At 39.1% G+C, this 72,089-nt stretch overlaps 1 pseudogene; it reads left to right on the top strand.

Annotated features, from left to right (window-relative positions):
• The first annotated feature begins 47,221 nt into the window (after window positions 1-47,221).
• Window positions 47,222-49,866, top strand: LOC101321362 (nuclear distribution protein nudE-like 1 pseudogene; annotated as a pseudogene).
• Window positions 49,867-72,089: the final 22,223 nt, after the last annotated feature.

The raw sequence follows: 72,089 nt of genomic DNA, 5'->3' as shown, positions 1-72,089 counted from the left end.
TGCAAGCCACATTATTTAGTGACAAAAAAGTTACAACACAATATGTGCCACGTGGTAAATTTATGTAAAACAGGCACACATCACATAAGCACAGAGATGAATATTTCTATAGATCAGTGCTGTCCAATAGAACTTTCTGATGATAGAAATGTCTTATAATCTGTACTGTCTAATATGGCAGCCTCTAGCCACATGTGGCTTTGAGTGTGTAAAATGTGGCAATTATGAATAAGGAGCTGAATTTCAAATTTTATTTAATTTAAAATCATTTACATTTAAAAAGCTACATGTGATTAGTGGTTCCCTAATGGACAACATGGCTGAAAATGCACATATATGCATGATGAGTCATCAATGGAGGATTGAGCTGTGGAGATGTATCACATAAGTGTGTTCCTATATTACTTGTCTCATTGGAAAAGTGAATTTTAAAGAGCAAATTAACAAAACAGCTGCTCAAAAGATGCATAAAATTTGTTGCTGGGCTTCCCTGGTGGCGCAGTGGTTGAGAGTCCGCCTGCCGATGCAGGGGACACGGGTTCGTGCCCCGGTCTGGGAAGATCCCACATGCCGCGGAGCGGCTGGGCCCGTGAGCCATGGCCGCTGAGCCTGCACATCCGGAGCCTGTGCTCCGCAACGGGAGAGGCCGCAACGGTGAGAGGCCTGCGTACCACAAAAAAAAAAAAAAAATTTGTTGCAAAACAAAAAAAAAGACAGAGAGAGAATTACTAGTCAAATCACATTTCCTTAATAATGGGATGTTCCTCGGAACACAGGGGAGTGGCCAACTGGTCTACCCCTACCTAGAGAAAGGCATGGCCAAAGAGGGCTGATGCTGCCATCTGAGCTGGGGTCCCATTCTAGGTGGCAGAGCAGAAAAGGCAGAGATTTCTGAGGTTTTGGGACTGAACTGGAAAGACCTACATCAGCAGCCATATGAAACAATGGGGCTAGGACAGAAAAAGAAGGGTAAGAAGTGTTAGGGTCAGGAACATGAAATCACTGGGCCAGCCTGGGTGAGTCAGTGCAGGGGGCCGGGAAAACAAAGGACACATCACCAGTCAGAGGTATCTTCTCGTCACAAAAGACCACGGGCATCTCAGTTTGAGGATGGGCTATGCTGGTTGAAGCACACAGGGTCACGATGGACACTCCCATTATTGCACTTACGCACTTACTTAAACGAGTGGCATCCATTCAGCCTACCCTTTTCATCAACAGACTGTGTCCCCTGTTGATGGATTGTGGACGTGCACAGTAGAGACTGATCCAGCATAGAATTAGGGCAAAGGAGCAGTTCCCCTTTGAAACCCCTATTGTTGTGGCCAGCAGACCCAACGGGCAGACTCAGGCAGTTTGATTTAATGATGGAGAAATGCCTCCTAAGTACCTCAGAGTAAAGGAAGGATTGCTGATAGGCTGTTTTATAGAGACCAACCGTCCAGCTCTAAGTAGGAACAGACATGTGTTTGTTTATTCATTTCCAGCTTTCTAAAGATAATAAAAGATCAGATTAGCAGGCCAAAATCCATGGATACTGAAATCCAACAATGTGAATTCCTCCTCTTTCTCAAGAATAGGATCTGGCCTCAGGGCATAAGCTTAAAAGCTGAATATTCTTCATCAGAATATTGTGTACAAGGTGCTAAGTGCTTTTCACTGTACTGCTGCTGTTTATGTGAGTAGATGACAAAGATGGTAATAAGGAAGGAGCTCTGATTAGGAATGATTGAATGCTGACTGTGGTGAGTGAGTGTCCACAAATTCTTCAGACTCAGACAAAGTAAGGTGGGGTTGGTGAGCAGCAGAGCCTGTCCAGGGAACAAGCTGACAGGCATGAGATGGACAAACAAGACCTAGCCAATCTGGTGGGATCTAGGATTGGGTACCTGTCTTTTTATGGTCAAGCCAAATGGCTCACACTGTGAATTAGTTTGCTGGATACCACAAACTGAGTGGCTTAAACAGCAGAAATATAGTGTCTCACAGCTCTAGAGGCTGGAACTCTGAAATCAAAGTGCGGGCAGGGTAGCTTCCTTCTGAGAGCTGTTTTGGAGAATCTGTTTCAGGATGCTCTCCTTGACTACTAGATGGCTATTTTTATGTTCACATGGCTTTCTCCCTATGGCTCTCTAGGTCCAAATTTCTTCCTATTATAAGAACACTAGGTATATCTGCCTAGGGCCCAACCTAATGACTTCATTTTACTTCTGTAAAGATCTGATCTTCAAATACACTCACATTCTGAGGAATTAGATTAGGACTCCAACAGACCTTTTTTTGGGTAACACAATTCAACCCATAAGAAGTTGGAAACGTTTCTTTTCACAGTGTCTCTCTCACTTTCCTTTCTGTTTGACTTTTAATCATCCTGGGAAAACTCACTTCTGCTGTCACTTCTTCCAGAAAGTATTCTCAGACTTCCAGATTGGACTAAATGCTCCTTCTCTCTCTCCGCCTCAAATATATCCCCAGTTTCTCTATTTTTGCACGTCCAGTATCACAGTGAGAGTCAGTTATGTGTCCTGTAGTAACTGTGAGACCACATGGAGTATGTTTCTGTATTCGCAGGACCCAGTGAAGCATAGAATGAAGAGTAAGGCCCGTGCTAAATGCTTTCTACACTCAGTTACCCAAGACACCCTGACCACGTGGCTTGATGGGCAGTCTTCCGCCATGTGGTTTTCCAGGACATAGTGACACCCCAGAGGTACATCCAAGTGCCTGGAAGTCATGTGCTATAGACTGGATGTCCTCACCCCCATACCCCCGAAATTCATACGTTGAAGCCTAATCACCAAAGTGATGGTGTTGGAGTCAGGTCTTTGGGAGACAATTAGGTCCTGAGTGTGTAGTCCTCATAAATGAGATTAATGCCCTTATAAAAAGAGGAGGAAACATGAGATCTCTCTCTCTCTGCTCCCAACCATGTGAGAACACAATGAGAAGATGGCCACCTGCAAACTGGGAAGCAGGCTTTCACCAGATTCTGGATCTGTCAGTGCTTTGGTCTTGGAGTTCTTAGCTTCCAGAACTCTGAGAAGTAAATTTCTGTTGTATAAACACATGATCTATAGTATTTGTTACAGCAGCTGCACTAAGACACCCTGAAACTTTCAAACCGCCTCTTTTAATCAGGGTGAGGACTTTTCTGTACTAATCCCGTGTCCTGTAATTGTTTTTCACTGGAAGATGAGGCCGGCCAAAGTATCAGTGCGTTAATTAGAAATAGCCATGATAAAACAAACAAAGGGCATCACTGGATAAACAAGTGTCCTTATTCTTAAGTAAGATGATTATGCAAATGGTATGAATGAGTGACTATATAAGGAGGATAAAGTTGCCACTCTGGGACTTCCCTGGTGGCGCAGTGGTTAAGAATTGGCCTGTAGATGCAGGGGACACAGGTTCAATCCCTGGTCCGGGAAGATCCCACAGCCCGCGGAGCAGCTAAGTTCTTGAGCCACAACTACCGAGCCCACGTGCCGCAGCTACTGAAGCCCGCACACCTAGAGCCTGTGCTCCACAACAAGAGAAGCCACTGCAATGAGAAGCTTGCGCACAGCAATGAAGGGTAGCCCCCACTCCCCACAACTAGAGAAAGCCCATGCACAGCAACAAAGACCCAACGTAGCCAAAAATTAAAATTAAAAAAATATAAAGTTGCCACTCAAAGACTATAAAGTGTCAGAGCAGCCAGAGGATCCAGCAGCGTCCTGAAAGAGGTGAGTTGGGCATGGGGCTTTATGATAGATAGGGTTTCCACAGGCAGGAGAAGAATGGGGGAGGATGCAGTTACTATGACAGATATAGGTCCGTCCGTGAGGCCTGCTGGGCTTGAGGAGCAAGCTGGAGTAAATATATCTGGAGTTAAGAGGACATTTCTTGCTGTGGGTCTGTCTCCTACCCATAAGGGAAATATCCAATAGCTCATATCACAATTTTGAAGAGGGCATGATGGTCCAGAGTGGTGTTGGTGTCTCAGGAGCTCTAAATAATGAGTGTGAAAGCTACAGCAGCAGAATCTCTGGACATAGGCCATGGGCTCGTGGTACAGTTATATTTTCACAACCTGACCCACAGTGGCGGGAACTGAGCCCAGGATATAGAGAAGGCCAGCATTGGAAAGGCACCTTGAGAGAGTTCTAATACCACTGGGGGAATTTGACTCTAATCTGGAAACCAAAGCATAAGAGCTGGGCAAACAGGCCTTAGATGAGGTCTGCACAACACAGAAGCAGAGGCTTTTAAAGGCAGCAGATATAGGGCTCAGGACAGCAAGATCAAATTCAGTGTTTTCCTGCCGATGTCAAGGAGCCTACCGGGAATTCCCTGGTGGTCAACTGGTTGGGACTCCACACTTCCACTGCAGGGGGCACGGGTTCAATCCCTGGTCAGTGAACTAAGATCGCACACGCTGCGCGGGAAAAAAAGGAGCCTACAAACTCACTGGGGTTTTTGTAATCTCAGAGCTTGATGGGCCCACAGATGAGCTACAGATCGGATCAGCCTAGAGCTGGTCAGGCCTGGAGCAGTCAAAGAATAAAACAAGGCACAGGATGAACTAAAAGGGGTTTATGGTGCCTTTTTAACAGGAACATATAGACAATACTCCGCCTGTTTGCAGTTAGAACATTTGATAGTCAAACAAGACAAAAGGAAAGAATTGACCTTTTAAGTAAATTGATTATGAAAATGTTAAGAGAGTCTCTATAGACACAGTTGAGGAACCCAGGCGCACGTTATGAAGTCAAACACTCCCCAAGTTCACGGCACCTAGTGAAATTTTTAGGTGCTTTGGGAAAATTTGCTAGCTCAGGGCTATTAGCCATATAGCTATTTGGCAAAGCCATGAAAATAAATGGCAACCAGATATACTTACTAAGAATAAGGTTGAGATTTTACTGAAAAGCGAGTTTCTCTGTCTGCTCTTTTCAGTCCTGTTTTGTCTTGTTTTAAAATGATCCAGACTCAGGGGAACTGTAGGAACTCTCAAAATATAAATGCACAAAGTCTAGGGGCCATATTATGAAATGGAAGGAAAGAATAGATAAGAAAAGGAAAAACATGCTAAATATTAAGGATTTTATTGTTTTCTTAAAATGGAAAGATTTGAGGTCCAAGTGCACCATCTACTAGTCCTCTGATCTCAACATGTGATGACCTAATAAGTGTATCTGGCCACATGGGGCAACTGTCCTAACAGGGATGACACTAAGCAAATGAGCCACCGCTTCTGAACTTCAGCTCCCACATCGGCATAAGGGAACGCTTAGAAAGTCTGCCCTGTCCAACTCAATGAATTGTGATAAACGTCAAATGAGGTAGTTACTTGAGTCACAAGCCAACATATAGGTAAATTTTAACATTATCTCCCAGAACTGGGACAGGCCAGTTGAGCTCCCCTAGCCGTAATGAGAACCTCAGATTCCTGCCTTCGAGCTATTGTAATTCAATACGGAAATAAGGAAATCACATGTGAACCAAACACTCTGGGAATTTTTGGATCTTGACTACACACAGCCCATGAGAACACATTTTACACCAATCCCCTGCACTAGAGAGGTCCATATGGACTCAAATTATCTTGACCTCTGTTCATCTACTATTTCTCAAGTGGAGTTCTCGAAAAGTATGATGCTGACCCTTTGCATGAAATGTGCCCAGCAGCTCAGATTGCTCAACAAAAATACAAAAGCACTTAGGGCTCCACCATTCTCCAAACAACCACTTTCTAAACTTCAGTGTGTGCAGTTGCTGGGTCTGTTTCCAATTATCCTGGGAAGCTGCAACTGTGGCCTCACGCTTTGCTCGGAATCCTGTTGGGCTCCCATGGAGAGCAAAGCACAGAGAGCAGTCACCAGGAAAGGGTATTTCCATTTACCCGACACTGGAACCTATGAAAGTGTGGCCGCATTGTGTGGCCAAAGGGAAAAATATCCCTTCAACATGTACTTACTGAGCACTTTGATATTTTGGAAACTATTTAAGGCATTATGGAGAGAAAAATGGGATAAGGTAAAGTGCCTGCCCCTGAAAAGCTTACATTTTAGTGGCGCAAACAAATATCTGTATCTATACCTAAACCTATATATCAACATCTGTCTATATATCTCCTTTACCGTGTGTGTGTGTATACAATTTAATTACACATAGCAATAAGTCTTATGAGGTCAAATAACGCGGGAGTAGGGACTAGTGGATGAGTGTGTGGTTGGAGGGATGTTATTTACTTTAAATTAGTGGTCAGCGAGTGGCCCTTTGGAGAAGATGATACTTGAACACCTTGAATAACTTGAATGGAGTGAGCCAAGGACAGATTTAAGAAAACAAGTCTTCCAGATTAAGGGAATGGCTAGGGTAAAGCGAGTGTCAATGAAGTGGTGTGAGTTTAGGACGAGTGTGGCTGAGAGTTCATGGCCATTCACCGAGGCTCTTGTGCCAGCTGCAGGACCACGCTGCGTCAGCTCGTCCCCCTCTTCCCACGTCCTTTCCCTAACCTCTCTCCCCTTCACTTGGAAAAGGTATTCTTATCTTGGGGACCCAGGCTTGCGCTTCTCTTGCTCCTTTCTTCTCCCTCCCATCTTTCCCACTTCCTCCATCCTATTAGTTGAATATTTCATTAATCTATATTTAAACCTTTTATTGAAGTATAACAGATACACAGACAAGGGCCCAGAGATGTATTGTCCGGATGGATTTCCAGGGTACCCTGAAAATACCCTCAGATGGAGATACTGAACATGGCAGCACCCCAGAATCCATTTCACTCTTTTTCCCCAAACACCTCCCTTGAGTAACCAACAGCTTAGTTAATTTGGCCATTTCTTGTACTTTATATAAATGGAATCATAAAGTATATGCTTTTTATGTCTGGTTTCTTTCATTTCATTCCACATGATATTTGTGAGGTTCACCTGCATCATTTTGTGTAGTTGTGGTTCTTATTGGTTATGGCATTCTTATTGGTTATGGCACTCTATTGTGGGAATATACCACTACTTAGCAGCTTGTTCCATTGCTAACGGCCATTTGGACAGTTCCCAGCTCTGTGGTATTATAAATAGTGCTGCTATGAATGTTGTCTAAGATATAAAATTTGTTGAACATACGTATGCATTGTTGTATATGCCTAGGAGTGGAATTGCTCCATCATAGAATAGGGCTTGTTAAGATGGAGTATATATTACCAAAGTATTTTTCAATGTTGATTTATTTTAAAATAATATTTATTTTTATGATGATAAAAGTAATGCATATTTGGAAAACAGAGTAAAGTAAAACAAAATGAAAATACACATTACTCTATTTTTATATACTTGGCCCTCCCTACCCTGAAACCAGTGAGGGCGGATTGTACTATGCCATTTTATACCATAAGGGACTTGAGCATCTGTGGATTTTGGAATCCGCAGGGGTCCTGGAACCTATCCCCCATGGATACAGAGGGCCAGCTGTAATCACAGAATTGGAATCCTGCTATATATCCTTCTGTTTTCATTTTACGTTGTAGCATTTTTAATATTATTAAGTGTTTTCAAATAAAAAATTTTAATGACAGCATTTGGATGTGTCAAAATAAACTTAATGATTTAAATTGTTTTAAAATTTGTTATTGTAAACAGTGCTTCAATGGGCATTGCTACATACATTTTATGGACACTTCCGATTATTTCTTCAGCATGTATTTTGAGGAGCAGAATTTCTGACTCAAAGGACTTACTACATTTAAAGTTCTTGCTTTATATTGTCTAATTTGTCTCTGAAAACTGAAAACAGAACTGATTTACAGTTCTACCTGTATTTGGTTGGTCCACTTCACTGACAACATAAGGATATACTATTTTAGGAATTAGTATTTACATGACAGCTATTAAAATAAAATATTTATTTGTTAATTGACTATTTGCCTCTTTAGTTACTTCCCTGTTCAAAACTTTTGCTCATTTTCTGTGATATTCAACTTTTTAAATTGATTAGATAGTAACTGTATGTTTTTCAGTTATGAACTGTATTGTATTGCGTTCTCATCTTTTAACCTATATTTTGATTGTTAGTATTTTGCGAAAGAAGGTCATGCCCCACAGACAGAAAAGGCTTGAGAGCTATAATTTACCTTCTTCGAAAGGAAAGTGAATATCCATTTTGGATATACATCTGTACCGCTTATATCATTTCTACCTATGGTGATCTATGAATTGCTGAGGATTTGTAATTGAAATGGCCGTTGGAAGAGTGACTCTCTCCCAGTGTTATTAAGTCCAAGTAAATGAAAGAACTAAAAGTTACCTAAGGGACTGCTTCTTCCAGTGCCCTCTTTGTACAGATGGGGAAATTGAGGCACGGAGGTTGTAAGAGACTTGCTAAAGATCATTACTGTGGACTGGTGTCAGGTAGCCTTCCACCCATCACCTCACTGGCTCTTGAAGAAAAATCCTACCCTCTTTCTATAAGTCTCTTTCTGTTATGTGCACATAGATGCACATATTCTATTTCTCGTTTTCTCTGGAGATCATGTTCAGTTTGTGAGGTGCTCTGGCTGCTTGGGGGGGTCCCTGAATACCAGCACCTGAGAGTCACTGCTGAATGTCTGGCTCTGCCTTCCTTGGGGTCCAGAATGTGGTCCCTGCCTCAGGTCTGGCTTCCCAGATTACTGTGTAAACCACCACGGCTAACATGTGTCCTTTACATATTCTCCAGGTCTCTTCTGCAACTCTGGTGCCCGAGACTGGTCTCCTCCATGATTCCTTTCTGGTGCTTGGATCCATATGTAAAGGCAGAGCCTAAATGAGCTCCTGGAGCCCTTCCAGAGTCTGTGGGAAAGCTGGCGTACGACCAGTGCCAAATGGGCCTGTGTGCCAGTTGGACAGGATCCAGAGATGGAACGATGTCTGAATTCCTCTGAGCGCATCCTTCCAGTGGACATTTCCCAAAGCAAGACTGGCCCTTAAGGAGGACATTTCATTAGAGCTCAGTTTCATGGCAATACTCTTTGTAAATCTACAAGGAAGGTTATTTCAGAACTGAAAATCTGGGCTATATCTTTCATGGTAAAATTAGACGCAATGGCAATTTCAAAAGTGGCGTGTGAGATCCAGGTCTAGAGTTTGGTAGTCGTAGGGGGCCACACTTCATGGTTGGCTGTTTATGACAGTGGGATGGGTTCACCACCCTGCCCAGCTTGAGATCATCTGGCCCCATGGTGTGAATCAGGAACTGCCAGGTAACTCAAGAAAATCTTGCAGGAATTTCTGAATTGTAATACCTACATCATTCTTAACTAACATTAAACAGTTCATATATTTTAGCCCTTTTCAGATTGCAAAAATAAATATGTAATGCATTCATTTTGTACAAATTTACAAACATTCCAAGATTAGAATGTGTAATATGTGACTAGCATTCATTTTACAGGTCCTGCTTCAAGAAACTTAAAACTGTAGAAAAGCCAGAGAACACTGGCTAATGTCTAGATTAAAACAGTCTGTAAGTCACCAGTAGTTTTTCCATTTCTAATTCAGGTAAAACACAAGGCTTCATTTCTTGACAGTAAGTGTCTTCGTTTTAGATTCTGTGTCTATTAACAAAATAATTTCAAAGCTACTTTAAGAATTGTTCAAATTTCATGTTTTCTATTTAATCAAGGGAACAAAGGCCAATACTTCCAAATAGAAAATAACATTAATCAATGGAAAAACATGATTTAAACCAACTATCACTGGAATTGAGCAATGAAAAAGCAAATGCTCTCATGTGTTTGCTGTCCTTCCCTACAGTGAAACTAGTTTATGTCTTGTTTTTAGAATATACCAAGGGAGATACAGCAGAAAATAAATCACAGCCAGAGGATCTCTTCCTTCCAGCTGTCTGCATAGCCAGTACTGATCACTGCTAAAATAGCTGTGATTCATGCTGGCTTGTCCACGTAGTACCCCATGCTCAATGAAACAGTTCCCCAGATTCCAGAGCTTCTCCACGGGAACTTGAGGAAAGGTCTTGCGCTGAACACACTGTGCCTTGGCCCCTCCAAAGCACTTACTGTCAGGCGTCTGTTTACAGCAGCAGCCTGGATATCAGATTCATTAAAATGGGGATGCTGAGGGCTGCCCTGGTGGCGCAGTGGTTGAGAGTCCGCCTGCCGATGCAGGGAACACGGGTTCGTGCCCCGGTCCGGGACGGTCCGGGAAGATCCCACATACCGCGGAGCGGCCGGGTCCGTGAGCCATGGCCGCTGAGCCTGCGCGTCCGGAGCCTGTGCTCCGCAACGGGAGAGGCCACAACAGTGAGAGGCCCGCGTACCGCAAAAAAAAAAAAAAAAAAATCTGTTCATGAATATTCTTAGAAACTTTGTTAGTAACAGACCACATTGGAAGTAACCCAATGTCCTTCTATGGATGAATAATTAAGCAAACTGTGGTTCATCCATACCACGGGATAAAAAGCAATAAAAAAAAGAACTCGATGCACACAATTTGGATGGATCTTAAATGAAACAAAAGGCCATCATAGGCTACATACTGTATAGTCATCTTTAAATAGCGTTTTTAAGTACTGTATTATGTCTTGAAATGCTATATTGAAAATTATAGTGATGGAGAACAGATTAGTGGTTGTCGGGTGCTGAGTGGGGAGGGGAAAGGAGGTGTCTATGGCTATAAAGGATAGAATCAAGGATCTTGTAATGAAACTGTTCTTTGTCTTAGCTGTGGTGGTGGTCATATAAATCAGCACATGCAGTAAAACTGCGTAGAACTAGTGCTTACACACATAAACAGATGAGTGCATATCAAGGTGGTGAAATATTTACATGGTTGATAGATTCTATTAATGTCAATTTCCTGATTATGCTATTGTACTATAATTATGCAAGGTATTATCATTGGGAGAAACTGGGTAAAGTATACACAGGATCTCTGTATTATTTCTTATTACTGTATGTGAATCTACAAAGATCTCAAAATAAAAATTTTTTTAAATGCAAAAAAAAAATGATGGAAGATAAAGTTAATTTCAAGACCTAGTGGAAAAAAGATAAAAAGGCAGATAATATGAAACAAAACATATGAGACAGAGAAAAAATCTGAATAATAGTCATATACAGAGATAACTGAGGAAACAGTTGGTGGCTAATGTTGCTTGAGGATATACGCCAACAAAATAGGTAACCAGAAACAAAGAAGCAAAAACAGAAATGGGATCTTGAGAACAGGCTGGAGACCCAGAGATGTAGTAAATAAAATTCTTGGGAGGACAGCTCTGCCGCTTACCAAGAGAGCAGCCTTTGAGATTGCAGCAGCAAATCAGAAAACTCCAGAAATGATCTCTCTGGAGGAAAAATATAGTATTTCATGCCATAGACATTATAATTGAAGATTTGGATGAACTTGAAGATATGTTAAGAGCATATTATTCTTCTTACAAAGGAAAAACGAGGAAGACAATTAGAAACTCCAAGCAAAACAGAAAGCTTGAAAACCGTGGCCCAAATGTGAAACAAAGTCAGATGTGCCATGTTTTAAGCAATTGATGAAAACCAAATATATTTTATCTCAGTGCTATGAAAATGTGTTGTCCAGGGATCACATCATGAGACCATACAGAGAGATAATTCTAGCAGACACTTTACCATGAAATGAACAATATTTTTAGTAACAGCAATGTAAATATCATTATTTAACTTTGAATTCAACCATAGACAAACTATGGAAACCATTATTATGTTTACAAAACAGAGACTGTTAAAAACTTGACAACATAAAAATAAAACTGACAGAAGTTAGAAAATAGAGATGAGAAAGAGAGACTAATATTTTCATCTTTCATGAAGGAAATCCAGATCAAGCAATAGAAATACACATATGTCATTTAAATGAACAACTTGATAGACCAACAAAGACAGGCAATATAGATGAGTGTTTTCAAGTCCAAATTCTGGTGTCATCTAGCCAAGTTCAAATCCCAGCTCTGGCACTAATTGCTTTATTACCTTGATTAAATGAGCTAAACTCTTTGCACCTTTCCTTTCTCATCTATAAAATATAATTAGCAATAGTGTCTACCTCAAAGTTGTTAGGAAGATGAAATAAATTAGTATTTATAAAGTACTTAGAGAGTGTCTGGCAGTAGTAAGGACTACATAAGTATTTGATAAATAAACAGTGCAGTTTGGAAAAGGCTCATGGGAGCAGAGGTAGGAAGTGTGTTAAGAGAGCTGAGTCATCACATTCATTGTGAACCGTAGCCTAGCGTTGAAAAACAAGGAATGGAAATATTTTCATGTTTTAAAATTTATGAAGAGATAAACTAAAACCAGAAAAGGTGAAACGAATAGTTTTATGAACAAGGACTGGGCATGGAGAAGGTGTGACATTGTCTCTTTTTTATTTAAAACACACACTCACATGCACACATGGACATGCACACACACACACATGCCCACACACGTACACACATCCATGCACACACAACACACACGTGTTGTCAAGCATAAGGCAAAGCCTAAGGCCTGACAGATTCAACTGGTAAAGGGACAATGAATCATTTTCAGATAAAGACAGTTTATTGCTTACACTAACAGCAGAAGGAAGAGTAGCCAAAGGTGACAGCTCCCTGTGGCTCTTTCTCAGGGTAACACCCAAATGAAAGTGGCCAGGGCTTCCCTGGTGGCGCAGTGGTTGAGAGTCTGCCTGCCGATGCAGGGGACACGGGTTCGTGCCCCGGTCCGGGAAGATCCCACATGCCGCGGAGCGGCTAGGCCCGTGAGCCATGGCCACTGAGCCTGCGCGTCCGGAGCTTGTGCTCCGCAACGGGAGAGGCCACAACAGTGAGAGGCCCGTGTACCGCAAAAAAAAAAAAAAAAAAAAGTGGCCAAATGACTGTAACTTGAGTGATAGGACACCCTTTGCTGAGGAGCCACCTCTAGCTCAGGGGCTTTATATTCTGCTGCCGTATCCTGAGCGGGGAGCCTGAAGGCTTCTTACTTCATCAGAACTTAAGAGATGAGAAACAGTCTCATGACAGCCTCACCAGGGAGGCAGGGAGGAAAGAAGAAGACAGCCTCCCAGCAGCTCCTCACAGGCCTCCCATACTCTTGTGTTCTGTGGTGGTCACAGGCATTCAGCCAAGACCCAGATCAGTGGTTCAAGACTTACCTGTGAGCAAGACCTATGTGGACACATACAAAATTGTGATGGCCATGATATAATACATGCATACGTGTATATATGGATACACCTATACATAGAACATTGTTATGACTGAAAATACCGTTCATTTCATGTTAATTCAGTCTTCTACATATGCATGTGTATGGTATACAGTAGTGCTGCATATAGAACATAATATATGGTATCACTCACGGTACAGAGTACATGGTGGGGAGGCATTCATGTCTAGGCTGAGTCACTCGGGCAGCAGGACCAGGGCCAGATGACCCTCAGCAGGCAGGGAGAGAGAGTGGGGCTGACCAGTGTCTAAGAAAGAGAAGCAGTTACATCCTCACATCTTGACCAACTAGAAAACTGTCCTCAGGGGTGAAATTTACAGCAAAAGTTCAGAAAAAAGTATAGAGCTGTAGGATGGAAAATGAACAACAGAAATGGCTAAGCTAATCTGAAAATGAATAGTGGAAATGACTAAACTAATCTGGTTCACTTTAAAAAATGCATTTTCTCCCTTGAAAGGGTCAATGAAAATGATAACAGTGAGATCAGTGGGGCAAAAGAGTCAGCAGGGGTCCATTAGATGACTCAGTATTATTCCAAACTCTCAAAATAAAACTATTTCACATAGAACAGAAATTGGCAGGAGATGACTCTGTTTAGGAAACAAGGAGCGATGAGATATCAAAAGAAAACTTTCTGAGCCTGAGTTTTTCCATCTCTAAAACTACTATTAGAAATTGTACCCATTTTATGTCATAGGTTGTTTGGAAAAGAAAAGAGAGAGTAAGGTAGGTCAATGCTATCCTGCCTCATACCACCTGTCCACATCCCTTCCCAGGTAGGTCATTGCCTAGAGGCATCTGGGAGAGAGGCCATGGAGGTAATGGGATGCGCTATAAAATGGTATTAAAAGCTATCAAAACGTTGGATTCAAGAATCTGGAACTTTTCTTACTCTTGAGTAATTTTTTTCAACACAGAGGTTATGAGCAGCTTTATCTCTTTGTAAAGAGCTGTGCTGGAGTTAAGGCTCTCACCCTAGTCAGTTGTGGGACCTTACACATGTATTTTACTGCCTTAAACCTTAAGTATCTCAAATGTAAAGTGTGGTTGATGACACAGTCTTTGCCGAGTTGTGAGGATTAAATGAGATAATGCATTTAAATGCTTGGCACGGTGCTTAGCACCTTTTTTTTTTGCGGTACGCGGGCCTCTCAATGTCATGGTCTCTCCCATTGCGGAGCACAGGCTCCGGACGCGCAGGCTCAGCGGCCATGGCTCACGGGCCCAGCCGCTCCGTGGCATGTGGGATCTTCCCGTACCGGGGCACGAACCTGGGTCCCCCGCATTGGCAGGCGGACTCTCAACCACTGCGCCGCCACGGAAGCCCATGGTGCTTAGCACCTTGAAGACAATAAATGGAGCTGTTAGAAGTACTGTTATTATTATTAGAATGACTATTTTTCTATATGATGGTCCCAGTAAAGATGGAAACTGGTATGCTGAATCGCCATGGGCTGAATTCAACAAACTCTTTTGATGCTACAAAGAATACATGTTCAATTATTGATACTATGTATAAAATGGACAACTGATGGGAACATGCTGTGTAGCACAGGGAACTCTACCTAATGCACTGTGGTAACCTAAATGGGAGGGAAGTCCAAAAGGGAGGGATAGCTGTATGTGTATGGCTGATTCATTCTGTTGTGCAGTGGAGGCTAACACAACATTGTAAAGCAACCTGACTCCAATAAAAATTAATTACACAAGGGTTAAAAAAAAATTAAAAAAGAAAAGGAAAAGAAAAAGAAAGTTAATTTTAAAAACTAAAGATGAGAATTGTTCTTGAGAATGCCAATAAACTTAAAAACAATATGAAAAAAAGTACACGTTCAGTATTTTCTCTTTATCAGAGCGTATCCTTACTCATAATCTTCGTTATCTCCTCATGACAAGGCAAGGCAAGTGTGTGGCTCCAATTTCCCTGATGCAGACCCTGAGCCTCGGCAAGTTTCATTGATGTGCCCTTGGCTCATGGCCAGTGAGAAGGGGGAAACTCTGTTTCTCAGCCTTATGTCTGTTCTGCAACATACAAATACCTCCTGTCTTCTGATATTTCACTAGATCCTTCTCCACGAAAAACTTGTTTTTCTTATGATGATCTTATGTTTTTCTGTGATAAGAGAAATTTGCTTCAAATTTTAAAGAATTTATCCTAGTTGTCAGACCTCAGTTACAGCTTAGAGGCCAACTCTCCAAATCCCTTAATGTATCAGGCTGAAAACAGGTTTCCTGAAGAAGGGGAGACATTCAAAGTCACAGCACTAGCAAATATTGATAGCAGAATCCAGATGGTCCATGTTGTATGGAAATACCTTTCTAATGTACCATGTGGCTTCTCAGACAAATCCATTGATTTGTTTTTGTGTTTGTGTAGGTGAGTGTGTTTTGCATACTGTAATTGTAAACATGTCACGCAGATCCACCTGTCTCTCCGGTCAGAGTGGACGAGGGCCTCCTTATTTTACATATAGAGTATATCCAGCCTCCCTAGAGCGTGGGCATTCACCAGGCTGTAATATACTCACACACACACAGCCAAGCTCCTGTGATAAAATGCACTTGATAGCCAGAGTTTCTGCAGCCATTTAGCCTACCGAGCTCATTAAAAAGAAAGATGCAGCAGGAGTTTTCTGCAGGCTTCTGCCAAACTGGCACAGAACTAGAGATGCTTGTCTAATACAGATGCCCCAAACCCTAGAAGTCGCTCCTCAGGGGAGCTGGAGAGTATATTGGCGAAGTGAGAACTTTATTCAAATCATGTTAAGCAAATAGTGGCAAAATCAACCCATCAACAGAAGTCATCAGGCTCATGAGAAATGAAATATTGTCCAATTCATCAATCTAAATAACCATGGCCATGGCTGGGCAGATTGTATAAACAATCTCTCTCAGATTGTACAAAACCTCTCTCCTCCATGAAATATTCACCTGTTGTCTGCTGCCAAAACCAATAAACCACTTTCTTGGCTGAGTCATCTAAACATTTCCTTTGACAGCAGCAGCTTTCAACTCCAACTGCAAGGCCAAGTTGCATGACAAATATACCATCGGCCCTGTGTTTGGATATGAGTGCTGTTTTCTACAGGCTCATTAAAAACATACCCTGCTGTTGTGCATGAAGTGCCAATAGTCCCTGGAAAACACACTGAAAAAAAACAATGGATCATTTTTCCACGGCTCTGACACATGAATGTCCAAATGTCTTCTGGACATATTTGTCAGCCCCGAATGTCTGCTAACTCTTTAAACTGTGAGCTGGAGATGGGGTTAAATTCCGTAGGACCTATCTCACGATGATTTGAAGGCCTGTTTGATGCCCTCTTTTCTCTTGGGGCCCCTACACTAAAATGGTCTATAATTTATAGATTGTAAATTACCCGAAGTTTATATGACATTTTTTAGATTCTCTCAGCAATGGCTCTATACAAGTTTGACAGATTTCTAAATCCATCCTCTGTGGCTGTGGTGCATCCACATTCAGCACAATTTCCACGTATCTGGACTGTACAGAGAGTATCAAGTACGTAGTTAGTGTGACTAGGACTGGTTAGTAGAACACATTTATCTCAACTTCAAACACGTGAAGGGGCCAGGTTGTGTCTTACCTTTGTTACATAAACCATATCTATAATTATTTGCAGTTATTTAAAGTAGAACTTTTGCAAAACAATCCAAGTGCACAATTTTGATAGATTTTTTTAAACGAAAAAATTCCAGGACTTTGCCATCTTTTCTTCATTCTCAATTTGAGGACGGTTTTTGAATTACATTATGGGGTTCTTACAAAATATCCAGCTTATCTTTATTATATTCAGCAGCTCTCTCTTCATACTGATACATAAGTTTCACGATATTTAATTATAGCATAATAACAGATGTAAGTGATATAAGCAATTTTAAAACGTGCAGAAGTATGTATTCAGGCTGAAGATAGTTTCCTAGTCCCAAGTTTTCTGCACTGCCATATATATATACATATATGGCGTTAATATCGATCAGTCAATGTGTTTACAGAGAGAATGAGGAGCGTTGGTTAATTCAGTAAATTGAGTTAAGGATGAGTAAGTTAACTTCTGTTGTGATAGTTCTCGTTTAAAAAAGAAAGAAAGAAAGTTTTGCCCTCTATACTCTTTTTAAAAAGAAAATTAATAGACTTTTTTTTTTTTTTTTGCGGTACACGAGCCTCTCCTGTTGTGGCCTCTCCCGTTGCGGAGCACAGGCTCCAGACGCGTAGGCTCAGCGGCCATGGCTCACGGGCCCAGCTCCTCTGCTGCATGTGGGATCCTACCGGACCGGGACACGAACCCCTGTCCCCTGAAACGGCAGGCGGACTCTCAACCACGGCACCACCAGAGAAGCCCCTAGACTTTGCTTTTTAAAGCAGTTTTAGGTTTACAGAAAAATTGAACAGAAAATACAGAATACAGAGAGTTGTCACATAGATTCCCCCCTCCCTTCAACACACAGACAACAGCCTCCCTTATCATCAGTGTCCTGCACCAGAGTGATATACTTATAATTGATGAGCCAACACTGACACATCATTATCAACCAAAGTTCGTATTTTACATTAACGTTTACTCTTGGTACTGTACAGTCTACGGATTTTGACATGTCCAAAGACAGGTTTCCACCCTTCTAGTATCATGCGGTATAGTTTCACTGCTCTAAAAATCCTCTACATATTTTATTTCTCTCTCCCCACTGAGCCCCTGGCAACCACTGATCTTTTCACTACCTCCATAGTTTTACCTTTTTCCAGAATGTCATATAGCTGGAATTGTACACTATGTAGCCTTTTCATATTGCCTTCTTTCACTTAGGGATATGCCTTTAAGTTTCCTCCATGTCTTTTTGTGGCTTGGTAGTTCAATTCTTTCTAGTGCTAAGTAATATCCCATATTCTGGATATACCGCAGTTTATTTATAGAAGGATATCTTGGTTGCTCTATACGTTTTGTAATTAAAATTTTATTTTGAGATAATTGTAAATTCAAATGCAGTTAGAAATAATAGAGATTTCATGTAATCTTTAAAATGTTTCCCCAATGGGAACCACTTGCAAAATTATAGTACAACATAACAACCAGGTTATTGACATTGACACAACCCACTGAGCTTATTCGAATTTCTCCAGCTTTACTTGCAATTGTCTGTGTGTGTATGTGTGTCTATTTAGTTATATAAAATTATATGACATGCGTAATTTTGGGTATCGCAGTCAAGACCCTGGACAGTTCCATCATCACAAGGACCCTTCTTGTGGCTTTTTATAAACACACCCACTTGATGCTCCTTTGCTCTTTCCCCACCATAACATCTTGCAACCATTACTTTGTTCTCCATTTCAAAATATTACATAAATGGAATCATACAGTAAGACTTTTTAACAACAGCTTTATTGAAATATAATTTACATATTACAAAAGGTAACCTTTTAAAATGTACAATTCAGTCGTTTTTAGTATATTCACAAGGTTGTGCAACCATCACCACTATCTAATTACAAATATTTGAATACACCATATCCATTAACAGTCACTCCTCATGCCCACTTTCCTCCAGCCCCTAGCAATGCCTAATGAATGCTAGCAATGCCATAATGCCAAAATTGGAAATAGTCTAAGTTACCTGCACCACACAGGGAGCAGAAGAGTATAATCTGAAGGTAAACTTAAATTAGTTAAAAATAAATATCAGAAAGTCTATGGTGATTGTGAAAATAAAAAAAATAGAAGTATAATTCATACATTGAGTGGAGATAAAATAGAATCACATAAAATGCTCAACTAAAGCCAGAGTAGGCAGAAAAAATTGGGGAAAAAACTAAGAAACAAATATTATGAACAGAAAACTGTTATACAATTTGTTGATATTAATCCAAATATTTTGATATCATATCAAATGTAATGGTCTAAGTGCACAAATTAAAAAACAGAGAATGTCAGAGTGGATGAAAAAACAAGACCCAAATATTTATCGTCTAAAGCAGCCGTCTCCAACCTTTTTGGCACCAGGGACCAGTTTCGCAGAAGACAATTTTTCCATGTTGGGGGCGGGGTGATGATGCCGGCTGTAATGGGAGCGTTGGGGAGCGGCGGATGAAGCTTCGCTCTCTCAGCGGCCGCTCACCTCCTGCATGTGAGGCCCAGTTCCTCACAGGCTGCGGACCCAGACTGGTACCGGTCTGCGGCCTGGGGGTTGGGGACCCCTGGTAAAGGAAACCAACTTTAAATATGAAAAGACAGGTTAAAAGTAAGGGATAGAGAAAAATATACCATGGAAAAACTAACCAAAGGAAATATGAAATATCTATATTAATTTCAGATAAAGCAGACTTCATAAAAAGGCAAATTATGAAAGACAAGGGGCATTACATAAGAGCGAAGGGGCCAATTGTCTAGGAAGATGTAACAGTTCTTAATGTGTATGCATCTATCAACAGAGTGTAAAAATATGAGGCAAAAACTGATAGAACTGGAAGGAGAAGTAGACAAATCCACTATATATTTGAAGACTAACAACACTCCTTTCAATAGTGATATATCAAGTAGGCAGAAAATCAGTAAGGATATAGTTGACCTAAAAAGCACTATAAATCAACATGATCTACTTACTTATAGAATCCATCCAGCAATGGCAGAATGCATAATCTTCTTAAGCTCACATATTGAATAGAATATTTACCAAAACATACCACATTGAAGGTCAGAAAATACACCTTAAAATGTTTAAAAAATAGAAATCATACGAAGTATGTACGCAGGTCACAATGGAATTAAACTAGAAATCAATAACAGAAAGATAGCTGGAAAAGCCCCAAATATTTGGAAATTAAACTGTAACTTTCTAAATAACAGATGGGTAAAAGAAAAAGTCTTAAGAGAAATTTAAACATATTTTGAATGAAATGAAAATGAAATACAACTTATCAAAATTTGTGGGATGCAACTAAAGAAATTCTTAGGGGAAATTTATCGTATTAAAAGCATATAAGAGAAACGAAGAAAAATCTAAAATCAATAGCTTAATCTTCCATCTTAGGAAACTGGAACATGAGCAATTTAAGTTTAAAACAAGCAGAAGAAAGAAAATAAAATTTAGATCGGAAATCAATGAACTTGAAAACAGGGAAACAATAGAGAAAATTACAAAACCAAATGCAAGAAAATTAATAGATCTCTAGGCAGGCTAACAAAGAAAAAAGAGAGAAGTTACAAATTGGCAGTTTTAAAAATGAAAAGTGGTCATCACCTCTGATCCCATAGAAATTAAAAGAATAATAAAGGAACACTATAAATAATTCTATGCCCACAAATTTCATAACTTAGATGAAATGGACTGATTCCTTAAAAAGACACTGACTGCCAAAACTCACTTAAGGGGAAATAGGTAACTTGAATATCCCTGAATCTATTAAATAAATTATATTAATCATAAAAACCTTCCCCTCCAAAAGCACCAGTACTTGACGGTTTCCAATTGTCTACAATTTCTTCCAGAAAATATAATCAGAATGAGCCTTTCCTAACTAATTCTATGAGTCTTACCATAATCCTAAAAGAAGTTAAGATATTGTAAGATATGAAACTATAGGGGAATATCTCTCATGAACATGAATGCAAAAATCTTCAATACATGAGCATACTGAACACAACAGTGCATAAAAACTGTAAATACCACAAACAAGTGGGATTTATTCTAGGTACATAAAGCTGGTTCAACATTCAAAGTTCATTCACTATAATCTTCCGCATCAGCAGCCTAAGGAAAAAATTATATGAATATAGTAATTAATTCAGGAAAATCATTTAACAAAATCCCACAATCATTTATGATAAAAGCTCTCTACTAACAACAAGCAATTGGAATTTGAATTTTTAAAAAATGTAGCACTGAGGTATAAACCTAAAAAAACTTGAACAGAATCTATGTACAGAAAACTACAAAACACTAAAAAACTTTTTATAAAGATCTAAATAAATGGAGACTTATGCCATGTTCATGGACTGAAAAATTCAATACTGTTAAGATGTCGCTCCTTCCCAAATTGATTTATAGATCAAAGTTCCCAATCAAAATACAGCAAGCTATTTTGTAGATATTGATAAACTAATTCTAAAATTTATGTGGTAAAGCAAAGGTGTGGGGTAGTCAAAACACTTTTTAAAGCATAATAAAGTGGAGAAATTAGCCAACCTGACCTTAAGGCTTCCTGTGTAGTAGCTTCAGTAATCAAGACAATTATATTGGCAGAGGAATAGACACATAAATCAACAGAACAAAATACAGATACCCAGAAAAAGGCCCACATAAATATGCCCAATTGATTTTTGATAAAGATTAAAAAGCAATTCAATGCAGGAAGGATAACTTTTTCAATAAAGGGTGTTGAAATAATTGAATATTCACAGGAAAAGAAAATGGACTTTGACCTAAACCTCACATCTTTTACAATAATTAACTCAAAACAGATCATAAGCTTAAATGTAAAATGCAAAACTATGAAACTGAGTTAGATATAGGAGAAAATCTTGGGAATTTTGGGATAGGCTGTTACTAGACTTGACATCAGAAGCACAATCCTTGAAAGAAAAAATTGAAAATAGGACCTTATCAAGTTAAAAACTTCTGCTCTGCAAAAACTCATATTAAGATGAAAAGGCAAGCTATAGAATGAGAGAAAATACTTGCTAACTACATACCCAACAGAAGATAATTATGTAGAATATATAAAGAACTCTCAAATTCAACAGTGAAAAAATCAATGAATATGATCAGAAAAATGGATTTCACTGTATAATCATATATATGTAGAAAACAAGCATATGAAAAGATGTTCAACATATTTGGCCATAGGGATATGCCAATTAAAACCACAGTGAGGGGCTTCCCTGGTGGTGCAGTGGTTGAGAGTCCGCCTGCCGATGCAGGGGACACGGGTTTGTGCCCCGGTCCGGGAGGATCCCACATGCCGCACAGCCGCTGAGCCTGCGCGCCCGGAGCCTGTGCTCCGCAACGGGAGAGGCCACAACAATGAGAGGCCCACGTACCTCAAAAAAAAAAAAAAAAAAAAAACCCCACAGTGAGATATCACCTATAGAATGGCTAAAATAAAAGTGGTAACCATACCAAAAGCTGGCAAGGATAAGGAGAACCTGCCTCACTCTAACATTGCTGCTAGGGTTGTGAAATGGTTTTGGAAAACAGTTTGTCCATTTCTTAGAAAATTAAATGCAATTACCATATGACTCAGCAGAAATTGTCTCTTGGGCTTTTCTCCCAGGGAAATAAAAATTTACATTCTCACAAAAAATCTCTATAGGAAAGTTCATAGCAGCTTCATTCATAATAGCTCAAAACTGGAAACAACCCAGATGCCTTTCAGCGAGTGAGAACTTAAACACGTTGGTAAATCCATACGATAGACTATTACTCAACAATAAGAAAGAACAATGAGAAAGACCAAAGGTATTTTTCTTGCAAACTTCCTTTTTTTTAAAAGAAGCAAAGTTTGATTACAAATTTTGATTGCTTTTGATTACAAATACTGTGTAAGATGATGCCTTCTTTTGCAAAACCAATAAACACAAGAACAAATTTTAAACATATGTGATTTGTCCAAGGTATTTTAAAAAAAAAGATCCTGCTTTTTTTCTTAGTATTTAAAAGAATTAGTATTCCCCAACCTTTCAAAGAAAAGGTTTGAAAGTATGACTCAACTGGAGAAAAAGAGAGAAAGAAAGGGAAACCATCTTACAGCTTTTTTTTTGTTTTTTTTTAAAATCATCTTTATTGGAGTATAATTGCTTTACAATGGTGTGTTAGTTTCTGCTGTATAACAAAGTGAATCAGCTATACATAAACATATATCCCCATATCTCCTCCCTCTTGCATCTCCCTCTCACCATCCCTATCCCACCCCTCTAGGTGGTCACAAAGCACCGAGCTGATCTCCCTGTGCTATGTGGCTGCTTCCCACTAGCTATCTAGTTTACATTTGGTAGTGTATATATGTCCATGACACTCTCTCACTTCATCCTAGCTTACCCTTTCCCCTCCCTGTGTCCTCAAGTCCATTCTCTATGTGTGTGTCTTTATTCCTGTCCTGTCCCTAGGTTCATCAGAATCTTTTTTTTTTTTTAGATTCCATATATATGTGTGAGCATACGGTATTTGTTTTTCTCTTTCTGACTTATTTCACTCTGTATGACATTCTCTAGGTCCATCCACCTCACTAAAAATAACTCAGTTTCATTTATTTTCATGGCTGAGTAATATTCCATTGTATATATGTGCCACATCTTCTTTATCCATTCAGCTGTTTTAAATAGCTTCAGATAAGTCTTCAAATGTTACTTTTCCTTTCTGGAACTCATGTCTTCACAAAATAGTTAAATTTAAAATAGTTATAATGAACTAACTGTTTAATGGGGAAAAGAAATATATATTGAATACATATGTATAAACTTTACCATAAACAATTATGCATATCAAATGACACTAACTTTTAAAAAGGTACCCCCCAAAGTGAGGAAAAACTTGAATTTTGGAAAAGAAAGTCAAATTCATTTAATGAAAAATTAGAATTAATACAAAGTAGCAAATACACACACAGAAAATACACACAGAACAGCAGCACTATGAATTGAGGGGAAAAGCAGTGGTCCAACACCACTCAACATGGCTTGTCATTTAAAGGAAAAAACTCAAACATGCGCGCGCACACACACACACACACATATACAGATGCACACAAGCTGTGGATACCTGCTACAACTTGGATGAATCTCCAGAAAATTATGCTGAATAGAAAAGCCAGTCCCAATGGTTACATACTGTATGATTCTATTTATATAACATTTTGAGAGGATAAAATTATAGAAATGGAGAACAAATTAGTGGTTGTCAGAAGTTAGGGATGGGAAGGGAGAGTGCAGAAGGGAGACTGGTGTGCTTATGAAAAAGGACACAAGGGGATCCTTGTGGAGATGTAACTACTTTATATGTAAACTGTCGTGGATACACAAACCTACACTTATGACAAAATTGCACAGAACTCAATACATACACACACAGAAATGAATATGGGTAAAACTGGGGAAATCTGAATAAGATTAGTAGATTTTATCAAGGTCAATATTCTCGTTGTCATTTTGTGCTAATAGTTTTGCCACATGTCACCAGCAGGGGAAACTGGTATAAAGGGTACACAGACTCTGTCTTATTTTTTACAACTGCATGTGAATCTATAATTCTTTTAAAATAAGAAGCACATTAAAATTATTCTTGAGCTTTGTTCTGGAATGCAGTTAAGTTAGTGGAAGCAGTTTGATCCTTCAGAGATTTGCTTTAAGTTTCGTTAGGTTGGTTGGTCTTTAGAGCTAATTTTGCCCCATTACTTCTGAGTATTCTACCTAACGCCCCATGCATTACATGGCTTTTCTACTTTGACTAGTGAGAACATGGATTATTCTGGGTCCTGTGTGAGACCTGGAGGTTTTTCTACCTGTTCCTCTGGATGGTTTTAGCTCTGGTAACATCATTTTCATACATATGGACTGATCATCCTTAGCTAGAGACTTGAGGGTCCGTCGCAGATCTCTGGGACCCTCTCTGTGAAGTACTCTTCCCTGCAAACTCTAGTTGCCTTGGTCAGCTGGAGCTCCCAGCTCCGTCTCCTAAGCTCATGGAGGCTGCCATGCTCCTCCTGGGTTTTTCCTTCCCCCATTGCAGCATTAAACCTGTACCATCTTTAAATCATTTGGCAATCCGGAGCAATTATAGACTCAGAGCTTCTACCCTAGGATGCCTGTTGTCCAGTGTCTAAACATCGTTAGTCCACATAATTTGCCTTTTTAAAAAAGTTGTTTTAATGTGAAGACTAAATCTAGTTCCTCTTACTCCATCCTGTTTGGAAGTGGGTGTGGACCCCAGAGATTTTTTAAATAAACATTTTTAATTAGAAAGGTATATGAGAAGGTTAGGAAAATGTAGTAAAAGCTGAGAAATCATAGCAGGTGACTGGGGAAGCATGTTAAACAATGTTGAGAGGAATTGAGAACATTCATTAATGAGTATTGGAGAGTATTGTGCAACAGGGAAATCAGTTGTCTTGAACGAGGAAAAAGCATTAGGTCGGTTGGTAAGATAAGGATGTAGAAAGTCAGTAAACTAAAATAGCGTACCTTATGGAATAACAGACTAAATTAGAAAGAGAAAACTGTAAGATGTTTGGAAAGTTGGAAAGTGGTCTGAAAGCCCCCTCCTTCACCATCTCATGTTGAATACACACAATTAGAAGAAAGAAAGTCGAAGGAACAAGGAGGGAAGCAATTCAGAGTAAATGAGAAGCACAGAGTTATAACATGAGAAAAATATTGAGATCCAAAATGTATTACCTTTAATGAGAAACTAAAAGCATTAAAATGTTAATATTGAGTTAATGAAAGGTGCATACAGAGAAAAATTAATAAAAAAAAAAGATGCAAGTTCACTTGCATCTCACAGTATTTTAGAAACAAGTAGACACATGTAAAAGATAATGAAACCATAGGATCTCTTCTAAGAAGCAAAGCAAGTGAAACAGAGAAGGATCAGCCTAACTCCAAAATAGTCTGGAAAGTGACCACATAAGCCCACCTATTACCATGACATAATGGAAGGAACTGAAATGCAGACTTTATAGATGCCAAGAGTGAGTAGTAGTCTAAGACCATGCCAAGGGAGGCATGGAGGAGGACCCCGGCTGAAAGTAAAAAGGGCGGGTGTCTCTAGCTTTGTATAAACATTTTACATTTTATGGGTGCCTCAGTCTATTTGTGCCTCCTACTGACTGGTCAAATTCACCCCCCACCCCGGCCACACACAACCATTTCTGTTCCTCTTCCAACTTCTCTAGGCTGAGTATTCAGGGCTGCTCAACTTTCCCTCTCCCAAATGACCCTGAGTTCCAAGCTTCTGTTCTCTTTTCATGTGATCTTGCTTCATTAGATGTTATTCTCCAAAGTGCTGCCACCTGAAGGCTGTGTGTGAAGGGTTACATCTGAGAAAAGTACACTAAACAACTTAGACTTGAAGGGTAAACCTCCTTGTTTCTTAAAAGTCCTAGACATTTCCATCCCTGAGAAACTTTCAGTGGTTGTCTCTTCCCCCTGGGCCCTGTCTCCTACCATGCGGGTGGACTTAAGTACCATGCCTGACCTCCTAAGACCTCTGTCTCTGTGTCCATAGTTTGGTTGCCTTTGACTCCAAAGAGATATCTTCATTCCAGAGAACAGTAATCAGCCTGATCTCTCTGCCTTGAACCATATTCAAATGAAGCCATCCAGGGATTTCACGCAATTCCCAAAAATAGGCAATTATAGTTTTTTTCTTAATGTTTATCTCTTAAAGTAGACTCTTCTTTAAAGCAGGGCTTGCATCTTTATGCAGGTTTGGTTTGCTGCTTTATAACCAAAAATTTGCTCAATCTCCAGCATAGAACATAAATGGATAAGTGACCAGTGACTCATTTTCATAATCGAATACGTCCCCCAAATTGTATTCTTAAGTAATACCCTTCTGTCCCTGGGAAAATTCTTCTTCCATTAAAAGATGCTTTTCTTCCCATATATATTTGTGGTTGAAGAATGTAGTGTATTTATTTTGAGAATTGTAGGTTTGCACAATGGCAATCTGAAGTTTTCTTAACTGGGTCTACAGCTCTGGTTCAAAGAAGTGACCAGTTTTTATGATTCCTCATGTACCAGGGTGGATCATAATCAGAACGAGAAATGATCTACCATAGGAGGCGGACTTGGGAAAAGACTCAAATTCAGATGCTACCTGGGATCTCCTTACCTAAGGGCTTTGCTAATATTTTAGGGAAAGTAAATAGTTTACACTAGTTTCATAGTATCTTCTTTTGTGTTTATTATACATATTTTACTGTAAATTTTTGAACATACTTATGCCTTAGTTAACTGTTTGGTAAGTAGTAGATGGTTCATCCCAAAATATGTTTTTGTCCTATTTTTGTTAAGTGATTTTTGGCTCTGATCATAAAATCCATATATGCCTGTTTTGGAAAATGTAGACTAAAATGAAAAGAATATAAAAATCTCCTGTAATCATAATCTCCTGTAAAATGTATTGGCTTTGTGTGTTTTGTTGGTACCATATTCTATATGCTATTTTATGCCTTACTTTTTAAATAATTCATCTTTTATTGAAAATATGATGTTTAAGGGCCATTTAATTATCTTGTAATTTCATATAATATTCTATCATAGAATTCATTACTTATTCCACTACTATTTAATATTTTAGTTGATACTCTTTCACTATTATAAATTATATGGTAAATAACACACTTACATATAAATATATGTTCAATGATGATCTTTCTTATAAAAAATTTCTAAAAACAGTATTACTGAGTTAGGAGGTGAACATTTTTAAAGCTCATAATATATGATGACAATTTGCATTGTAAAAAAAGTCATATTAATTTAATTTCCTGATCTTAACTTTTTGTCTAAAATCTCAGACAACTTGATATGAGAAAGGGTATGTTGCAGTTTTCACTTCTACTTTTTTGTTTACAATGCTTTTTCTTTATGTGAATTTCATTGTTCATGTTCTTTACTCACTTATCTACTAAGATTCTAGCATTTCGTTGAATTTTATAATCTTTCTATGTTAATAATACTTTGTGTCATCATTGTTTCTTGATGTATTATTTGCATTTTTATTATGTAGATTTTCAGTTTACTGGTCAAATTCCATCTTTATTTCTTCCCTTGTGATTTTTGATTTCACATTTAGAGTCTTTCCCATTCTGAGATAAGATCAATATTGAACATATTCTTCCAGCATTTAATACTTTAGTTTTAATACTTAAATCAACCTGAAAGACTATTTTGGTGGATAGTGTTGGGTAATGATACATGCACATGATTTTAAAAAATTAAATATACTGTGTTATAGTGAAAAACAACAGGTCCCTATTTCATTCCCCTCTGCCCCTGACACCACTCATAAAAGACAACTTTTAAGTGTTTATTTTTAGATCTTCTAAAACTTTCTTCTATTTTTCTAAATAATGTGCATCATACTGTTATATCTTTATTTAATCAATTTAACAATATTAATTAACTTCCTGCTTTATAAATAAGGATTTTGCTCATTTGAACCATATTCAATTACTCAATCTTCCTCCTCCAAACCTACTAATATTCATGAGATCCATTCCAGTGCCCATTATTTTTATTAGTACAAATGGTTTAAATACAAAAATCCATTCCTGTTTCCCCCATTAATAACTGAGACTCTCTAAGATAAGGACGTTCAAGTCCCTCCACTTTCCTCTACCTCTCTTCTCTTCCTTTCATCCAGCTTCTTTGCCATACCCTAATATTTGTGGAGTCCAGGGCAAGAATACAAATGGAACCTCACCTATCATAAATCTAAAGATTTAGAAGTTATATATCAAGCAAATAAACTACTAAGTAAAATATATTCTACTCTTCTACTTTGACAAACATAAGTTCCTAAGGACCAGAAATTCCAGGTTTGGATTTCAATTTCTCTGACTGTGCAAATCTAGGTGGAGTCAAGCTATACCCATAAATAAAACTCAGATACTTCTCTAATGTGTTTCTTTTTTTTTTTTTTGCAGAGAGTTAAAAATCTAGATTTAAAAGAACAGTTAATGTAAGGCAAACTCACATGTGATTCTCAAATGTAACTTCCAATGAGAGTTAGAGTACATCCAGATGAGCACAGCAGTATCCATGAGATACTTCCTAAATATGTTTTCATAGGGCGCTACAGAAAAGCTTAGAGTAGTCAAGCAACATCCATAAATAAAATATACGGACCTACTCCTCAATGTCACTTTCACAGAGTTAGAGCAAATCTAAATGCATCCAAAGAGTACCCATTAATAAAAAGTCAGCTACATCTCAAATATAAGTTTTCATAGCAGCTTTAGAGGAAATCTAGATGGAAAAAATATGTAGTTTATGATTAAAGAACTTGAGAATCACAAATGCTTCTCAAATGTAACTTCCCAATGGAGTTAGAGCAAATCTGGAGGAAACCAAGCAGTATCCATTAATAAAATCTCAAGATCCTTTTCAAATATGAGTTTTAATAGAAATTTAAAACCCAACTACAATAACTGGTCTTAATTTAGTACTTACTATACTGTAAGACATTTATGTAAATTATCTAATTGAATTCTTCTTCCAATATTTTGCCACAAGTGATAGCTTTATACACCCGTTTATAAATTGGGAAACTGAGACTCAGAGGAGTTAAGTACATTTTAATGGTGGAGCCACAACTTGAACCCATAACGTTCGATTTGATTGTAGGGTCCTTTTTCTTTGCTACTATGTGATATGCCAATGTTCCACTTCCTCTATTTGTTATTACAATCTAGTATTTTGACTCCAAGTTATTATCATTAAATTACTGTTTGTATATTAAATAGTATCTTTTACATTTGTGCTTTTGAAAGTGTGATTGCTATTGATCAGTTTTATAAAGCTGATTCTGGAAAACTGTTTAGGTAAATTTTTGCTTAGCTGGCTTTGCATTGGCTTGATTTCTTTATTTTGACTCCTGACTCATCTTCAAATGGGTTGTATGTTTCTGAATCATTATATATTTGAAAATATATTTAGGTCATTCTTATTCATGAATAACAGCTTGGCTATGTATTTCATTGTAAGTTAAAATATTTTCTCCTCAAAGTACAGTGTTTCTAACTCTATTGTTTTCTGCAATTTGCTGTTGTAGTGAAACAGTCTGAGAATTCTGTGGCTTTTGTTGTTATTATTGTTCCTTTACAGTAACCTATGTTAATTCCTGGATGCAAATGAGATTTTTAAATTTAATCTTATATGCAAAATTTTGCTTTTTATCAGTTCAATTGTGCCTAGGAGATAGTTCTACTTTTCACTTAAAAAAGAATGGTGATTCTGTTTTTGACTTTCTTTTTGTATTCACAGTCATGCCCTTTGCTCTTTTTTGTTATTTTGCTTTTGTTGTTCATTTTTTTTCTTCCTCAAGAATACCATTTTTATATTAGATCTCTTATTTAATGTCACAATTTCAGTCATCAGCTTCTTGTTTCTCTGTCTGTTTACAATGTCCAGGTCCAGATTTATTAACACCTTTCTCTTACATGTCAATCACCATACCACATACTGCTAATGAAGTCAGACATATGCTGTTGCTCATGCTGTATTACTCATCAAGTATTTTATTTGTCTAATTAATTGGTGCATATATTTTTGATATAATGGTTAAAGCCCTCAGTCTCCAGAAAGGACTCTTTGGGTTCAAATCCTGATCTTCTCATGGCCCACTGTGTATCCTTGGGACAGTTACTTAATCTCTTTCAGCATCAATTCCCTCATATTTAAAGTATGATCTTAAAAAAAATCACAAAAAAAATCTTAAAAAAAACCTCATAGAGCTTTATGTGGGTTAAATGAGATCTACAGACAGTTCCTGACACATAGAAGGGCTCAATCAATGTTTTTTGGTCATCAATATTTTCACCAACCTTTCAGAGTCTCAATTTGTGTCTGTATTAGGGATGGTAAGAGTGCCTGCCTGAGGCTGGAAAAATCTGAAGGTGTCTTTGCTCTCAAGACTGGCATCTACTCTTGGATCACTCAAAGGGGTAGGGGGCTCATATGCAACTGTCTACTAAAGTGTTTGCATTTGGAATTTCCATGTGGCTTGGGCTTCCCACTGAATGGGAGTTAGATTTCAAGAGAAGGTGTCCCAATAGAGAGTATTCAAAGAGACCAAGACTGAAGTTGTAAGTCTTCTTCAGTGCCAGCCCCAGAAGATATGCAGCATCCATTCCGCTTCAATAGGTTGATTACAAGTGAGTCACTAAGACCAGTTCAGATTGAATAAGAGGTTAATTAGATTAGGTTAATTAGATGGGATAGTGGCTACAGCACACTGCAAAAGTGGTTGTAGGATGGATAACAATATTGCAACCATCTTTAGAAAGTATACTATACCATAATACATGTAATTCACCATGAAGATACATAGTAAGAACTCAATAAAAATAAGCTTATCATTGTTTTTATTATTATGCTGATCCTAATAGGACACAAATCCCTACTTTTGAGGGAATTATAATTTAGTGGATAACAAATTATATAAGGCAATGCATGTAATAATATATTATGATGGAATCTCCTAATGGTTATGATGGGATCTCAGAAGGACTGTTAATTCTCCCTGTGAGGGTAAGCCAAGCCTTTCTGGCTTGGCTTTGAGTTGACTTTATCCAAAGCAGGCAGAGGAAATTTCTTATACAGGGTCTTGATGGACCAAAAATAAAGTCCCAGAGAAATTCAAGTCCCTGTTGTTGAGCCTAATCTCTTTATCACCATTTTAGAACTGTCAAACTGGGACTTAATTGTCAAGAGCAATACTCCATAAATTGTTTGATCCTCATGCAAGGAGACTGATACATCGAAAATTCTTGCCTCTCTGGCCAGGTACGTAGCTTCATCTGAGTACAAAGAGACAACTCAAAATATTGGTCCTCATTTACCCAGAGATGGAGCAGGAAGGTGAAAAGGTTTTCTCTACTGGTAAAGCCACCCTTGGAAAGAAGGAGAGTCTACCTGGTGGTCAGGGAAGGTGGCCAGTAGGAGGATGCTAGCGCCGGGTTCAAAATTGATTATGGCAAGAGGAGGAACAGAGCATCTGACAAACCTCTTCATGTCTTTCAGCTTTCTTATGGCCTTGAGATGTTGACTTTTGCGTTCCAATTAGCTGGATGTTTAACGGATTTTCCTTCCATGTCTCTCTAGCCCAATTAAAGTAACAAGCTCCTGAAAGGGAAGCGCTGTGCCTTTGTAACTTCACATTGTCAGTTACACACTGGACACACTCTAATTATTTAACAAATAAAGAAAGATTCTTCATTTTCTTGTCCAAGGACATGCCACAGCTTCTTTTTATATCTTAATATTCAATAAGAAATAGCCACACCATCTTCCTGATCTCCATATCACATCACAGTTTTGGGGAAAACTAACCAATACATCTGTCATGTTTAATCTGTCTGTGTGTATGTGTGTGTGCACACACATGAGTATGTATGCATATGTGTATTAAGGAAGGAGGATGGTGGAGTGCTTTATGACAACACAGCCTCATCTATATTTTATTAGTGGAATAAATATCTGACAGCATATTTCATAAAGTTAATATTTCCAGGAGTGAATTAGAGAGAAGGCACCCATTCTGATGGGTTCCTGTCTTAGCCTTGGACAGAGTAATTGTTCTCTTGTTTTTTTTCCTTATAAGCAGCCCCAGTGAGAGTCTCAGATGACTTGGGTGGTGGAAAAAAACATTTACAAATGTTTTCCTTCTGACCCTAAGGAGACATGCTGGGCTATTTCCATATTCCTTCACAAGAGTTTGGCTGGAGGAGGAGAGGGAAAGCTTTTCACACGTAGAGTTGAGTTGTATGTTAAATTGTCTTCAGGAATGGGGAGTGCTTGGGTCATCATTAAAGCAGTCCTCAAGAACTCTAAGCCAAGCAGCCCAGTAGTTTTGATGTTCCTAAATATACTCTTTCCAAAAACCTTGCATTGAAGTTTGCCAATGCATAGAATTTATTATACATTCTGGAGTTCACTAAAGGTACAAATTTCTTTCTGGATAATTTCATTTTCATACCACTTACAGGCACACCAATGCCTAATTTGAAGTTCATCTGTTTTGAAAATGTCTTTTGCACCGTACACTTTCATTGCCATTGGTGGTCCATGAGGGATTTAGGGAGGGAAAGTGGCTTGTGGTGCTAGGCGTAAGTGGTTCTCTACATGTGAACAATTGTTGGAGTCAAGGCAGAGATGGCAAAGTGCATTTTAATTATCTTCCATATTCTGCTGAATCACAGCCTAATGGTTGGGGATATTTATGTTTCATGTCTGTATTTTATGAGGCATTGGCAGAATAAGAGGTGGCCAGGAAAAGGAACAAATTTTTCTTGCAGAAACAGCTATAAAGTAGTCACGTACAGCTATTTCCTGATGTATATAACTCTTCAGACTGTTCCTGTTAAAGAAAAAATTTATCATGACAATTGTTAAAGATGGCAAGAAAGACTTTATTTAAGGCGGCTACAATGATGGGGTTTTGTAGTAGGAGAGAGAGATCAGACTCAACTATGAATACAATAAGGAAAAGGGGGGATTTATAGCCATGGAGAAAGGTGGGGGCATTGTCCATGGATGGAATTACTAAGAGGTAGGTAATTCTTTGCCAAGCTGACTTAACAGGATTTTAGGCAGGCCAGGGTGATATGATATCAAGGGTGAGGGATTTTCACTAAACTGATTAAGCAGTATTCTTGCTGAAACTGGAATAAGAGGGCCAAGAACAGAACCCAAGGTAAAGACCTAATCAGAAAGAAGACTCATAGGAACTTGACTTAAGTTTAGTCAAGGAGAGAGCCTTTGTCATTCAAAAAGTCTGTTCTCCAGGGTGTCTTATTCTTCCAAACTAAATATCATTCAAATATCAGTGACTTTCAGTGGCTAATCAAAAAGCCAATTATCCTGAAGTTCACAGTGTTATTTTGAAAAAGGAAAGAAAAATCTCTTTCCTTTAATCTAGGTTTGTTGATAGTGTTATTTTCTTACTTTTGTTATGGCACGAATTTCACTTTCTAAAATTTTATTTAATTAAAATTTTTATTATAAATATCAATCAGTTAATTAATTTAAAAAAGTGAATTCCTATTATGGGCCCAAAATGTCTTTCTTTTAAAAAGTAGATTGAGGTCTCAGCTTCCTGAATGGTGAATTGAGGGTCCAGGTGAACTCATTCTCCCTCTAAAAATATAAGCAAAACAACTAAAATCAACCATTTCAGAACGCTGGCACTTAACTAAAACCATAAATGAAGCCCCAAACTGTATTTCCAACGGTACCAACTGGAAACTACTGTACTTTGGTAAGACAATGCGGTCACAACTGAAACTGGGTAAAGCAGCAGGGTCTGTGACATTTTAACTTTAACTTGTGACGTTTTATCCCCTCTTCCTGCCTTGCTCAGTGACATGAGAACCAAAGCTGGCAGCTTTGCCAACAATGGAGAGATCTGACAGCCTCTCGAGGTCCACTAAATGGACCATCCACAAAGAACAGTTAAGATTTATCCCAAACTTGCAGTTCCTTGGAAAATCTCTATTTTCAGAGTGTGGGGTTAAGCAGTTCGACTCAGAGGTTAGCTAAGGGAGATGAAGGGAACCTACTCCCCTAATTGAACAATAGCAAACTGCTTTCAATATCTCAGCTGCCTAAGGCTGTGATCTCATTTGGGGTAAACTAGAGCCAGACTGGGAATTTAAGAGATAATGCTGGAGAACAAGACAACCACATGGAACTTTGAGAAGCTCCAACATTAGCCTGAGGATATATAAGATGATGCATATGCATAAGGCTGTGTGCCTGACTAGGAAAGACCAGGGAAGGGAGAAGGCAAGAGACAGTCATCTCTGGTTGACCTTGAGACCCTGCTCAAGTGGAAGTGGAAGCTAAGGTTGTCTTGTAAACTGCCTGAAGTTTTAAGATAGGCTTTCTTACACAGATAGCCTTGACAAAGGGTAGAAGGGAAGAATAATAAAAGAATATAAAGAATATAAAGAATAATATAAAGAATATAATATAAAGAATAATAAACTTCTGACCAATCATTGGCTGACCACTAAATTATACCGACCCAGGTATGATTTCTAAAAGGCAGACTTAAAAATAAAAACAAAAACTTAAAAGAAAAATATACTTGAAAATTCAGAGGCTATACATCGAAGGAAATACAGAACTCATTCAGGAAATTCACTAAATAAATAAGCAGCAACAAGGAATAAAAAAAAACCCAGCAACAAACCAGCCACAAAAACAAATGTTGCGGGGTGGGTGGAACTATCTGGTACCAGAATTGTTAGAACATGATATCTAAAATATCCAGTTTTCAAGAACAAAAAAGTTATAAGATATGCAAAGAAACATGTAAATATATCATACACTCAGTAATAAAAAAGGCAGCCAACAGAAAATGTCCCTCATAGACTTAGTTGAAAAAGATTTAAAATAAGGTATTATAAATATTTCCAAAGAATTAAAGGAAACCATATCTAAAGAACTAAAAAGTATGACAATAACATCTCACCAAATACAGGATATCGGTAAAAATACAGAAATTATTTTAAAAAACTAGATAGAAATTCTGGAATTGAACAATATTATAACTGAAAAAAAAATCACTAGAGGGGTTTAAAAAGAGATTTGAACTGAAAACAAAATATTAATAAGCTAGAAGATAGGTCAATAGAGATTATCAAGTGTGTGGAGTAGAAAGAAAAGAGAATAAAAAAAAAATAGAACCTCAGTGGCCTGCAGAACACCATCAAGAGTAACAATATACGCATGATGGGAGGCTCAGAAGAGCCATCTTCCAGGCAATAAAAAGCAAGACTAGATCTTTATATTTGGCTACTGGAAGGAAGTATCATAAGGATCTGGGCAAATAACTTCAAGAGGAGACTGCCAACATAGCTTGGGGTGGGCCAGGGAGCTTTCTTATGTGAGGACAGCAAGAGCCTTGGCTTCATCAGCCTGGTGCTCTAGAACTCTCTCCATCTCCCTGACTTTCCACTAAGCAGCTGTAAGTGTGACTGTGGCTTCCTTGGGCCCAAACTCTTCTCCCATAGTTAGCAACCTTGTCTGCCTCTGATAGGGTGGCCAGCAGAGTCTCATCCACTCTAGTTTTGTGTATCCTTCCTTCATCAGCAGACTTCCTTGTAAGTTGTTGCTTGGGGCAGATCTCTTTTTTTTCCTTTTAATGGAGGAAAAACATACTCTTCACATACTCTCTTGAAAAATTTTGTCCTTATACAAGGATACGTTAATCTTCCATCTTGTACACAAAACAGCATGTCTACTCAGATCTTGAACATTATCATTGTCCCAAAGTTACGACAATTTAAGCCATCTGTAAATGTGGCTCAGAAATAATTAGGTGAAAATGACTCTCCCCGCCCAATGCCCTGTGGGGTCCTCAGATGTCCAGACTAAGAGGTAATATCACTGTAATTAAGGTATCAAGTCTGGGGGTCACTGTGGCCATTCTTAGGGTGGCTCAAACCATATCTTGTCTATTTTAAAGAGTTATTATAAAAGTTAAAGCTGAACAATTCTTATACATTTGTAGTACCTTAAGAACCACACAAATAGCTCAAAAACTATCCGACTGCCTGTATTTGTCATTTCCCACACTACCCACCACCCGAGGGCTTTCTTATGAGAACACTTCCAGCTCAACAACAGAGTTTGGCAGCTATCGGGTCATAAGCCTCCTTTGAAGGAGGACACTGTGATTGTGATTTCTGGCCTGAAAAGGTCAGTTTGTAATAGATGAGGTATCTGGTGAAAGCTTTAGGGAAAAGAGAAATGAGTAAACGTGCTCTGGGCTGTACCTCCTGACACTCTTCACTTGACCACTGGGCCTGTGGAAGATGTGGAGGTTTTTGCTCCAATGGCTCCAGCATTTTCTAATTGTCTGTGGATTTGGAATATCTTTGATATACGTCAACTACTTTCACATTGTAATAACAAAATTCCTTTCTACAGTACATCTCTACTTTGAATAATGCTGTCTTAAGTGGTGGGAAAAGATTATTTAAATTAAACTAAAAAAAACTTTTCTCTACTTCTTGAGCTGTAAGCCAAAGTCTCCACAAGCCAACAAAAAGCTCTCACTAAGATGTAAAATGAAATGGCAGGCAGATCTGGAATGTTTTATTGTATGAAATTTGAAGGGAAGTCAAGCATTACCTAAGCAGAGGGTTCAAGTCATTTTCACGCAACAAAAAGCTAATGATTATTACCTTTTAGATAAAAAGAGAGATAATCCTGTGATATGTACAACTAAGGGGTATTCAGGTGAGGTTACTGGAGCAAAAGAGGCAGCTTGAGAGATGGACTCAGGAAATCTCAAAGTAAAGGGGAAGGTCCAAAGAGTAGGACACTAGACAGAATGATTTAGAACTCTGAAAGAAACAGACTAAAGGCTCTAATGTCTGTCAAATAAGAGTGCAGGTCTGTATAACTTTGAGAAATTTACCTATTTACTGGAAGATTTGAGGACTTTTGTGACCATTACTGTTTTATAAATTAGGAAGACAAAACTGTTAAATGATGGTGCTACTTAGAATTTACTGTTATTAAAAATAACTTGTTTTGGGGCTTCCCTGGTGGCGCAGTGGTTAAGAATCTGCCTGCCAATGCAGGGGACACAGGTTTGAGCCCTGGCCCGGGAAGATCCCACATGCCGCGGAGCAACTAAGCCCGTGCTCCACAACTACTGAGCCTGCGCTCTAGAGCCCGCGAGCCACAACTACTGAAGCCCGTGTGCCACAACTACTGAAGCCTGTGCACCTAGAGCCTGTGTTCCGCAACAAGAGAAGCCACCGCAATGAGAAGCCGTCACACTGCAACGAAGAGTAGCCCCCGTTCTCGGCAACTAGAGAAAGCCAGTGCACAGCAACGGAAGACCCAACACAGCCAAAACATAAATGAATAAATAAATTAAATAAATCTATTTAAAAAAACCCTTGTTTTCTAAGATTTCATTTGAAATAATGAATAATAGTAATAATAGCAATCATAATAATAATAGCGATCACTTATTAAATATTTAAGATGCATCCTCATCCATGAAATGATAATTATGGGGATATCATGAAGATTGAATCAGCTTATGTGTGTTACATATAAACATTCATGTAAACGGCAGTTATCATCATCCATTATGTAGCCCATTTCTGAAAATAGAATTTATTACTTCAAGAGGGACATTGATAATGTAGTGAAGAACTGACAGGTTGCAAAATAGATGGTGTTGGATACTACTCTTGCTTTTAAAACATTGCTTTGCAACAAAATGAATTATAAGAAATCCAAGTAATATCAGTAGATGAAACTCTCAGAGAGGAATCTCAGGTAAGCAGAATAATACCCCTCCCAAGGATGTTCACACCTAATTCCTAGAACCTGTGTATGTTACCTTACACGGAAAAAAGGACTTCAACGATAAGATTAAGATTATGGACCTTGAGATGGAAAGATTATCCTGCATTGTCTGGTTGAGTCCAGTCTAATAAAATGAATCCTTAAAAGTGGAAGAGAGAGGCAGAAGAGTGGGTCAGAGAGATCTGATCTGACCTACAGAACTATAAGATAGCTCTGATCTCCAGAACTCTGATCTCCAGAACTATAAAATAATAAATTTATACTGTCTAAACCCCTCAATTTGTGGTAATTTGTTATGACAGCAACAGGAGACTAACACCATATCCAAAAACAAAGGATATTCCCTCAGAGAGCAGAGAGTTTCCTGTCATTGGACAGGAAGAAGAAAGGTAATTAACACTTTGGATACCTTCTATAACCCATACACTATTTTATTTACTCCTTTAAAACTCAAAGGAACCCAGTGAACTATGCATTATTTGTAAACAGATTCAGGGAGGAATATTAGTAAATTACACAACATTGTGACTAGTTTATCACTCCACCTCCCCTATGCTTGAAATATTTAGGAGGGATTTTGTTGTGAAGATTAAAGAAATCAATGAGGGGTTGAACTCACATATTTCTTCTAACTCTGAAACCTTTCTTCATTAGGATGATAGGTTTTTTCCCTTCATTTAATCATTACATTTCACCACAACACCCTCCGCCCATTTTGATGCTGTTCTTACAAACTTATATCTGAGTATTCAAGAGACTCAAGTCACTGTAAGAACACAAATGCAAGCTTAATAACAGGAAAGTCTTGCTTCATAATTTAACTCAGCCCCTTCAAGTCTTGCTAGACAAGGAATATCTCAAGTGGGTAAGGATAGGTGATTGCTTAGTCCCAATCATAGCTCTTAACCTCACCTGATTATTGGGATCCTTTCTTTTGCCTGAAGCTGGCCCAATGTTATCTTTTCACTTATGATCAAGCTTAGACCTTGGAACCTCTAAAAAATAGCTAAGGTAGGCTGATTTATTCAAAAGTCTTTCCAAAATACTAAGGGCAAACCCAAGGAATACATACACATCACATGAGGAATACAAAACACATCACATGAGGAATACAGAAGTTCCTCTTGAAACTCTTAGAAAGTCCAGGATTGTTCTATTAGATACTGTTTATGTTTATACCACTTGCTGTCACAGGACAGGTTTACCTTCTAATCCCAAAAGCCTGGAATAGTAGACCCCATGTCTTGGTTTATGCCCTAGTACCTGGCCTAACTCATCTAATAAAAATAGGGAACAGATTCAGAAGACCTTAATCTTTACCTTGATGAAAATATGAAAGGCCAGATCCTATCTCTCACTTCTCTTGGTTCTTGGTCTTAAATGTTTTTTCCCTCAAGTAAATGACTCAGGAGTCATCTCATCCTTAATTTAGGCTCTGCTATTATATAAAATGCTGACTTTGTTTTAAAAACTTAAAAATTTTTATATAGAATTTCCTAAAATATGGTATTTATGTCCCTAGTGAGCATCAAGATGATAGCAATTGGTATTCAATACCAATTCATAGTTTTAATAATTATGACATTATTTTACTAAATATACTTATTTTAATGTGTATAATAACATTTTAATCATCATATCAAAATAATAATTTAACTGATATTGCTAGAAGAAGTTTAAAAGGGGGGGGTTGAGTTAAAGAAAACCACTCCTGCATTCAACCATGAAGAAGTGACTTTAATTATGCCATTAAAAAAAACTAGAAAACTGGGCAAAATATATAAGGCATCTGCTTTTAGACACTGGACAATAGGCAGTGCCAGACTATGACATCTGAGAAAAGAGAAAAAAAAAGAGCTAAGCCCAGTGATCCCCCTGGCCTTCCGGCTGGAAGTAAGTTCTAGACAACAGCATAGGAAGGAAAAACTCATACAGAGGCTAGTTGTCTCTTGAGTTCAGGAAGACTAAGTCAGCTAGAATTTGTTGAACAAAGTACCGTAAAATAAGGAGTTACACAGTGAAAGAACTCTAGAAGGCTGCGTTGAGTCTTTGGCTGAATACCAGTCTAAATGTGTGTATGGCAAAACTTTATGAGTCCAGGCAGAAACACAACTGCCAGAAAGGAATAATTATAGGGAACTTGTAAGATAAACAATTCCCTACAGCTTGCACAGGTCTTGGAGATCTCCCCATTTTTCACTACCTGGAGTGGAAAGATCTTGTTGAATAGATGGGTCATTTAATAGAGATCTCAGAAGCGTCAACTCCTAGAAATGGGACTAACGAATTCCTTGCGTAAACTAAGTTCCTCAAGCCCCAACCTAGAAAAGCTTTAAAAATAAGACATGAAGGGGTTGAGCTACTCTATAAGTAGTTTAACTGCCTTACAGAAAAAAGTGGACACTCATTAAAGAAATACAAGAAAATCTGGAGAACTAAAAAACAAAATTCACAATGTCTGACACCCAATTAAAAATTACTATACATGTTAAAAATTACTATACATGTGTAGAAACAGAAAAATAGAGCTCATCATTAGAAGAAAAATTAATCAATATATGTCATCATTGAGGAATGATAACAGAGATGATGGAATTAGCAGGTAAGGGCATTAAAGCAAGTATTATAAATATGCTCAAGGGTTTAAAGAAAATGTGATCATGGTGTGAGATATGGGAGATATAAGAAAGAATGAACTGGAAATTCTAGGCATGAAAAATGCAATATTTGAAATGAAAATTTCACTGGGTAGGCATAGTTGCATATTTGACACTGCAAAATAAAGGAAAAGTAGATCTGAAGACAAAGCAACATAAAAAATACAAATGTAAGCACACAGAGGATATAAAGACTTAATAAAAGAGATTAAGTGAGACATGATACAATATGAAATGGTCTAACATGGGTAATTTGAATAAGGGAAGGATTTAGAAGGAGGGACAGAAAAATATTTGAAAACATAAATGACAGAACATTTTACAGATTTGATGAAAACTATAAACCCAGTGGTCCAGTAAAATCAGTGAACCCTAACTAAGGAGAAACACAAGGAAAATCACATCAAGACATATGATAATCAAATCACAGATTTTATAATCCGATTGTTATAACCAGGTAAAAAGAGAAATTCCTAAAATTACCAGATGGGAGGAAAAAATTATATCCATAGGACCAACAATATAAATAATAGAAGATTTCTTGTCAGAAACCAGAGAATCCAAAATACAATGAAATGACATTTTTTGTGTAGTAAAAGAAAAAATAAAACTGTCCATCTAGAATACTACTCCCAGTGTAATTATCTTTGTAAAGCGTAAAAGGCTACCCGCCCTTGAAATGTGACTAGTCTAAATTGAGATAAGGTAAATGCAGTATAAAATACTGAAAAAAGAATGTAAAGTATCTGTTGATAATTCTATATTGATAATGTGTTGAAATGATAATATTTTAGACATTGGGCCAAATAAAATATAGTAACATTAATTTCACTTGTTTATTTTTATTTTCTAAATATGACTGCTAGTAAATATGGTCCTGCTGTTTTTTATTGGAAAACTAGCTAGTGTTCACGTCTTCATTAAACAACTCTAACACAGGGTCAGCGCTACTGTATACTGGAGATAAAGACCTCCCAATCTGTTTAGACCCTCAAGGATAGATTCTAGAAAATCAGAGTTTTAAATGAGTATTTAATAAAGTGAATTATATTCAGTTATGTAGGGAGGAACATACAGAATTCAATAAATATTAGTTAGTGTTATTACTGCTACTATCCCTGTCTTTAAGTGCAAGGCAGTATGGTTATTTGTGCTTCGGGAGAAGTGGAAATCATCTAACTTATTCATACAGCTGATGTGTCTCTGGATTCAGTGGGTGCACTGCACTCAGGGAGAATGATTCTAGAACTGGCTGGTCCTGGAGGCAGCATGGGCAGCAGTAGGGTTGTGGAGCATCTGCCCCGGTCCATGGGAGCAAGCAGTGGTACCCTATGTGACCCCTCTAACTCTGCAGTGCAGGAGCAAGTTTGCAGATGAGAGATTTGTGGATTACTGACTTGAGCGGTGCAGAGAAAGGAGGTTTGTGTAAGGACGCTGAGGATGCCTGTGCTTTCACCACGTTCCCTGAGAACTGACTTGCTTCTCTACCCTATATCTCACCCCACCAAGGTTTCCAGGGACCAAAGTGTCTCCCTGTGAGTTTCAGACCACTGGTGATTTATTTGAGGTTCTCCTGCCAAATGCTTTCAATGTTTAGCAGGTTTCCACCAGAGCATCTCATCTTCCTTCCCCCTTTCTCTCAGTTTCTTTACTTCTCAGTATTAGATGCTAAATAGATTTGAATGGACAGTTTGGCCCACTCTGCTCTTCCTGGCCACTGCCTGGGTTAGCTCCCACAAAGAAAACCTGAGCTGACAGCAGTGAAATTTATGAAGGCCAGGAAGAAATGAGGTATGCAGAGCCGCAGCTCTCACATACAGCTGACCCTAGAAGTGCCGAGGTCTCTATTTCCAGGCCAAATTGCACAAATAATGGGGCTCAGACCCTTGCAATTGCAAACACCAAATATGCCTAGGTAATTCAAAGAAAAATAGTTTGTCTCAGGAAACCTAAGATTGGAAGGGCGCTGTGAGACTCATCTGTCCCTTCAACCCCACACAGTCCCAGAGTTCCCAATTACTTCCAGGGCTGCCTCATCCTACAGTTGGGTGTGATTATTCAAATCCCACCCTAGGAGCTTCACTGGATCTTGAGCTCCAAAGAGAATACATCCAGAGATTACTTTCTATGGTTTTCTAACTGATCTTTTAGTTGTAGAGGAGAACAGAATCGATGTAAGCTTAGTAACGATTTCCAGATCTCCAAAAAAGACATCCTTGTTCCTGTTGTACTGGGCAGCCTCCTTCAGAGTGGGGATGTGGGCATTGTCTCCAGGGACATGACAGAACTCCACGGAGTTTCTGTTTCACTGGTGGAATGTGGTGCCCTTGAGGGTCAAAAGGAACTGATCACAAAAGGAATTGATCACAAGGTCAATATGCTTCCTCAATCAGACTCACTTGCCTCAGATTTATATGTTCATAAGTTCCATGGAGCCCTTCTGCACACAGGATTGGAAACATGCTCTTTCCGGACTTGAAACATAAAGGAAACAAATAAATACTCCAAGCAAGCATTTGATTTGTGTTAAATACACACACGCTGTGTATATATACATATGTGTGCATACTCACATACGAATATACACATATTTTCACGTGCACACACGTGCACATGAATGCATTTATGCACACACATGAAAGATGCATGTGTGCATATGCATAAACATACATATACACATGTATGCATACGCATGTACACACACACACACACCCCACCTCCACCACCACCTATTTCAGAAGCACTAGAGGTAAACTGGCAATGGCTGATGCATACTGAAATCTGGATGAAAAGTTCACAAACTGATTCCTCGTGATGTAACTACTTGGCACTAAAGATCCAACAACTTCAGAGCTGGCCTGTGGCAGATGTTTGTCATGTTAAGTTCTAGGACACTGCCCCTTGCTGGCCTAGGTCCCTGGAGGTTTGAGTGGAGGGGGGCAAACCCCTCCTCCCCTCATGTCAGGTGCAGAGCTGACCCTCAGATAAACTCAGTCACACTTCATTACTAACAACATTTTTATTTCAGACATGTAACTTAGGGCTACTCAGATGCTGTACCTGTAAGTAAACCCATCTACGGAGAGTTTGTCGTGACAGGGAGAGTCAGGAATGCCTGGCAGAGCTCCCTTTTCCCTCCTGCCTCAGCTGTCAAAATGGCAATTGCAATGCTGGGAACTTTGTGTTGGACACTGAGGGATATTAATACCGAAAAACAAGTTCAAGGAAAGGAAGAAAAACAGATATGTTCCAAACAAATGATATTTAAGAAAAACTTGAAATGGTATTTGGAAATAACTTAGAGTTTGTCCAGCTCACCAATCTCCGCTTCTGGAATGGAAGACCTCCACGAGCCCAGACAATGGGCCCTTCATTTGTGTAGGCGGATTGTCATCCTCTGAGCTCTAGCCAAGGGAGGCCTCGTGTATACAAGTTTCATTTCCCTCCTCAGTCTTTCCGTATTTGTCCAAACAATCACCCCCAGGAAAACTAGGTGAAAGCAGCTCCAATGATAATGAAAACAACAGTGTTGCCTAAATAGCCACCTGAGATTGCTGCGACTCTACCCGGCTCTTTGAAGACACAGGCATGCCCTTAAATGAACACGTTAAGGCTTTTGAAGACATATTAATTTATTGTGCCATAATCCAGCAACTGAATTTCATGTACAGAAGTTCAGATTCTGGTCCACGGACACCAATTGCATTTGGTAATGAAGTAGAGCAGACAGCAGCCTCGTTGTCTTGGAATATGATATTTACACCTCCTAGAGGACAGCACCTGAAACCTGACTTTTATGTGGGGCTAATCCTTCTTTTGGCTGTTGTCCCCTCTTCGGAGTATTTTAGAGAAGACAAAGTGGAGAAGGGAATGTTGTGTGGATACATGCATGAAACAGACTCGAGCTGCATCATTCACGTGCCTCAGCTTAAAGCAGCTCAGTCTACAGCACATGGCGTGGGTAAAAAATCACCCCCACAATGTGTGCATGGGAACTGTCAGATGACTTCATCTCTTTTAAATCAAACTCAATTTTGCCTCCAGGTGAAAGGAATTTCGGTCTTCGTTGTTATTGATGTGTAGCGTTCACAGCAATTTTATTTCCCTGACTCTTGAGGTTAGTTCGGGGTCATTTGACTAGATCTGGCCAATGAACCACAGCAAGAGTGCTGTACATCATCTCTGAGCTGAGGTGGTATAAAGTCTCAGCTTCACTTTCCAGCTCTCTCTTTCCTGCTTGGTAAGCTTCAAAATCACATTTCCAGATGGTTTCGCTCCATAGAAAAGGAGGCCACCAGATTCACACGCAACTTTCTGGAAGGAACAAAGAAATATTCATTGAGTTAAGCCAGGGACATTTAGGAGATAATTTGTTATCATCTCATGGCCCAGTATTACCTGACTAATTTTGTTCTCCAGGCTCACACAGGAATGGGAAAAACTTACATCATGACAAGAAAATGGAGAGAAGGGCCCTATCTATGTCACTGTGTCATGGTGGCCACAGATTTACTCACTGTCTGAGCCCCAGTGACCCATTTAAAGCTGGTGCCTTGTTGATTCTACACCATAGGGGTCAGAAGTTTTGCTCTTGCCAAGAGGAGCAAGGGATGAAATGGGCTTAGACCCCTCCTCACATAGGATTATGAGTGATAAAGTAGAGATGAGGCAATGCCACTCCAGATGCAGGTCACTCACAGGTGGCCTGTAGCTGGGCCAGAGAGATTTTGTGAGCAGGTTACAGGGAGGTGTTGGTGCTGCCTTTGGGATCCAGGGCTACCATGGCCAGCCCACTCCCAGCTCAGAACGAAGTAGTAGCAGAACATCCTCAAGGGGGAGAACAGGTTTTATTCCTTCTGGTCACACTGTGCCCCAGCAACTAACCTCTGAAGGATGGATAATAGGAACTGGAGGGAAATGCAGCAAAATAAAAGCCTTACTCCAAACTGAGGTTTGAGTTTACTGTAATTCGCAACAGAACCCCAACAGTATTTTTGTAGGCACAGAGAATTTTATTCTAAAATTTATATGGAAAGGTACAGGCCCCATAAGAACAACATTTTTTTTGGCCATATGTGGGCCTCTCACTGCTGTGGCCTCTCCTGTTGCGGAGCACAGTCTCTGGACATGCAGGGTCAGTGGCCATGGCTCACGGGCCCAGCCGCTCCGTGGCATGTGGGATCTTCCCGGACCGGGGCACGAACCCATGTCCCCTGAATCGGCAGGCGGACTCTCAACCACTGCGCCACCAGGGAAGCCCAACAACAACATTCTTAAAAAACAAACAAACAAACAAACTTTAATGGAAGAATAGCTCAGTAACCAAGAGAGTGTGATACTGGTGGAGGAACAGACACAGAGATCAATGGGACAGAATAGAGAGTGCAGAAATAACCACACGAATAAGCCCAGCTGATTTTTAACAAAGATGCCAAAGCAATTCAGTAGTAGAAAAATAGCCTTTTCCATAACTAGTGCTGGTGTCATTGTACATCCACCAGCAAAAAAATGAATCTCAGCCTAAACCTCATACCTTTTATGTAAATTAACCCAAAGTGAATTGTGGACTTAAATATAGAAGATAAAACTATTAAATTTTTAGGAAAAAAACTTAGGAGAAAATCTTCTGGACCTAGGGCCAGGTGAAGAGTTTTTAGACTTGGCAATAAAAGCACGACCCATAAAAGGAAAAATTGATAAACTGTACATCATCAAAAATTTAAAAATTTGTTCAATGAAAGACCCCATGATGATGGATGAAAAGACAAGTTAAAGACTGGGAGAAAATATTTGTCAACAATATATCTGACAAAAGACTAGTTCCTAGAATATATAAAGAAATCTTGAAATTCAACAGTTGAAAAAATACCCAGTTAGAAAATGGGCAGAAGACATGGACGGACACTTCACTGAAGAGGATATACAGACGGCAAATAGGTACATGACATTATGTTTAAAATCATTAGGCATTAGGGATATGCAAATTAAAACCATAATTCGATATCACTACACACTTATTAGAATGGTTGAAATAAAAAATAGTGACAGAACCCCGCCTCCGTGCGTCACAGAATGGCCTCGGACACCCACGCAGCCCCTGAGTGTCGGGGAGGAGAGGGCACGGAGGTGCGCGGAGCTGAGCTCAAGGCTGCGGAGTGGGGCGGAGCTAAGCAGCTGGGCGGGCCTGGCCAGGCCCGCTGAGCGAGACATCGGTGGGGCAGAGCGGGACATGGGCTTTTGACACATTGGAGGCTTTCTTGATCATGGGTGGTGAAGATATACTAGAGTTTTCAAGTTTAAAGGAGGAAACTGCTTAATGGAAGGAACTTTCCTTGAAGTATAAACAAAGCTTCCAGGAAGCTCGGGATGAGCTAGTTGAATTCCAGGAAGGAAGCCGAGAATTAGAAGCAGAGTTGGAAGCACAGTACAGGCTGAACAAAGAAACAGAGACTTGCAAGACTGAAGTATGAAGTGGAAGCACTAACGGAGAACCTGGAGCATCAACATGCACAGAGCTACAAGCAGGTCTCAGTATTAGAAGAAGATTTAAGTCAGACTCGGGCCTTTAAGCAGCAGTTACATAAGTATGTGAGAGAGCTGGAGCCGGCCGGTGATGACCTGGAGTGAGCAAAAAGGGCAACAGTAGTTTCACTGGAAGACTTTGAACAAGGCTAAATCAAGCCATTGAACGAAATGCATTTTTAAAAAGTGAACTTGATGAAAAGGAATCTTTGTTGGTCTCTGTACAGAGGTTAATGGATGAAGCGAGAGATTTAAGACAACAGCTAGCTGTTGGGGAAAGACAACAGGAAGTAACTAGAAAGTTGGCTCCCAGTTCTCCAACTCTAGACTGGGAAAAGATGGATTCTGCCGTCCAAGCATCACTTTCTTTGCCAGCTACTCCTGTTGGCAACGGAACAGAGAACAGTTTTCCTTCACTGAAATCTATACCAAACGGTTTTGGTACCGGTCCACTGACTCCTTCAGCTAGGATATCAGCACCAAACATCGTGTGGGATCGCTGACGGAAAGTAGGGGTTTTAGAATCCAAATTAGCAGCTGGCAGGAAGTTTGCAAAGGCCCAAGCATCACGAAAATCTGTATTTCAGGGAACATTAACTGCGGGATGATGAATAGCCATGGCACGAAGTTCTCTCTATCAGGGCACTCGTCTTTCTTCAACAAAGGGGCGGTAAAGGGCTCTGACCAGGCCCCTCCTCCTCCTGGCCCGGGCTCCTCGCCCCGGCACCGGTGTGCTGCCTCTCAGTGTGTGAGTGCCTGGCCTTCAGGTGGCCGCTCCCACCCTCCTGCAACAACCCAGGACACCCACGCCTCACCCCTCGGTGCCCGGGCCCAGCTCGTTGTGCCCCTCTGTCTGCCTCCCCACGGCTGGCAGAGGGCAGGCTGCACGCAGTGGCGGCTACTGGGCCCTGCCCAGCCCCAGGACTCTGCGCGATATCAATACTGCCTATTTTCTCTTCTCGCCCTAGTGCTGTTGGCTCCAATCGCTCCTTTATCGTCAGGATGTGACATAATGGAATCTGCCAAGTGGACAGTATGGGTGAACGCAGGGCACTGTGGGATCCCTTGCAGGGCCAGCAACTCGGCTCTCAGGTTCAGATGCTGAGACCAAAAAGAAATTGAAATTAAGTCAAGAGAAGGTAGAATATTCCAGAGAGAGTGTTTCATGTGGAGAAGGGACCACACGCATAGGTGCAGATAGGGAGACCATGATGCAATCAGGTACATGGAGGATGCACTTGGGAGTTATGGTGTGAAGGGAGGCTGGTGAGGCTAGAAGCCTCGGGCAGGAGATGGGCTGAGGCCTGGGGCAGAGGTGTCCATCCTGAGAACACTGCCTTCAGGTAGAGCCAAACAGAAGCCATTCAAGGCCAGCCAAGCAGGGTCACCCATCAGAAGGAGGCTAGATAAAGAGAGTCTGGCCTCAGATGCAGCAGGATGGGAGCTGAGGAGAAAGTGAGTTCAAAGTGAAGGGTGAGAGGCAGGACCTGGAACAGTTCCAGAGGCCAAAAGGACACAGCAGGTTTTCCTAGAATGTTTAGCCATAGGCACAGCCAGAGGAGTCCAGCATGCAGCTGGCAACAGGCGTCAACGTACATCACAGCATCAGCACCAATATTCTGCCCTGGTGAGAGCTTTACAGTTTACAACAGGCTTTAGGTATCTCGCTTATTGGTGGTATTGATTACCCAGCAGCAGTACACTATGGTGGAGGCCTTGAGGCCTCCTGTTCCGAACTTACATGGCTTGGTTTCCAGTTCTGGAAATCAACCAATCTCCAAGATAAAAAGTAAAAAAAAAAAAAAAAATGATACTCTTTGTGCTGGGCCACGGTGATACAAGGCATGTATTACAATGGGGTATGAGAAAATATTATCTTCATTAGGATGGTTTCATGGTATATAAAGAAACATATATTATAACTCATCAAATTTTAAAGTTTAGGTTAATGCAGTTTTATACAATAAATTTACCTTAATAAATCTCTAAGAAAAAGAACATAATAACAGTGTAATACTGATAATCTTGTATAAAATAGTAATAAAGTACCTATAAAGTTATGCTATCTAATACTTTAGGGATCTTACCCTATATCAGTCAGGGGTGCTTGTGTTTTATATGGACTACCTCATTTAGCCCTACAACAGCCCTATGAGGGGTACATACTATTGCCTCAATCATTTTGCAAATGAGAAAACTGATCATTTCAATGACTGGGAATAATGAACAGCAGCCATTAATATCATCATTATTTTCTCCTCCACCCTCTTCCTCTTATTTCTTTTTTTTCCCAGTGTACTCTGAAAACATCCAAGCAGATGCAGATATTAAAGCCAAAGAAGTTGCTGGTATCCGGGATGATATAGTTAAGGCAATAAGGGAGTGATAGTTGAAGCTGGTGGCTTTTAGCAGCTAGGGAATCAGAGGGGAAACTTATCAAGTTGGAAAGCATAAAAAAACTCATGAGATCGAATCTCAGGCAACAGTCCATTCCTTCTGGCGTGGCCCACACAAAATAGTAAACAATGAAGCTTGAGGTGGTTGCAATAATTATCCTTTTTGAACAACCTAATTCAGATGAACTAATAGCTTTGAAACTTCTTTGGAGAGAGTTAGTGGGGGTTTAGAAGTGGGGTGCATTGCCACCTGCCTTGACCTAATGTGATTCATCCACATTGTCTGCAAGGTTCTGTGGGCTCCACCTCTCAAGAGCATGTTTTGAGGTTGAATCTTATGATACCCTAAGAGGTCCTGGACCCGCTGCCACCCACCTATTAGCTGTGTAATCTTGGGCTGATTTATCGCACCTCCTTAATCTCCAGCTGGAAACATAATATTGTTTTAAATCAACAGAGCAAATAAGTAGGACAAAACCACATTTACCACTCTCATGATGAGGCCATTGTCACTAACCAGTCGTTGCATTTTTTCCTTCTGATCGCTGACTAGGCCTTCGGAGTCCTCAGTGAAGTTATCCACCAGCCGCTGAGTGAAGTTGGCAAACAAGATGAAACTTTTCTGTCATGCAGGCCTTCTCTAATTATCCCAATTCATTAGTCTCATAGTAACTAATGAGGCATCCAATGTGCTTCTACTCATTTTTCAAGACAGAATTTTGACACTCCAACAAAGTGACTAGCCCCAAATCAAGCTGCTTGTAAATGCTGAGGTTTGAATCCAAATTCAAGCCCTTTCCCAAAAATAACAATCTCTTGCTATAGCTGGCTTGGGTCCCAGCACGCCCACTGATTTGCCCTGTGAGCTTGGGTCTCCTTATCCCTTCCTCAATCTTCCATTAGAAATGGCAAGCAAAGCGCTCACTTGTTCACAGTATGTCCACTGCCAGGAACATGGTGAGTGAAAAGAGAGTAAGCTCTAGTAGGGTTAAATCTTAGCTCATCATTTATTAGCTGTGTATTTTTGAGCAAGGTTTTCAAACTCTCAAAGCTTCCATTTCTTCAGCTATAAAATGACCTCTAATAAGACCAATCTCATGAATCTGTTGTAAAGATTATAAACAATGATTACATCGCAGTGGGACACAGCAGACCTAGTAGACAACTATAGAAAGTAGTTGTTTTGCAACTTGAAGCCAGGAGCAAGAATAATTTTCTGATTTTATTGGTCCCAGGAAGAGGTGGAGCTCTCCACTCTCAGTTGGACAATTGCAGAACTGAGCCATTAAGTCTAGAGGCCATTAAGAAGAGAAGCCCGTGGATGCATGCAGGGTCCTGGGTCTCTGTCAGGTCACAGAAGGGGATTCTAAATGAACCTGAGAGCTGTTAACATTGAAACATGCTGAGGGATGTCCTCAATGGTGAATAAGCTCTTTAGAATGATGGGACCCAAAAGATTTTGTTCCAACCGCAGTGGTTCATTATGAACAAAACATGACGACTTCATTTTACTGGGGGCTAATGGTGAACAGGCGGGCTGCAAGGCAAAGACCACACAATCCTGTCTCCAAAAATGTAGTCATGTTCTGTAAACCCTGAGTCCTGTTTCCACTTTTCAGTCCCTGTAAGTGCTAGCTGAGACTCAAAAACATGGCCAGAGAAGAGATTTATGCTTCTCTGACACTAAGATATTGCCACTAGCTGTCTTCAGCAGGATGAAAATGAGGCGTATGAAAAGAGAAAGGGGGCCATGGCATGGCCCTTGAAACTTAGCTAAGAGACATTTACAAGAGGATGGGTTCTTAAAATTGATTCTCATACTATTATAAGGTGATGACCCAACAAAGCAGAAAAAAAGTGAACATTTACTGAACTAATGTCTAGACATTCACTGTGCTGGATATTGACACATGCACAGAATATATACACATGACATTTCATAGCAGCAATCACTTTCCAAGATGATTTTCATTTGTATTTTGGTTTTGCTTGTTTTGTTTGGTTTTGTTTAGTTTGGTTGGCACCAATGTACTATTTCTGGGCCAATCCTTGTGGTACGGAGTTTGGAGCAGAGTTTAGACACTAGAGAATCAGCAGAAATGGCAGCAGAATCAGCAGAAATGGCAGAAGACAGTGCACTTGAGCCCCTCCTAATTTTTTATAAAATTAATCATGACCCATTTGCATGGGAATTCATAAATAACTGCAAGTTCATGTTTGGGTTTATGTGGGGACAAAACAGAGACAACATAACAGAAATAGAACATAGGAGAACCATACAAGTATAAATTGAAGGCATTAGCAGAAATTGTGGGGATGGATTTGACATCCAAGGGCACGGAATTGGGGGTTTAAGTAAAACCAAACTGACTTTGATTTACATTATTTTATTTCATTAAAACTGACAAAAATCCTAGGGTTGGAAGTTATTGACCCCAAGCTACTGGGAAACTGAAGATCAAAAGAATAAAGGAAAAAACACTCAGTGAGGGAATCAGCATTTGAATCTAATTCTTTTTAATTAGAAAAATTGTGACTTATCAGGACCACAGAACTGCCTACCCTATTGGACTGGGAACATTGCCACACTGCAGAAGAATTGACCATATGTACATATTCTACCCCCATCATAGAGGTCACTGATCCTGAATTAGTCTACCTCCTAAGCTGCTTTCTCCTTAATACATTTTTTTAAATAACTATTTTTTTCTTTTAAAATTTAACACCTACTCACAATAAAAATAAGATGAAAATAAACTTAAAAATACAAAAAGAATTTAAAATGTGTTAGCCAAATTCTATACAGGGACATTGTTGTTATTAAGAGTTGATGATTATCATTACTGACATCTTCCTATACATGCACCAGCTAGCTAGACAGAATTCTATAAAATTGATATGAAAATTTAAATCAACATATTTATTATTAAATATTATATTTATTATGAAAATATAAATTTTTGCAAGATTAATCTATAGATAATGCAATTACATTACATGGATTTGACAAACTGCTTTTAAGGTTTATATGCAAGAGCATACAGCCAAAAATAGCCAAAGAGAAGAAAAGAAGGTAGAGAATAAACTCTATCAAGACTTGTAAAGATTTTGGCAAAATAGAGACCATTCTGATTGTTCCAGAGATATGCCAACATACAATAACTCCTCCATAAAGAAAAAAATACAATTAGAACCTATACCATGCTGTACACAAGTTAAATCCAAGTGAATTAAAACATAAGTTAGTAAAGAAAAGTCATGTAAATCTAGAAGAAATATAGGAGGTCATATTTAACACCTAAGGGAGAGAGGGAAGGATTTCTTTTAAAAAACCCACAAAATTACAAACCATAAAGGAAAATTTAGTAAATGTATCTATATTATAAATGAAAACAAGTGGGACTTCTGGCTATGGTAAAAAGGATGGCAAACCTTCTCCCCCACAAAACCAAGTTTAAAGCTAAATAAAATTATCAAAAACAAGTATTTCAGGCATCTAGAGATTGACCAAAAGCAAGTAGCAAATTAAGTATTTACCCATGAAGAGCTGCTGAAACTTTGGGTAAAAACTGTGAGAGTCTGAGGCTACTTACCTGAATCTTCTTCCATTCTTCCTGCCACCAGCTCAGTTGTAGTAGTTTTACCCAGGCAGGACTGATCATGAAAACCAGTAAATTTGCTGCCGTGGGTGGATAACTTGATTTGGAGTGAAGGGTAAGAACTCATGGCTTATGGTGTTAGTAAAAGTAAAAAACTAAGTAGGAAAAAAATGGTGAAAATCCATAGTTCTGCTAACATAAGGTTGTTAGCCCTGGTTGCACTGAGTGGCAGAACAGCTAGAAATTTAAGGGTAATACCTTGGAAATTAGAGAGCCATAGAAGGGTTAAATAAGTTTTACACATGCTTGAAAGACAGGAAATCTATGCACGCAGGTTGTGGAAGATCTGAGAGGGCCCAGGGGAAAGTAAAAGCCAGGGAAGACCCGAGAACTGCCTGAACTTTGAATGTGCCCCCCTTCCCACACACAGATCCATTGCAGAGAGTGGAAGCCTTACATTTTGAACACAGACTTACACTCAAGTACACACTCTTCTCCACTGTTGGCTGATCCCTAAGCTACTCAGACACTGGAGCAGCCCATAGGAAGCCATCAGTGGCCACATATAGTCAGGGAGGCAGAGTCTATAGATAAGTCTAGGCAAGTCAATAAAAGACAAACAAAACCCTCTTAAGACAAAAAAGTTTCAGAATCCAGACTTGTTACAATATATTATCTCAACACGCCATTTTTTTTTTAACTACAAAAAACTATGACATGCAAAGAAACAGGAAAGTGTGACCCAGACTCAGGGGGGGAAAAAAGCAGTCAGTAGAAAGTGACTCTGTGTGGTCCCAGATGTTGCTTTGGGCAGGCAAAGACTTCTAGATCTCATATGTCAAAAGATAAAAAGAAAAGAAAAAGATGTTTAAAGAATTAAAGGCAAATATAAAGACAGTAACTCCATAAATAAGAGAGCTCTATAAATAAATATTCATTATAAAAATAAGCTAATGGAAACTTTAATAGCTGACATGAAAAAATTATTAGGTTATTTAAAATAATATTTGAAGTAGAATAGTGAACTTGATTGATTTGTTACAGTTGCATGCTGTGAAAAATAAATTTTAAAATATTGATAAAAATGGACAGAACCTCAGAAACTTGTGGGACAACATGAAACACTCCATCTTGGCATCTGTTAGACCCTTCTTAACACTCAGAAAAAGGTAGCTCTCATCCTGACTAAGTTAGAGGCCACATATCAGGCATGGCTGGTGATTCCCAGATGACTTCTACTGCAATTCCTTCATCTTTTTGTGGTTATTTTTAAAGAAAGTTTTAAAAATTAGCATATTGTTTTATTGACACATTATTTATTTATTCTTCCTTTTTAATAATCATGTAAAAGTCTCACCATACGTCACTTGATACATACTTTTCTCATCTGACCATATTCACATTGCTTTTACCTCACTTTGCCTGTTTTCAAAGAATATTTTAATTTTAGAACAGTTTAGCTTCACAGCAAAATTGAGAGGAAGGTACACAGGTTTTCCACATGCCTCTGCTCTCACACAAGCATAGCCTCCCTCATTGTCGATATCCCCATCAGAGTGGTGTATTTGTTACAATTGATGAACCTCCGTTGACACATCATAATCACCCAGAGTCCATAGTTTACATTAAGGTTTACTCTTGATGTTGTACATCCTATGGATTTGGACAAATGGATAATTACATGTATCAATCATTACGGTATAAATGAGAGTATTTTCACTGTCCTAAAAACCCTTGGTGCTTCACCAATCTTCCCCTCCCCAACACTTGGCAACCACTAATTTTTTTAAACTGTCTCCATAGTTTAACCTTTTCCAGAATGTCGTACAGATGGAATCATACAGTATGTAGCCTTTTCGGATTGGCTTCATTCACTTAGAAATATGCATTTAAGTTTCTTCCATATCTTTTCATGGCTCAGTAGATCATTTCTTTTTAGCGCTGAATAACACTACATTTTCTGGATGTACCATAATTTATTTATCCATTAACCTACTGAAGGACATTTTCGTTGCTTTCAAGTTCTGGCACTATTGAGTAAAGCTGCTATAAACATTCATGTGCAAGTTTTTGTATGGACATAAGATTTTCAGTTCCTTTGGGTAGATGCTGAGGAGTGCAATTGTTGGATCATATGATAAGAGTATGTTTAGTTTCCTTTCTAGTGCCTTAAGAAAACGGAGTGGGCAAAAGGGGGTATTTACCAAAAGGTCATCCACAGATAGATTTGAATGGCTGTGGTTGGGGAAAGGCTGTATAAAGGGAGCAAAAACTATTTTCTCCCTTTCTTTCATAATAGGAATATAGCTTTTCTGTTTTACTATAGTGTTTGCATTTCTAAGTTTTTAAATCACCTGGAGACAAGAAAATATTCATAGAATTAAACTATTTAAGATATATTCGATTTACTTTACTCAATATAAAATAGACAATGTTTATTTTTGTGTAGAATGTTTTGAATTAGTGTGCAAACAGTGTTATAACCAGGAATTTAATGTTGTTTTTAAAAAAATAGAGAAGATTTTTTTCCATCACTTATGTAAAGAAGCACTAAACTAACTTTATTACAAAGTTTTTCTGTGGTCAAATTTGTGTTTAGCTCTCAGAAGTTTCACTGGAATATAAGTAATAAACATTAAATTTATTCTTTAAAAAAAAATCCACACTTGTAAGACTGACAAAAATATTTTAAAGTCTGACAGTGTCAAGTATTGGAAAATAAATATTAAAAAAAGAACACTCATGCCCTACAGGAGGAATGTAAATTGTTATAAGCACTTGAAAAACAATACGGCAATATCTAATTAATGAGAAGAATCATTTATAGCTCTGTATAACCCAGCGATTCTTCTCTAGGTTATGTAACTTGGAAAAACATCTGTACACGTAGTCAGTAGAAACATAAAATTCTGGCACCAGCATTTCTGAGAACACAAAATTGGAGCCAGCTAAAATTCCCATCAGCAAAAGAAATTATGATTAAATGTTCGTGGACTCTTTCTCATGTAACATTTTCCAGTAATGAAAAAAATTAATTAGATCTACAATTATCACCAACCATAGAGCTCACAAACATAATAGTGAGTAAAAATGCAGGTTTCAGAAATGTACATACAGAATGATTTTATTTGTAAAATGTTTAAAAATATGCAAAACAGGATGATACATTCTGGAGATATACACATATGTGGTAAAACATAAAAAAAAGAAAAGGAATAAAAAATAACATATTTGGAAGAGTGGTTACCTCTGGGAGAAGGGAAGGAATGAGAGCAAGGATGGGTACACAAAAACTTCAACAATATTTGCATTGTTCTGTTTATTAATCTGAAAGGTTTGGGACTTCCCTGGTGGCACAGTTGTTCTTTGAGAAGATAAACAAAATTGCTAAACCATTAGCCAGAAAAAAATCAAGAAAAAAAGGGAAAAGACTCAAATCAATAGAATTAGAAATGAAAAAGGAGAAGTAACAACGGACACTGCAGAAATACAAAGGATCGTGAGAGATTACTACAAGCAACTCTATGCCAATAAAATGGACAACCTGGAAGAAATGGACAATTCTTAGAAATGCACAACCTCCCGAGACTGAACCAGGAAGAAATACAAAGTATAAACAGACCAATCACAAGCACTGAAATTGAAACTGTGATTAAAAATCTTGCAACAAACAAAAGCCTGGGACCAGTTGGCTTCACAGGTGAATTCTATCAAACATTTAGAGAAGAGCTAACACCCATCCTTCTCAAACTCTTCCAAAATATAGCAGAGGGAGGAACACTCCCAAACTCATTCCACGAGGCCACCATCACCTGATACCAAAACCAGGCAGAGATGTCACAAAGAAAGAAAACTACAGGCCAATATCACTGATGAACATAGATGCAAAAATCCTCAACAAAATACTAACAAACAGAATCCAACAGCACATTAAAAGTATCATACACCATGATCAAGTGGGGTTTATCCCAGGAATGCAAAGATTCTTCAATATACGCAAATCAATCAATGTGATACACCATATTAACAAATTGTAGGAGAAAAACCATATGATCATCTCAATAGATGCAGAAAAAGCTTTTGACAAAATTCAACACCGATTTATGATAAAAACCCTCCAGAAAGTAGGCATAGAGGGAACTTTCCTCAACATAATAAAGGCCATATATGACAAACCCACAGCTAACATCGTCCTCAATGGTGAAAAACTGAAACCATTTCCACTAAGATCAGGAACAAGACAAGGTTGCCAACTCTCACCACTATTATTCAACATAGTTTTGGAAGCTTTAGCCACAGCAATCAGAGAAGAAAAAGAAATAAAAGGAATCCAAATTGGAAAAGAAGAAGTAAAATTGTCACTGTTTGCAGATGACATGATACTATACATGGAGAATCCTAAAGATGCTACCAGAAAACTACTAGAGCTAATCAATGAATTTGGTAAAGTTGCAGGATACAAAATCAATGCACAGAAATCACTAGCATTCTTATACACTAATGATGAAAAATCTGAAAGTGAAATTAAGAACACTCCCATTTACCACTGCAGCAAAAAGAGTAAAATATCTAGGAATAAACCTACCTAAGGAGACAAAAGACCTGTATGCAGAAAATTATAAGACACTGATGAAAGAAATTAAAGATGATACAAAGAGATGGAGAGATATACCATGTTCTTGGATTGGAAGAATCAACATTGTGAAAATGACTCTACTACCCAAAGCAATCTACAGATTCAATGCAATCCCTATCAAACTACCACTGGCACTTTTCACAGAACTAGAAGAAAAAATTTCACAATTTGTATGGAAACAAAAAAGACTCCGAATAGCCAAAGCAATCTTGAGAAAGAAAAACGGAGCTGGAGGAATCAGCCTCCCTGACTTCAGACTAAACTACAAAGCTACAGTAATTAAGACAGTATGGTACTGGCACAAAAACAGAAATATAGATCAATGGAACAGGATAGAAAGCCCAGAGGTAAATCCACACACATATGGTCACCTTATCTTTGAAAAAGGAGGTAAGAATATACAGTGGAGAAAAGACAGCCTCTTCAATAAGTGGTGCTGGGAAAACTGAACAGCTACATGTAAAAGAATGAAATTAGAGCACTCCCTAACACCATACACAAAAATAAACTCAAAATGGATTAAAGACCTAAATGTAAGACCAGACACTATCAAATTCTTAGAGGAAAACATAGGCAGAACACTCTATGACATAAATCACAGCAAGGTCCTTTTTGACCCACCTCCTAGAGAAATGGAAATAAAAACAAAAATAAACGAATGAGACCTAATGAAACTTCAAAGCTTTTGCACAGCAAAGGAAACCATAAACAAGACGAAAAGACAACCCTCAGAATGGGAGAAAATATTTGCAAATGAAGCAACTGACAAAGGATTAATCTCCAAAATTTACAAGCAGCTCATGCAGCTCGATATCAAAATAACAAACAACGCAATCCAAAAATGGGCAGAAGACCTAAATAGACATTTCTCCAAAGAAGATATACAGATTGCCAATAAACACATGAAAGGATGCTCAACATCACCAATCATTAGAGAAATGCAAATCAAAACTACAATGAGGTATCACCTCACACCAGTCAGAATGGCCATCATCAAAAAATCTACAAACAATAAATGCTGGAGAGGGTGTGGAGAAAAGGGGGCCCACATGCACTGTTGGTGGGAATGAAAATTGATACAGCCACTATGGAGAACAGTATGGAGTTTCCTTAAAAAACTAAGAATAGAACTACCACATAATCCAGCAATCCCACAACTGGACATATACCCTGAGAAAACCATAATTCAAAAAGAGTCATGTACCGACATGTTCATTGCAGCTCTATTTACAATAGCCAGGACATGGAAGCAACCTAAGTGTCCATCAACAGTTGAATGGATAAAGAAGATGTGGTACATATATACAATGGAATATTACTCAGCCATAAAAAGAAACGAAATTGAGTTATTTGTAGTGAGGTGGATGGACCTAGAGACTGTCATACAGAGTGAAGTAAGTCAGAAAGAGAAAAACAAATACCATATGCTAACACAGATATATGGAATCTAAAAAAAAAAAAAAAAAACGTCCTGAAGAACCAGGGGCAAGATGGGAACAAAGACACAGACCTACTAGAGAATGGACTTGAGGATATGGGGAGGGGGAAGGGTAAGCTGTGACAAAGTGAGAGAGTGGCATGGACATATATATACTACCAAACGTAAAATAGATAGCTCGTTGGAAGCAGCTGCATAGCACAGGGAGATCAGCTCGATATTTTGTGACCACCTAGAGGGGTGGGATAGGGAGGGTGGGAGGGAGGAAGACGCAAGAGGGAAGAGATATGGGAACATATGTATATGTATGACTGATTCACTTTGTTATAAAGCAGAAACTAATACACCATTGTAAAGCAATTATACTCCAATAAAGATGTTAAAAAAAAGAAAAAAAAGAATCTGCCTGCCAGTGCAGGGGACACGGGTTTGAGCCCTTGTCCGGGAAGATCCCACATGCCGCGGAGCGACTAAGCCCGTGCGCCACAACTACTGAGCCTGCGCTCTAGTGCCTGTGAGCCACAACTACTGAGGCTGCATGCCACAACTACTGAAGCCCGCCCGCCTAGAGCCCATGCTCCGCAACAAGAGAAGCCACCACAATGAGAAGCCCGTGCACTGCAACGAAGAGTATCCCCCGATCTCCGCAACTAGAGAAAGCCCGTGCGCAGCAACAAAGACCCAACGCAGCAAAAAAAATTAAAAAATATAAAAATAAATTTTAAAAATCTGAATGGTTAATACATAAATATCTATTTTCTTATTCTTTATCTTTTGTAGACTGGAAACATTTTATAAAATTTTTATGAAAGAAAAACTCTTATGTAGTCCAATCACATTAGTACAATTTGAAACATAGGTCCTTAAAAATACTAATAAAGTTTCAGTTTATGTACAAAATTGAAAGTATTGAGAAATCCAAAGTTTTAATGAAAGTAAAAAATTAAATGATTTCTAATCTAGGGGGCGCCAAACACACAGTAAACTGTTTTTACTTTATTGTTTCATAGCAGCACTACTTTAGCTGAGAAACAGAAATTCCCACCACTCTTTTTCAGGACATCACTTCGTAGAATTTCTGTGAGAAATTTTAGTGATACAGGTGATTTTATTAAATATTTAGTGTTGTTCGAATATGACCTATTTTTTATATCTTATAACAAAATAATCTGTGACTTCTGATGGGTGCTATTGGAGTCTGGAAAACAATGTACTAAAAATAAGTAACTTTGGAACAGAATCTAGATGTAGTAAAAGATTTTAAAGGAGACCAAGAATTGCTGTGATACTATTAAGATGGTATGTTTTAAAATATTAGAGATAATGATAAAATAAAAAAATTAGCATTAATCTGTATACCATTTACCTTCTAAAAATATTGTATAGAAATACAGTAGCACAGTATCATTAGCCTCCAAGTTACAATATACTTCTTAATTCATATAGTCATCCTCCCCTTCCACTCCCATCTAGAACATTCGAATTCTAGGCAGGTCTGGCCACACTAGACCTTCATTCCAATCAGGCAATGAGTGGTTGCATCTGGGTAGAGGGGTTATACATTGTCCACTCATCATACTACCAATTCCTACTGCTTAAATCAGGGGTACTCAAATTTTAGCTTGAATGAGAATTACCTGCAGGATCCACCCCAGAGTTTTGATTTAATAATCCAGGTGAAGAGCCCGATAATTTGCATTTCTAATAAGTTCCCAGGCGATACTGTTGCTACTGATCCAAGCAAGGGCCCACAGCCATCGGTTTCATTCATCTACCTTTTCTGCACAATCTTTCTTGGCATTCAAGTTTGCGGCTTCCAGCCCAGACTATACAGAAAATGCAAAAGTTCACAAATAATTTACCTTTTAATTTATTAGAACAGTTATCCCTATAGTAATGCTATTTCTGCTTATAAGTGTTTCAATATACTTTCCGTTATTCCCTATAATTCTGAGTAACAACCTGGGAGCAAGTCTCACATGTTGTACGTTACCTAGGTGTGCACTGAGGAGGGGAAAAGGATGAAGAAGACTTGGCTTTTCAATGGTAATACTCATTGTGCTATAAGGGTCGTGCTGTATTTGGGAATTTGAACAAATAATTCAAGTTCTTTTCCTCATGGGAAATTGGGGATAATAATATGCTCTCATGTATACCATTGAAGAGATGAAAGGAGATCGTATGCGTCCATATTGGAACTCCATACACAGTAGTTCCCATTCCCCACCTCTCCTCTCCTCTGGTTGAAGTGGAGGGAATTTGGGGAAATATCATAGAGGATATAACAGTTAAGTGGTATTTGGTCTTACAGGACAGGAAGGATTGGGATTTGTCAATGTGTTTATTTCCAAAATTTACACCATACAGCCCCCTTCCTACCCCCTCGCCCCCCCCAAAAAAGAAGTGAGGAAATTTGGAGACAGATGGTGATTCTCTTTAAATTGCAGCAGTCGCTAAGAAAGCGAGTATTCAGGCCTGTCTGGTGGAGCTGCTGGAGAGGGTGTTATACCTGCACTGTTAATATGGTCACTGTTGGCTTCATGTGGTTTTTGAGCACTTGAAATGTGGCTAGTGTGACCGACGAACTGAATTTTTAAGTTAAATTTATTTGTTTGTTTATTTATTTATCTCGGCATGTGGGATCTTAGTTCCGCGACCAGGATGGAACCCGTGCCCCTTGCAGTGGAAGCATTGAGTCTTAACCACTGGACTGCCAGGGAAGTCCCTTAAGTTAAATTTAAATTTAAATATCTACGTGGGTCATAGCGATTGTATTAGAAGTGCAGGTCTAGAGGTTAAGGTAAATTGGATGTGTCTAGTGTCAAATCCTAGCTCTCCTAGCTCTAGGATCTCATGCAACTTATTCCCAGAGTGCAACCCCACTTGCCCCAAACACCTATATGATTATCATGAGGAAGAAATGAGGTTATTAATGCAAAGTATTGAGCAGAGTGTCCAGCACACAGGAAGTGCTCAATAAATATTGTCATCTAATGCTAATTGTTAGTTTGGATACTGATAAAGTTTCTTCTTCAAAGTTTTCCATGAAAGAAAAGTAAATAAATTCTGTGGAAATATTTATTACCTAGTAAGTTCTTTAGATTATAGGCAGTTGCTTGCGTGTGAAGATCTGAGGGCTCTATCTTCGAACTCTGTCATCTGGACATTTAACAGGTAATAGGGATGTCTTTAAACAACTCGATTCTGCACTTTGTGATTGTTTTGAAAAAATTACTTGTATCTTATAGGTTTATGGCAAGGGTTCATGCATGCAATAAAACTGATTTTGCATGAATTAATTTGAAGACAAGCTTGTTCACTCATAACTGCTGAGCCAGTGTTCTGCTAGAAAACATATATTTATTGCATAATATGAAACTGTGGTTCCTATCTTTTGATTCTATGCACATGTGACTGTATTTGACATTGAAGTGGATGGAGCAACTGTCCTGAGAGGAAGAGAGCCTGTAGGGATCTTATCTCAGATCACTTGAATCGTGTTGAGAGAGGTAATTGTCAGTCTGTATGTCCCAGTTTCCTTATCCGTCTAATGGAGAGATAAAATATACCACAGTGCTGTCTGCTTTTGAGAAATATGGAGGACATTAAATAAATCATGAGGACGAGGTATATGGAGCCTTAAAGAAAATAAAGTGCATAATAGGAAAAGAAGGTGCAACATATTTTATTTAATTCTCCCGTGTTGGCCATATGGATGGATTCTTCCCAAGAGAGAGCATAATAGTAGAGCGTTTTAGTTGCAGGTGTGAAAAGAATGTAGCTCCTAGCTGGATTTTTCCCTGGCTTTGTCCATATGAAGCACAGATGTTTTACAAGTCATCTTTATATTAAGGCTAAGATAACCCAACTAGGTTTAAAAGTGATCACATTTTTCAAATTACGCTGTTTCCCAAGCAGTGTACTCTGGAAAGAGAATTGGCTTCCGAAGGTGATTCCTGGCATAATCACTGGGGCTCCCAATCCAGTAGCCTCTGGGAACCTGAGTGTAGCAGAGTCCATCTCCTGATATAGAGGAAACAGGTATGGGTCCCACACTTTGTGTTAAAGTCTCCTGAGCAGTGGCACCTCCTTTCACACAGAGAAAATGACCTGGCGATGAACAGTTCCAGGGAAAGGCATATTAAAATGAAACCCTATGAACAAATTCTAGCCCCTGTTTTCATGAGTCATAAATCCACCAAGGCCTGGGGGTTTCTAGGTCCAGCTACAAAGGGCTGCCATTGGACCAGCCACCAGTTGGGGCTATTGGTGTCATATGGATGTGCAGGAGTTAGGAGAAAACACGCTGTCAATCAGTTTCCCTGGCAGCATCTTAACTGCCAAGAAAGTCCTCTGATGTTGGTATAAGGCGTAGCCACAGACCGAGCTCAGTTCCAGGTTGCTTTAGTAACCACTGACTTTTGTAGCATTGCAACTTCCTCCTGGGCTCTTGGTATCACAGTCAAATGTAACTTCCAATAAATAAGCGACTCCCTTGCACTTGACAAAAGAGCATAGATTAGCTAAAGTGATTGGCACAGGGAATATCCACTTCGGAAAAAGAAATTTTCTTCCTTGACAACAGGAATGTGATCTTGTACACTTTATACTAAGAACCTAACAGTCCAAAAATAGCATATTTGGAATTACTCAGTTTTAAATACCTTTACCTGGAGACTGATAATAATCTTGTGTGAAGGGTGGTGCAGCACACTGGGTACATTTGTTTTTGGTCTGACCTCATGCTGGAGCAAACGCGGTGCCCAGGCCTGCACATCTGATGTGCGGTCCACTTCCCCAGGTTTTCTGGGGCTGCCTGCATGAACATAAGCACGTGATTACTCAAGTGCACACACACAGGCACACACTTGCCTACTCTTGAAAAAAGAGAAGCAATAATCTTGCATCATAGAGACCCCCAAAATTTTTTTCCTAAAAAGTAAAAGGTCTTCAGAAATACAGCACCAGGTTTTCTCTGCCAAATAGGAACCTGCACGGGAACCTGTCTCGACATCTACGTTCAAGTTAATGATGAGTCTAGGTTCACCCCAAACCGAGGGCTTTCCTCAACAAAAGAGCAAACTCTCACATGTGCATTTAGGAAGCAGGAAGCAACTCGAACTTCTTAAAGGAATATCAGGTCTCTACTCATTAAGTTTCAAAAGAGCTTGTAGTTAGTTTCACACACTCACATACTCCATGTATGTGATTGAATTGATGCACAAAATAGAACCAAATTTGCTCAGTGTCGCCTAGCCTTGGCCAGAAACAAGTTATTTTGACTCCAAATCCAAAGAGGTTCCCCCCACTCCACTTTGCAAAATGCCTTATAGACTGTGCTGATCACTTGTCTGATTTCCTCATTGTGCTTCATAATCTGATGATGTCAAAGTTGGAAGGGCCCGACTGCAACTTCTTCCAGCTTCTCCTCATTTTATATAGGGGACTAGAGTCCCAAGGGATCCTGTGGTTTGGGCAAGTTCACAGAAAAATGACCAGAATGCAGGTTCAGGAGCCCAGAGTTCAGGTCTCTGACTTGTTTTAGGCCATCTCTACTCATATTCATCTTAACTTTTATTTTCTGGAAAAATATAATAAAGTCAAACTTGCCAAAAGTCTATTCCTTCAGGGGAACTTGGTTTCTCCAAAATGAGGAGTATCAGTTTTCAGCAGGCATTTGACATTCAGAGGCCTTGAAGATCCAGTGAGATTATTAAAATGAACATGAAATTTTATTTCTTTTAAAAAATGTTTTTTTAATCTTACCGACAGGAAATTAACTTTTGCTGACCAGTTCAGGGTCCCAAACCAGATAGACTCTGTTAATAAGAGGAATGTGAGTGAACAATGGCTCCAATCCTCAAGCACAAGGTTCTTTCCAAATTTTAAGATGCAATAGGTAATGTTAAAAATACATGTTAAAATCATACTGCCTTCCTTCTTTCATTTGTTTAATTGGTGCCTTCTTCCTTCCTCTTCTATATGCAAAGTTAGAAGCTTCTGCAGACTTAGGTGAGTAAAACCGGGCTGGAGCTAAAGAACAAACTCTCCACAGTCCGGCTGGACTAGTCTGTGGCAGTTCTGCGCTTTGGAAGTATCTGACAAGCTACAAAAAAATACACCACCTGTAGGTGACGCCCTGGCCAGGATATCTTCAAAAGTTCACCCCTGTGAAGTTCACGTGCAGCCAGTGTGGACAATCATCTGGCCAGACTCCCATCTGTTCTTTTGACTTCTCACACTTGCTATGGATCCTGTCATGGGCTGGAATCTGTGGACAGAGATGTGAATCCCACGAGGTTGGCATAATCCCTGGGGCTCCCAATCCAGTAGCCTCTGGGAACCTGAGTGTAGCAGAGTCCATCTCCTGATATAGAGGAAGCAGGTACGGGTCCCACAGACAGAGATGCGAACCCCACAAGGTTGTTACAGGTTGTTGTGATTGAACAAATGAAGTAGTTTATAGGACAGAAAGAGATGGTTGTGGCAACCTCAAATCCACTCTTCTAAATCTGGCATCTACTGAGTCATCTGTCTATTATATTCAGCTCCTTCTAGCACCAGGGCTTTGCAGGATTTCGTTTACTGCTCCTATCACCAGAAGGTGCCCTAGCATCAGCCAGACCCGTGTCCAACAACCGACCCTGCTGCCTTAGTTCCCTCATTTGTAAATTATGGCACCACTGGTGTCTGCATTGAGGCTCCTAGTGAGGATGAAGTGCTTAGCCAAGTGCTGGTGAATGAAAAAGCACTGAAACCTCAGCTAATTTTAATCACGTGGTCTCTTGCATTTAAATGGTCTCATTCTCCTCACTGCTCAGAAGAAGCCAGGACACACTGAGTCACCTTCCTTTCTATATTTTGACTTTCTCTTCTCTAAGGGCTTCATCAGGGGTCCTCCTTCAACTGTGTCATCCTCTTGGATGAGAATATCATCTGGTGTCTGCAAACTTCATGGATCTGGAGACCTTTACTGTTTCCAGAGGAGTGGACCTCTGAGTGGGGGGATTACAGCAGATTGTATTTTCTTCTTTTTAATCACAGGCACTGTAGTCCGGAAGGAGCTTTGATGGTCATATTTCAATGCCCTACCCACACAGAGTCCTCTCTGACAAATGATTAAACCACCTCTCCTTAAAAAATTAAAATGATAGAAGATTGCTTACTTCACAAAGTAGACTCATTCCATAGTTGAGTGATTCTAATTGTTCTTTTTTTTAAAAAAGTTCTTCCTGTGTTGAATAAAATCTGTCCCTCCGTAGAATTTCTCCTTTGATACTGGTTCTTCCCCGTTACTTCCAAAGATAATGCTGATCTCAGAATGGCAGCTGAGCTTTATCTTGGTTTCTACTGATTTGGCTGTGGTTGTCTGCAGTCTGATGCTGAAGGCAAGGAGGCTACCTCGTGGCTCAGAGGGAGAGAGAAATGGGGTCCCTCAGGCACGTCTGGACACAAGGGCGGGGAGGGCAGTACATGAACCAATGGTTCACTGGCTAATTATCGTCTAAACCCTCTTCCATGTAGCAATAGTTCAGCTACCCGGTTTCATGTTTTCTGAGTATTTTAGTTTCAAAATTAAACTTTTTGATTTTCTTCATGCCCTGTTTCTGTGTACTTCTCAGCCTTTTTGGGGTGTGGAGGGGGAAAGGGGAGGTATTTTTAACGTATCAGTCTCAGCCTAGGTCTGACTAGTGTGGGTAAAAAACAGTTGTTTTATCTTCTTTTTCTTCAGGGTAGTCCTCATCCATGATATTTGACACACATCTCTGTGTTGGGGGAGTCCCTCTAGCTACTGGAATTATGTCATCTTATATTCAGAGCTTCTATTCAGTCCACAGACCCCATTTTGTATCTGTTCTGTCGTCCACTGCATTGTCTCCCTCTCCCTGCTTTGACGTGTCTACAAATGCAATCAGCCTGGTGTCAATGTTCTCGTCCAAGACACTGAGAAGTAGCTGGTTTTCACTTCCAGGCTTTCTGTCAGCACCCCCCTCCTCACACCATGCAGTTCACAAAACTCTTATGCTCTTAACTAACACCAACTTAAGGTTCCAGCCAATGTCTTGGTGCATTATAACCCTTCTTGTGGTGGTTGCATTTTAATAAAGAGCTCTGGAGGCCTTACTGTTGTTATTTTAGGCAGCAGAATAAGAACTGAAAGGCACTGAGACTAGGAGAAGACTGGCTCAGGTGGGTCACACAGATGGCTGGAAGCAGAGCCAGGAGATCTTATGTGTAAAGTTCCAGGTCCCAACAGGGCACTGAAATATGTCTATGAGCAGTGGGTGAATATTCCAGGTTCCAAACATGAGTCATGGAGGCCTAAATGGTTTCCCGCTGAGATGGTCCTCCCAAGTCTTTACTGACATCTCCCACTTCCCAGTGTGTGCATGGGCAGGGCTGGCAGGGCCTCTTAGAGCAACCCTCAACTCCACCAGCTGGAGACCTGGCCTAAGTGGGCTTCGTTGGGCATTGTGATGGGCCCACCCACATCCTGCTTTGTGTTGCACAGTTATTGAACGTGGCCCCAGGTCAATCTATGCCTTTGGGCTTGCAGTCCCACCCTTGCAGGATTCCCATCTTTCCCTGAGGAGCTGCTTTGGGAGGGACTGTTGATCTTCCTCTTTGTGAATACAAAGAAACCTGTTCTAAGAGTCTACATATTATTTTAATTATAGTTTCAGCTATAAGAGGAAATAAAACCCTAGATTAATAATCAGAGGAGACTCTTATTGAATTATTTCTAACTCATGAAGCCCTGGCCTCTTGAAAGCCACATGCCAGAGGTTCAATTCTATAACCAGTATTATTAAAGGTAAGAGTGTGGTGTAAAGAGATAACTGTGCCCTGAAAATTAGAAGGCCTGGGGTTTAATCTCACCATCGAAATTTAGCAGCAATCTAGAGCCCAGGCCCCAAGCCTGGAGCTAAAGAGAAGAGGGGTCCAAGCTATGCTGAATGGGCGGCACCATGCCAAGTGTTTCAGGGCTGGGACTCTGGCAAGCTCATAACCTTGTTGGCTGTGATGTTCCCATTGCCCATGACTTACAAAGCCCCTTCTTCACTAATGGGACAGACCTTTAATGTCACAGAGTTGGGCTTGTCACTCATTGTGTGACTCAGGAAAGTTACTTAACCTCTCCAAGCCATAGTCAACTCATTTGGAAAATAAAGAGGGTGGGTCAAAAATTGTATTCCTTCTGCATTCTTAAAATGACTAATTCTATGAAAAGGCCATTGGAGTATATCACCATGCCAAAGACATATATTCAAGTCAAACTTAATTAAAATATAATACTAAATCACAATGGAATTTATTCTGATGCCTAATTCGGTTGTTTTTTGGATCATCTAGTCTCAGCAGAGCACTAAAGTAATCCAGGCAATTCACAGGATGAAATGTAGCTGAGAATCGAAATCATGGCTTTGTTCAACCCTTAGTGAAATAATTACTTATTGTGGGGATGCTTCCCAGGGCCAACACATACCAGTGTTGATGGCAAGGTAAGTGTGTTTAGGGGCCATGGAGGACTTTTCCCAGAAATCGGAATGATTCATCTTGAAGCATTTCTCTGAAAGAAATTTGGGGTGTTCAGAGTAAAAGCCTATTTTGGCCAAAGGGTAGTCAGAATCCCTCTGCAACCAAATGTGAAAGTGTCCTGAGATCTGGGCAGGAGCAAAGTACTCCCTGTTCCAGCTGCTCCTTCCTTCTCTCTTTTTTTTTTAATGAAATGAAGCGATTCTCTTGGAAAGGCTGGCAGAGCCTGGCCTGGTGCAGTAGGACTGGGCGTGACGGTGTGGTGAACATAGAATTAAGGACATATCGGAATTCAAAGCATTCTTAAAGAACAGAACGCTGAACCTCCTTCGATCAGGGAAAGGGAGTAAAAATCCCAGGAAGGCTACAAAGCAATAGTAGAGTCAAGGGGCCAGAGCCAAGAGGGGAGCACCCTCATGTCTAGGAGAGGTTCCTGAAGACATTGGGACAATGTTGCTTGGTTGTGGAGCGGAATCAGAACAGAACTCAGCCAGGTCAGGAATAGTATTCCCCCCAAACTTTTCTATTTACTTGGAAATAGTTATCCTTCTAAACTCTTCTTTATTTTTTAGCATAATTTTTTCTGATAAAAATACATCTTCAGTAAAGAAAATTTTGAAAAAACACACAAAACGCACTAGAAGAAAATATAATCAGCTCAATTCCAATATTCAGAAAAAAAAACTTCAGGATACGGTATTATGGAGATTCTCTGAGGAGATTTGGAAATTGTGTACTATTGCATTTTCTTAACTAGAATTCAGTATGTCATGTTTCTCAATATATTGCATTTTAATTTTGTGTCACTAAATAAAGTTAAAAAAATTTCAAACATAAATCCTACACTCATTTCTTTATATTCATCCCAAGTCTCTTCTTTCTTCTTTATTCCTTCTCCTTACTATTTAAAGGTGGATCTTCATTATAGGGTTTTTCTCATTGATTATTTCTGATGCATAAAAACTCTCAGGAATTTTGTATGTTTGTTTTGTATTTAGCCACCAGGCCGAATTTTATTATTAACTAAAATATATCAGTTAATTATTATAGGTTTTCAGCATATGTGGATGATGTATTTGTCTCCTTTCCAGTCGTTACAACCTTTAAGCTTCCTGCCATATGTAATGGCTAGAACTTTTTCTTTAGTTATCTTGTCTTTAATTAAAAATATCTCTAAAACCATACCATTGTGTTGTACAGTTGGTTTTAATATGGTTTTCAAGTGAGTATTCGCTCCCAATTTAAAGTACATATCCATTTATTTATAGTTTCTCTACATTTTTAAAAAGTAGCTTTAACTCAGAAATGGATATTAAATCTTACATGCTTTCTTCAAATCTATTGAAATAAATATATATTTGTCTTCTTTAATTTCCTGTTGCAATATATTATATTAATTTTACATTAAGTCATTCTTAAAATGTTGGAATAAATGCTTTTATTAGTTAGTGTAGATTACTTTCTGTAGCAAAAATCCCATATTCTGATTGGCTTACTGCAATAAAGTCTTATTTCCTGCTCTTGTTGTTTGTCCAATGCTGGTTGATGAGGGGCTCTGCTTTACTCAGTCACTCAGAAGCACAAGCTCCTTGGCTGGTGGTGCCACCGTTATCTGGGGGGCCTAGAGTTCTTTCTGAATCCCCTGACTCTGGCCAGTGGCAGGGAAAAAGAGAGCTTGAAGGACAGAACACTCACCCCTGTGGTTGGTGACACTCCCCACCACACTCGCATTCCACTGGTGAGAAATGGTCACATGACTCCATCTAAGATGCAGAGGAGGCTGGGAAATGTAGTGTACCTGTGTTCACAGGTAGAAAAAGAAATGGGACTTGGCAAATGCATGATGTGGTCTCTAGCACAACTTTCATAGTGTGTATTCTTCTTTGAATTATCTGCTGGGTTCTATTTCTAGCATTCTAGTTAGAACATTACATACTGATTCAAAAACAGGATTGCCTAGTCTTTTTTCTCTGTCTGTGATATCTTTGTAAGATTTTGGTATTAGCTATGATGTGTAATGTTCCCCCCCTCCGCCCAATTTACTTTTCTATTCTCTGAAACACTGTACAAAGTATTTAAATTATTTGTTTCAGAACTCTTTTTCTTTTCAGTTTTTTTCTATGTTGGAACTTTATATCCAGATTGAGATTACTATTCAAGTGTTATCATTTTACACAATTATTTAACATAATATATTAATATAATATTATTTTAATAATTAACAATTATTTAATAACTTTCAAAATATAATTATTTAGACTGAGCTCTGGTTAAAAATGTGAGTTTCATCCTTTCCCACTAATGTTTATTGTGAAGTTCTTATGCAGATTCCAGTACATGGACTCATCTTCCAGTCAGCTGTCATGTCCTGCTTTCATTATTTTCATAATTTGGGTTTTTTCCATAAATGAAAATGTAAGTTTCTTACACAAGTAGAGAATTTATCTAGGCATAGATTCTTCTAATTCTTTTATCATGATTTTTCCCTTTAAAACTAGACTCTTTTCAAATGTCTTTTGGTACAATTTCAAGAAGTTTGATACCAGCCTACATTTTTGTTCCATTAGAATTTTCTTCCTTTTTTTTTCTACTCCTCTCGTTTTCTCCTCCTTTTCCTCCTCCTGCTCCCACTTCCTTTCTCTCTCCCTTCCCCTCCCCTTTGGTTTCTTTTTTTCTTTCTTGGATGCTTCTGGGATTTCTTTTATCCATGAAATTAGAAGAGAATAAATGCTCAGGCACAGGATTATTTTAACTAATTTTGCTAGTACTTAGTGAACTTTTTCTGACTAAGGTTTCTTTACTTTAGTTCAGCTAAGTTGTCTTTGACTGTTTCTCATATTATTACATTAACTGCATCTGTTTTGTTTTCTTTTTGGGTTTCCTGTTGAATATGTTTTCAATCTTCTTGATCTTTCCTCCCTCTCTGTATTAATTGAATATAACAGAAAGTGCAACTTAAACTAGCTTAAACAATAAATCAAATATATTGGTTCTGTTTCTGAA

This window comes from Tursiops truncatus, chromosome 16 (assembly GCF_011762595.2).
Source record: "Tursiops truncatus isolate mTurTru1 chromosome 16, mTurTru1.mat.Y, whole genome shotgun sequence".
In the NCBI taxonomy this organism is placed as follows: Eukaryota; Metazoa; Chordata; class Mammalia; order Artiodactyla; family Delphinidae; genus Tursiops; species Tursiops truncatus.
The sequence above is the reverse complement of the archived record's forward strand: the minus strand, read 5'-3'. Positions and strand labels throughout refer to the sequence as shown.